The sequence below is a fragment of the Tamandua tetradactyla genome, chromosome 15, assembly GCF_023851605.1.
Source record: "Tamandua tetradactyla isolate mTamTet1 chromosome 15, mTamTet1.pri, whole genome shotgun sequence".
Classification (NCBI taxonomy): domain Eukaryota; kingdom Metazoa; phylum Chordata; class Mammalia; order Pilosa; family Myrmecophagidae; genus Tamandua; species Tamandua tetradactyla.
Window position 1 is genome coordinate 61812096 of NC_135341.1, and position 72089 is coordinate 61884184.

Below are 72089 nucleotides of genomic sequence, written 5' to 3' on the forward strand. Positions count from 1 at the left end.
AAAAGATGAAAGCAACCCAAATGTCCATCAATAAATGAATGGATAAACAAAATATGGCATATACATACAATGAAATATTATTCAACCATAAAAAGGAATGATGTTCTGATACATGCCACAACTTGGATAAACCTTGAAGACATCATGCTGAGTGAAATAAGCCATGCCCAAAAGGAAAAACATTGTATGAAATCGCCAATATGAAATAAATAGAATAATAAATTCATAGGGTTAGAAACTAGAATACAGGCTTCTAGGGGCTAGGGTGGGGTAGAGAATAGGGAGTTAATGCTTAATTGGTATAGCATTTCCATTTGGTGTGATGGAAAAATTTCGGTACTGGATGATAATGTGATGGTAGCACAACATTGTAAATGTAATTAACACCACTGAATTATATATTTGAATGTGGTTAAAAGGGAAAATTTTAGTTTGTCTATATGTTACTAAAATAAAAAAAAATTAAAAATCCTTAGGACCATACAACACAGTGAACCCTAATGAAACTATGGACCATTGTTAATAATTTAATTATAATCATATTCTTTTATCAATTAAGGTATCACACTAATGAAAAATGTTAAGAATAGGTGGAGTAGTTAGGTTCAGGTGTCATCTTGGCCAGATGAAGGTGCCCAGTTGTTCTGTTGCTGTGGACTTTGTCAGCTTGTGAATTTCATCTATTGCTGATCACATCAGCAGTCAGCTAAGGGGAGTGCCCTCCACAATGAGTAATGTTTAATTTAATTGGCTGGAGGCTCAAAAAGAGAAATCAGAAGAAAGAGAAAGAGCTCAGAGCTAACTTAGACCTAGATGTTTGGAGAGAACAGAAAAGAAATGCCCTGGGGAAGGCTGTTTGAAACCAGAAGCTGGGAGAAAAGGCCAGCAGACATCTCAGTGTGACTTCCCATGTGACAGAGGAACTCAGATGAAAGCTAGCTGCCTTTTCTCCAAAGAACTGAAAATCTGTAACTAAATAAATCCCCTTTATAAAAGTCAACCCATTTCTGATGTATCGCATTCCAGCAGCTTTAGTAAACTAAAACAATAGGGAATACGTGTGGGAGGTATTTTGGAACTATGTATTTTCTGCATGATTTCTCTGTAAACCTTAAAATTCTCTAATAGAAGCAAAAATAAGTTAATAAAGGTTTCAATAGATACATTATTTTGTTTTATCCTTGCTGTGCAAAGTGTGGTCCTTGGACCTATCTCATCGGTCTCATCTGTGAATTTCTTAGAATTGTAGAATCTCAGATTCTACCGTATAGGTTTTGAATATGAGTCCATAGCAACCTCCCCAGGTGATTCATATGTTCAGTGACATTTGAAAAAAAAATAAACTGTTTAAAATGATTGAAATAAGGAAATGAAAACAGAACAATTGACTGTGGAGTCTGTCCTCTTAAATGTTACATTCTTTTACCTCTAGTAAGAGTTTCAGTGTTTAGTTAACAAATGATTTTTTTTAACATATTGTGGTGGTTAGATTCAGGTGTCAACTTGGCTAGGTAAAGGGGCTTAGTTCTGTTGCTGTGGACATGAGCCAATGGCATGTGAACCTCATCTGTTGTTGATTACATCTGCAGGAGGCTAAGAAGCATGCCTGCTGCAATGAATGATGTTTGATTTAACTGGCTGGTGCTTAAATGAGAGACCCAACATAGCACAGCCCAAGAAGCTCAGCATACCTCATCTCAGCACTCGCAGTTTAGCCCAGGCCTTTGGAAATGCAGAAAGGAATCACCCCAGGGAAAGTTGTTGGAACCCAGAGGCCTGGAGAGTAGGCCAGCAGAGATCACCCTGTACCTTTCCACATAAGAAAGAACCTCAATTGAAAGTTAGCAGCCTTTCCTCTGAGGAACTAAGAGGGGATAAATAAATCCCCTCTTATTGAAAGCCAATCCATCTCTGGTGTGTTGCATTCCAGCAGCTAACAAACTAGAACACATAATCCATAAATTAGAGTAGATTTAGGATTATTCCTCTAATAATCTTTATCTTTCACATTTACATTCTAACACGATTTCTCTAATTAGAAAAGGGTGGAGGTATTTTCAGCATAATGAGAATTGTAGAGAGTGAATGTAGACATCCTTTATGTAAACCACCTTGGGAAACATGCTAAGATTGCTTCTCTAGAGTATATATAAATCTGACCTCAAGTTTCTTCCAAACTAAATGGCCTCAATGCTAAATGGCTTCTCAAGATGATTCACTTCTCTCATTTATACCAAAACAACTGACCAGAATTGGGAGAAAGTCATAGTAGTATTCTGGGATCCTGCCAGTATTTCCTGGAATAAAGGTTGTTTCTGCTGACTCTGATGCAGTGAAAACCACCAGCAACGACAAGCCCTATAAAGACATTGGCTAGAAGGAAAAAAAAAAAAAAAAAAAAAAAAAACAGAAGAATTACAGAAACAGTCACCTATCTCTGAATACCCAGAACACATACCTTAGTATTTCTGAGGTCCAATTCAGTGCACATTCCAGGTTCTTGGTCATTACTAAGGAGTCTCATGAAATACTGAATTTCTGCTATGCCAACAATACTTATCTGGAAAAAGCAGCCAGGAGCAATGCCTTCAGTGTAGATTTTAAAGATCCCAACCACCTTTGCTGCAGTTGAGTGGAGCCACAGTCAGACTGATGCCTAAGAGAGAGATGATTATCTACAGATTGCTTGGTAACCTAGCATGGGCATTGGGCTCAATAAGAATGGCCAGTTTTCATTGTGACTAACCTATCTGGGGTCACAATAGTCCTCAATAATCCATGCCACTCAGTATTCACACTCTTGTGCAAACACCTCCCTTTCAACTGGGGCTGGGCCAACAGACTTTCTTTAATCAACAGTATACAGTGGGAATTGACTACACAGATTTTGGACCTAGCCCTTCAAAGGACCTGACAGCTTCTGTTTTTGCACTCTTCAGACCCTTAAGTAATCACATAAGAAGTCCATCTACCCTGATGGAGCGATAAGGTAAAGAGACCAAATAGAAAGTAACAGGCCCTAAGACTACTTGGGGGGAGAAATAAGAAACCTGGCCAATGGGGGGTAAATAGATTCCTATGCATGAGAACCCACGTCCAGCTGTCCTGGCCCACCCAGCTATTTGAGCCATCCTATCTCAGGTTCCACTAGGTGAGCAACAAAGCCATCTTAGATATTCCAGGGCCTGAAGATATCAGAGGAATAGCAGAGCCAACCCTGCTGGGCCTGTGTGAATTCCTGACCCAGGAAATCAGGGGTAAGTAAAATAGTTTTGATTTTTAAGGAGTAGTTTGATACACAGCGATAGATAACCAAAGAGTAACCAATTGATTCCTTTGTGGTGGAGAAAAGAGAAGGCAGTCAGCAGAAATCCCCAGGCAGTAGAAGCCATACATTAGCTGAAAGGATAGGTAAAGAAGAAAGGACATGAACTGAAGCAGAGTACATAGGTAAAACAAATTCAGCGAGAAACTAAATCTTGGTAAAGATGGAACATCAGAACACGACTGAGCTGCTCTCTAACTCTCAACTACTTTCCATTTCTCCATAGAAATGGAGAAAATGAGCCAGCAGCTGAAATGCATCCCAAGGTAATCTGATTTATCTATGCCTTGCATTCTACAAGAACAACTTAACTAGCCCACTATTTCTATCCTTTTCTCATGTGAACTGTTGCAATGGAATGAGCATCTTCCCACCTCAGAAATGCGTTAGGGCATGAGCCCTTCAATCACTAGGAAGTAAATGTCAGGAGCGAAGGTATGTTCTTAACATTTAGAGCTCTTTTTTCAACTCCTACAGTAAGTATTCTGACTAAGGTTTTCTCTTTCCTGGGGACTCCCAGAAAAAATTACTGATAGATATTAGTTACATTACCCATATATCATCTTGAATTTTTTTCTTGTATGCTAATCATTTGCATTTGTGTTTATGCATGTGAAGATGTAAACTTTGCTTGTAACTTCCTTAAGGGGGTAGACCTAGGATTTGGATAATTCTCTACCATCCATGGAACAAACAAGCAAACAAAATTTGCCAGCAGACACAGATATCAAACTTCCAACCTGTGGGAAGAGACCTATAGTAAAGAGGAGAAGTCCAGTTTAACAAGGATGTTGTTATCTTAGTCAAGAGCATAAAAGTCCAGAATCTTTGGCATCAGAAGTTCTGACATCAGTCAAAGGGACTGAAAATAAATTCTCAAGTGTTAAATTATTTGGTTCTAACCTTTCTCTCAGTTCTGTACAGCCTAGGAAGCCAGAATAAGGACAGGAAACTAGAATCTTAAGAAACAAGGTCGTGGTTTATTTAAGCCAAAGATTTGAAGCAGAAAGTTACCCAAAACAGCAGAATTCTACCTCCAGAACATGATGAATGAAGCCATCAAAGCAACCTGGTTTTCCTTTTAAAACCATTCATGAGCCTGGACCTGACTGAGTCTTATCACTAATATTAGTCGTGCATCTTTCATCTCTTACAGTGAACTACGGTTTCTGCGTGAAATTGTCAATACATGTTATGTTAGTTCCTCAGTGGGGAGAAAATAACTTAAGAATTCAGCCTGAGGCAGCAGGCTCTGTTCCCACACAGGCTTCCTTACTCCTTCCTTGCGATTCTCTACCACACATATGCATTCTTTTTGTTTTCCCCTTCCAAAGCAGTTGATTACATTAAAGAGTGAAATGATAGCTTCCCACTCCATTTCCACCTGATCCATGGAACCAAGTGGGACAGAACCTTGCTCACCATTGCATAGGGTGTTTAACTCAGCAAGCCTTTAAAGAGGGGAGAGAAGTTATTTCCCAGCACAGACATATATTATACTTTGGGCAGTTAACTAGAGAATGCAGTTGATTGCTGAAATTGGGGGGTTGGGTAAGGCGAATGCTGAGGATTTGTGCTCTCTCTGGTGGATGTTTCTTAAATTGGGTGGTTTAAGGATTGCCTGTTACTCTCTGACAGAAATCAAATAGCCTTTGCCTGAACCAGTTGGGTGGTTTCCCATCTGCAGCAGCTACCTTGACCCATTATAACTCCCAATGTACTCAAGGCAATCAACCTTTCCCTCCTCTACTGTCCAAAGAAGTTTTTGAGCAATGAGCCTGTTGTCCATTCAAAAGAAAACCATCTGTCAATAATATAATGAAAGATTTAAAATAAGCTCCATCATTATTATGTGGAGATTTAATATCTAAGGCAATTATTCCTCTCCGTCTAGGATTCCTATATTTAGCCAGCACCAGTCTGGGGAGACAACAGTCATCCTTTGGAGCCCAGCTTATCTGATAGAACAACATAACCTTTAGGTCTGATAACTGTGCCAAACACTGAATACTTAAAAGCAAATGTTATTCTAATTAACTGCATTCACAAATGACAGCAACCTCTCCTTGGAAAGTTGGGTTTAAGACTTTCCCTTAAGACTCAAATTCAAAGCAGAACAAAAAAACAATAACATGGGAGTATAAAACCAGTTTGTATTAGATAATGGCAATCCATCCATAACCTTCAAAGGTCAGCAGGGATTGTATTCTGGTCTATTTGGCAGAGCACATTAAGGGCATGGCAAACATAGACAACTATACCCATAGAGCTAACAGTCACTCCAAAGCTGGCTGGGGAGTTTCACAGGACAGGATTTTGAGAAAACTGGGATGGAAAAAATGACTGATTGTTATCATCACCACCACCCTCCCACTCCAGTCTTCCTTGAAATGATTTTCTGGAACACAAGGCTGTGGTGAGTACCCACAGGTATTCCATTTATTTTCGCTTTATTATATTTATCACACAGCTAATATATGCTTAATGTAAACCAATGAGAAAATACCGATTTAAAAAAGACTCATAGTTAATTTACAAACAAACACAGAGAAATTCTTAGTACTCCAAAGCAGCAAATGTTGAATCTCAGTAAGTATATTTCTTGATATTTTCTTATGACTATGACATATATAATATATGAATAATTGAGTTTTATATGACATACCATTTAGTAACATCCTTTGAAACATTAATGTACTGTGTTTTCTTAAAATTGAATATGCCTACATCTTATTTTTAATAATCTTCCATTTAAAGATGAGCCATAATTTATTTAAATTAACCTACTATTAACAGTCTTTGGAATATTTCTAGTGTGCATGTGTGGAGATGTGCCTGTTGCAAATGAATGCAAACTTGCCAGAATTCATACTACCAAAGGATTCTTGGGCATTGTGGTGCTAGCACGTTGGAAAGCTGCCCATTTACACCATCAGTGTTCTAATTGGTCAACTTACTTTCAGCTCTGTTTTTCAGAATTGCTGCCAGCACCTGAAGCAGGTGAAATAGAATGTTCAGACTTTTTCAGTACTAGGATCCTACCAGTCAAGGAGAAGTAAAGGCACATTCCCCCAAAAAGTAGTAGAGTAGTTCAACAGAATTCACACAAATCTTAATATGTCCATAAAGTCTCATTTTACTTTAAATAAATGTGACTTTTGACTTCTACTCTCTCATATGTCCATGCTAATTTTAATGTTATTTCCACATAATATCCTCATATTCAATAAGTGCTCCCAGTTTATACCAATGCAATGTGAACTCCTGGCATACATGAATTATAATTCATGGGGCTACAAGGCAGCAAAAGTTTGACTCTTTGTTCATGATAGGACTTGTGAAAACAGCCTCAAGCCACTATGAGCTAACTCCTGGGAGTGAGAAGGGTGATTAACATGGGGGATTTAATTTCAGTTCAATATCATCAATGCTTCCTTGCATATGTGCTCTGGCTATGCACTTTTATATATCTGATCTCATTTGTCCACATATCAACTTCATGAGGCATCAAGGCAGGGAGAAGTGATTCCCATCACCTCTGCTTTATCTGGAGCCTCTCGTGAGCCCCTACTTCTGTTGAGTTACCTCCCCGTAGCCTATAAATATGCTCAAGTTTATGCAAATTCTATGATTAAAAGCATCTTTTCAAGTAATACTTCTATTTACTATGCTTTCTTCTTTCCTTCACAGACATATTTTTTGGAGTAATTGCCTGCACATTTGGCCACCATTTGCTTGGTTCTTTCTCACATCTCAATATTCCTTTTCATCACCCTTACTCCACTGAAAGTTCTGGTTGGTCAGCATCAACCTTTAAATGTCTGATCCAATGGACAGCTTCAGTACTAGTAGTTAGCTTCCTGACCTCTCTCTTTTTGTACTTTGACCTCACCTTTTCCTGGAGCTCCCTTTCACCCTAGTTTTACAGATACCTTTGTTTCCTGATTTTCTCCCACTTCTTTATTCCTCTTGAGTCTCCTTCACATTTGCTTATTGTATTACACCTTGAGTCTTGTTTCTTTTCATTTCATATACTTTTCATGTGTACCAGTTTGAATCTTGTGTACCCCAGAAAAGCCAAGTTCTTTAATCCTCATTCAATATTGCTGGGTGGGACCTTTTTGATTATCCATGGAGATGTGACCTACCCATTTGTGTGTGGTAACTTTTGATTAGATGGTGTCCATGGAGATGTGTCTCCACCCATTCAAGGTGTTGTTATTTGCTGGAGCCCTTTAACGGAAACCATTTTGGAAAAAGCTATAGAGCCCGCACAGCCAGAGACCTTTGAATATAAGAAGAAAAATGTCCCTGGGGGAATTTCATGAAACAAGAAGCCTTGAAAGTCATTGGCCTTCTTAAACCAACACATCTTTCCCCTGATACCTTAGATTGGACATTTCTAAGGACTTGCTTTAATCTGAACATTTTCACAGCCTTAGAACATGTAAACTTACAACTTAATAAATTCTCCTTTTTAAAAGCCATTCCATTTCTGGTATATTGCATTTCAGCAGCATGCAAACTAGAACACCATGTGTCAACATAGCTTTAGATATAGTTTGACATATTTCTGAACCAAACTCATCTTTATATCCCCATCAGTAATGGGACTAAAGAAAATATGTCTTGATGCTTTCATTGTAATTGAAAGGTAAAAGATTTGTGCCTTTAATATGCCTTCGTAATCAAAACAGAACCTAGGCCAAGACTGACTTTTGTCAGGTAATTCTAATAATTTACAACATACTTTGCTGTTTCCTAGCCAACCTGGGAGGTTCAACTGAATTCAGATTTCTTTAATACAAGAATGTACATTTAAAAAAACTATTTAGGGGCAGGCCACAATGGTTCAGCATACAGAGTTCTCGCCTGTGATGCCAGAGACCAGGGCTTGATTCCCAATGCCTGACCATGCAAAAAAAAAAAAAAAAAGACTAGTTGGTTTCTGGTCATAAAGGATAAGGGATAAATAGGGTCAGGCAGCCCCCTTTCCCAAGACCTTGACTCTAGCCCCAGTGTAGATCACATGCATGCCCCCTCAAGTCCCCCAGTAGCCTGGATTTTTGTCTGGGGAAGGCCTGATGGTAGTGGTTCCTTCCTTTTCATGCCAGAAGGTGGCACCCAAGTAGGGCTGGGTTTCAGATTGACATCCTAATGCAATGGTTGCAGCATCATTTACAACTGCTTGAGTCTAAAACCTAAGTTTGGACCCAATAGTGTTTTTCCACTCCTTCCATCAGTGCTGAGCAAGTTTTCTATTGGTTCCTCCAAACCAAGTTTGTAGAAGCAGAAATGACTTCTCTTTCATTGGTTTATTTCTTCCTAAGCCTTTGTGGTGGGTTGGGAGCAATGCACCCCCAGAAAACCAAGTTCTCGAACTTAATCCATCCCTATGAGTATGAATCAATTATAAATAAGACCTTTTGATGAGGTTCTTCAGTTAAGATGTGGCCTAATTGAATCAGGATGGGTCTTAATCCTATTACTGGAGGTCTTTATAAGCAGAATAAAATTCAGACACACAGAGGGAAAGTCATAAGAAGAACTAGACGTCAGAGAACTTAGAGAAGACAGAAGTGGCCACCATCTGCATTGCCGTGTGACAGAAAAGCCAAGGACCAAAAAACGGGGGGTATGTAGCAAATATTTCCTCACTAATATTTTTACTTCTTTTCTTGTCTTAATTTGCCAAGCTATTATCACAAATTCCACACCATGGGTTGGTTTAAACAATGGGGATTCATTGGCTTATGGGTTTAGTCTAGAAGAAGTCCAAATCAAGATATTGGCAAAGCTTGTTTTCTCCCCAAAGACTGTAGCATTCTGGTGCTGGCTGCTGGCAATCCTTGGGGTTGTTGGCTTATATCTCTGCCTCTTGTCACATTCTTATTTCCTCTCCTTTCTGGCTCCTATAACTTCTGGGTTCTCTTAATAAGCCTTCTACTAATCCAGATTACAACTTCATTCAGATGGACACTTCCTAAACCTAAAAGTAGTATCTTCAAAAGTCCCTATTTACAATGGATCCACACCCATAGGAGTGTAGATTAAAATTAAGAAGGTCTTAATAAATTCTGTATATTAAATCCTTCTCAGATATATGGTTTCCAAATACTTTCTCCCTTTGTGCTTTTGAGCTCAGTCCTTCCAATTTGAAATATCCTTCATAGGCCATTTACAACTTGGTATATAATAATTCATAGATTGGAGATCATGAGAAAGATGCTGAAATCAGGTACTCTGGGTCTTGGAGTATGCATTTTCATATGCTCACTCATTTGGTTCTGAGACAAAAGTAGTAATGATGTTTTAAAGCAGGAAAATCAGAATTTTTGTTTACATGAAAACCAACAGGGAAACAAACCCTGAAGGCAGGCTAGAGGGCAGAAAGAACAGTTTTTTTAACATGATAGCATGGTGTGGCTATCCAGCCTTTGCTTTCATGTACTCATGAATGGCTCAGTCAAAGAGACAGAGTTTGAGAGAATTGCTTATGTCTGATGGAGTAAAGGAATCATGGACCCCAGGTTCAAAAATGTTCTGCATGGAAGCGCTGTGACCTTTCAATGCATTTAATAAACTCTCAGCAGGTAACAGAATCTATACAAAACATGAAAAGTTTCAAAATGAGCTGGATGCAGGATTTGTATTTATTTGCTTCTCTTACTTCCCAAGATTTAATTTAAACAGAGGTGTAATACTTCTTTCACATTGCCTGCCCAGCAAGGCTATTTGCCAATGAGATTATGCCTATTATAACCTGAAAAAAAAAAAAACAAAAAAAAAAAACCCAGAAGAAGTAAACCTGTCTTCTGAGAAAGTGCTGAAAAGGCAACGACTAAAATAATTACCCTTTCAGCTGAAGAGGTCCTTGTTGCTGAACATAGCTCTCAAGCTCCTATGGTTTTGATTAATTAAGACCCTCACAGTAATATATAGGTCCTCACACAAGACACTTATGTAGGGCAAGAAACAACTTATATTATGGATGCTATTTGTAAAGCTTGTGCATAGTTAATTCAACTGTTTTATGAATTGACAGTTTTCAAGGAGGGGGGAACAAATATCTCTGCATCTTAGGCCCTTAGACTTAATATATTACCTTGACTCAATAATCTTAGCATCAAGATGCTTAGCTGCTAAGATGAGCTGAACACTTACCTTGTGCCAGACATGACGTTAAGTACTTTACATGTATTGATTCATTTAATCCTTCACAAAACCCTACGTGGAATCCACTATAGATGAGAAAACTGAGGTGCAGATGAAATAAGTTTCCTAAGGCCACACAGATAGTGAATGTTAGAAATCTGGTTCTAGAGTCTGTCCCTTTAGCCCTTGTGCTATAGTGTCTCTTTTATTTAAAATATATTTCTGAGTAACTAAATTTGTGTGCAGATTAATTCACAAATAAAATACCCTATTTACAGATGATGAAAATGAAAGATCAAGAAAAGGATTCACAATTTATTGAAAATTAGTGAAAGGGAGGGTGTAAACACACACCAGTGTCATCAAATTCTACAGTACATAGTCACTCCCCCACCTCACACCCAGATCTACTTATATCACACTATCACACTTGGATAGTGTTGTTTTTTTAAGACAAAGTACAAATAACTCCTAAAAGTTCAAATTTTTTAAAATTAAATACTACTTAAGAATTTAAATGGGTGAAAAGGATGGAAAATGAAAGGGAAGCACAAAGATATATGTATTTTTTAAAGAAGTTTCAATGACACAGTGTGCTCATTCTAGTGTCTTATTTCACATTAATAGCCTATGGGCAAGACCTAAACAGAAAAACATAACATTGCTCCTTTACTATTTTCCTTCCCACCTTGGGAGCCAAGAAGATAACTGCTCAATCAGTGGGTCAGTTGGACACCGATGGATAAGTGTTCACAAAGCATTACCTTTCTATGTATGATGCTTCTTCCCAAAAGAAGCTGTGCCTCTTTCTCAATATAACTGAATGTACAAGGACATAAATGAGTGTGAAACATTTTATAGAAGAAGAGTGCAAACAATGTAATTTGTTGCACCCAAATGTGCCTTGAGGATAATGAGGGCAGAGTCTGCTGTGTAAGAAGTACGTTACTGCAGACCTTCAGTTGCCTTTCACAGACTTCAAAAGTCAGTAATGACTCAGGGATTCCCAAAGCATGATTGCCAAATGATTCTGTCAACTACAATCCACAAAGTCATTTTCATAAGTCCATGGACTTAGACAATTTGGAGACTCAATTCACACAAAGAAGATGAACTTTGGTGGCTAAAAGTGGAATGCACAAGAAAACAAAAGATGAGAAAACCAAGACCTCAGGTTCTTCCTGATGGAAAATTAGAATCTTAAAGAAACACCATCCTCAAAGGCAAGATGGATTATTTATCTTACTTATCAGAACTGTAGAGCTCATATGTTCTAAAGCAAAGAAATCTAAATAAGTGATCTCCAGTGAATGAATGGATGGATAAAATAAATGAATAAATGCTTGTGTTACTTAAAAACTACCATTGAAGTGGCAAGTACATAAGGTAGGTCCCAAAAATGTTTGAATAATGGTAAGATGTTGAAAAAAAGTCTAATTTTCAATGATACGATTCCTGGATACACATAAAAAAAGGTTATTAATCCACGGTGGAGGATATACACAAACTGAACCCAAACAAATTCGGAACTCTGGAATAAGAACCACAAAATGGCTTGCAACAGAATATACAAATGTTGGTTTTACATGCATCTTCAAAACAACTATATTATTAGTTTCTTGACCACAGAAAGGTTAAGAAAATTTGCTGGAGGTCATGCCACAAGTAAACAACAGAGCCATGTTTAAAGCCAGGCAAATGTGGATAAAGACTCTGGTCTTGATATGCTGCCACTGCACTTTTTTTCACATGTAAGTTTCACCTCTAGTACAAGGGAATAATAACTAGCTCATAGCACCCTAATATTATGATTGTTATTAGAGACAACACTGATAGTACTTATATTAGTAGTAGAAACAGCATTTGTAATAGTTAAGAATACTTACTATTTTTCATTCTGTCAAGTATTGTGCATGCATATCACATTTATTCCTCCTTATAACTGCATCAGTAGAGGTTAGTGGAGCTACTGTTATTACTATTTCTAGATGGAGGAACTGAGGATTAGAATGGCTTGAATAGTTTATCCAGGACTGTGCAGTTAATATGGTGTAGAGCCAGGTCTCTGGCTTCAATGCCTATGATCTTAATCATTATACATGTTGATGTTCCATATACACCTGTGTGTATACACATATCCTGGATAACTCCACCATTCTTTCCTTATTCCTATCCTTCAGTGGTTCTCCATGATCTACAGGAAAAAATTGAAACCACTTCATGAAGCATGCCAGACACAGAATGGTCTAGCCCCTGTACATTAGATGAAAAAGGATTATTTAATGAGAGAACAGTCACTACACGGCAGGTGACTTTGGTTATTTCCCTACAGAATGAATCTTTCTTCCAGCATATTTGTGGCCTCCTCTGATTAAGACCCCAGCAAGGCTTCTTTTACTCTAACCTGAGAGTTGATCATGCCTAAGTATTCTCCCATTTTCTAATCTGAGTGTGAGGACCCTGCATGCTGCAAATTCTGTCCCATTGCTGTGCTCTGAGAGAGATATAGAAGGAAAAAATAAACTCCTTTTAGCAAAAGAAGTTACTTCCGGACTGAGTTCTTCACTAGAAATGGATCACTTCTTCCCATATTGCCTTATCAGTTGCCACTGCTTTTATGACACTATTGAATATCTCACTTTCTTTAAACATCATTCTTTAATCTTTGTACACTTCAAGTCTTATATTGTACCTATGTTGAAGGGTAGCTTCCAAGTAAATCTCTGAGTTACAGTTCCTTCATTTCCTCTAAATCCATTTCTATGTTACTTGTGAAAGTGGCTTGCTGGTTTGAAAGGATATATGTCCCCTAGAAAAGCCATGTTTTAATATAAATCCCATTTCATAAAGGCAAAATAATCCCTATTCAATACCATATGTTTGAAACTGTATTCAGATCATTGCCCTGGAAATGTGATTTAATCAAGAGTGGTTGTTAAAATGGATTAGGTAATGACAATCTCCACCCATATGGGTGAGTCTTGATTAGTTTCTGAAGTCCTATAAAAGAGGAAACATTCTGGAGAATGGGAGATTCTGAGAGAGCAGAGAATGCTGCAGCACCACGAAGCAGAGTCCATGAGCCAGTGACCTTTGGAAATGAAGAAGGAAAATGCCTCCCGGGGAGCTTCGTGAAACCAGAAACCAGGAGAGAAAGCTAGCAGATGATGCCATGTTCACCATGTGCCCTTCCAGCTGAGAGAAAAGCCCTAATTGTGTTCACCATGTGCCTTCTTATTTGAGAGAGAAGAACCCTGAACTTCATTGGCCTTCTTGAACCAAGCTATCTCTCCCTGGATGGATGCTTTTGACTGGACATTTCTATAGACTTGTTTTAACTGGGACATTTTCTCGGTCTTAGAACTGTGAGCTAGCAACTTATTAAATTCCTCTTTTTAAAAGCCATTCTTTTTCTGGTATATTGCATTCCAGAAGCTAACAAACTAGAACAGTGGCAGTTATTTGCCTACTGGAAACCCTCTTTGTCTCTCCTCATTAAGTAAACTGTATAGCATGCCCTTGTCTTGCTCCCATCAGAAGAGCATACTTCCCCTTTCCCCTGAAGTTGAACTGAAGTTGGATGTCTAAGAAGAAGCTTTATCTTTGATTGTGCATTTGTTTCTCAGCCCTCTTTCATTAGAAAGACATGCGAGGCTTCTCCTTGAATCCAGATTCTAGAGCATGGAGTAGTTTGAAATCTGTAGCCATAACAAGAGCCACTGTTGATGACCCAAAGCCACCAACATGTAAAGTGAGCAAATAAAAAAAATGTTATTGTATGCCAGTGAGATTTTGAGGTTGTTTGCTATCTGGTATAGCATAGCAAAAGCTGACTAATATATCCTTGTGGTTTTAAGTTCCTTAACATTCCAACCACTCCCTCTATTTTCTGATCTCTTTTTCCTTCTCTAGATCCCATCCCCTGGCTTCACCCTATGTGTGCTACCATTTATAGGATGTGTATGATGCTTACTTCCATCCTTTTGCTTCTAAAGTCTTCGAAGACTAAAACATCCTCCATACAAATTGTCATTTGAATAACTTAGTCCACACTCCCTTTGAACCCTCCCCCAACCTCCTCAGAGACAGGCTGGCTTAGATGCTCCACATGAATACTTTCATAACACCTTTTACTGTCCTTAATGTTTAACCAAAATTTTCATGTGCCTTCTCTGTGCCAAGCATTGGGGCTACAAATGGTGAACAAGACAATACTGTTCTTTTCCTTGAGGAGTATGCATAAGGAATCTAACCGACCATCATTACACTTACCTTATCATCCGTAATCACCTATTTATATGTCTCTCCCCTTCATCAAGCAGTGAACTTCTTGGAAATAGGGACTATGTTTGATACCCAGTGTAGCTTACTTGCTCCCACATTCTTGGCCCTCAAGTCAGCTTCGTTGAATGAATGAAGTAATGAGTGAGTCATTAAATTTACAAACATCCACATAAGTAAATTAGTAAGCATGAAAATAAGCAAATAGGTTCTGTAGTAAGTTAGTCTTGTAATTTTGGATTACTCACATTATGAAGCATTGCTAAGTCTTCCTTCCCTCAAATGTAAAACAAAAAAATGCTGTACTTTTTCAAACCCAAACATTTGAAGAAAGTCTTGCACAGTGAGCCAGTTTATTTCCAAAGCTACTTACTTTATCAGGAAAGAAATAAAACAAGGAGAAAATTCACCTTGTTTTTTCAGACCACTTTCTAAGAGTATACACAGCTCCATTCAATTTTTGCCAACTTCTCTACTGAAACTGAAGGAACACTGAGCTATAATAAGCACTCAAAGACTGGAGCATTAACTCAAATATTTGTGCTATTTTGGATGTTGGGTTTTGTTTTCTTATTGATTGATAAGTTGATGAGTTTGGAGTTTTCTCAAAAGCTCATTCTAGAAAAAAATTAGTGTTTCTAAAAAATGATTTACCTCACTGTGACAATTTAACCCTCATAATCTGGGTTTTTAATCACTTCCTTTTTCTAATGGCTACAGTTGGTAATCAATAGTCAAGATATCACTAGAGATTAAGTGAATAAATAGAGGAAATAAAAATCATCTTCATTGCATTGACATTTTCTACTATTCAACAAACTGGACACTTCTGGATTTATTCAATCCATAGCAACATAATTTAAATGTAACCTAGAGCTCTTGAGCATGTGCTCACACACACAAACAAAGCTTTACCAGGATTTTCCAATAATTTTCTGAAGGCAGAGAAGATTAGAACATTGTCTCCATCTCATATTAAATAAAGAGTTGATTTGTTACTCCAAGAATAGCCATATACTTTACATGAGAACATCATGAGTTCTAGAACAGGTTCCAATTTTTCCAGATATGTTACTACGTATGTAAAGTTCCAATGCCACTAGACTTTACAGAGTTGAAATCTATATAGAATCAAGTTAATGAAAGAAATATATATTGATAACCAATCATATTAGAAAAAAATATATTTCTATGCAGTGGAGGCTAATTTTCCCAAACAAAACTAAAGCTTCTATTTTTTAAAAAAAGTGCATATTTGGAAGGGCCAATGAACGACAAAAATATATTTTCTCCTTCTAGACACCTGAGCAAAATGACAGTTAATGAATTTAAAAATATATTTCTGCACAAACAAAACAGAGAATTGAGAGGAACCAGCTGCAGCTGAGAGATTCCAAGAGTTTAGATATGGGAACCGATAGCGGAAGAGTGGTCATCTCTGTAGCAACATGGAAACAGCTTTAAGTAAGTGCCTGCTCTGGACAATTCATGTGAGGAGAGAGTAGGTTTCTCTTCTCTGTTTCTACTTCTCAGAAATTCTAAGGGAACCAGCATTTAAGGCCCCAGTAAATGTGGACATGGAGGTGAGGTAACCTCTGGTAACAGGGAGATGGGTTGAAATTCCATGTACCAAATATTTGAACTCCAAAGATATTTCCCCAATACTACCAGCAGGCAACTTCTGGCCACCCAGAGCTGCACACTGTCCATATCTTTGTAAATTATTTACCTTTTCAAATTATCTCATTTGATGGTACCATCTGCTTGTGGATAGGACCTTGACTATATTGTAGTTGGTACTTTGGAGTAGAGTCAGAGGCTAGACCTTCAAAAGGAATTCTGTGAGTTTGTTGTTCATGTATTTGAGGACACAAATTCCTATCGCTAGACAAAATAAAAAAATAAGTGATTCATGGCATACAATAGAATCATAATTACTCAATTTATCACCAGTACAGGTGAGGGCAAGGTATTGGGAGAGCAAATGCCTATGATATCTAGTCACTAAGAGAATAAAAATGTTTATAAAGATGTGGAGTTACCTTACTATGGTGCTAGAGAACAAACATAAAGAAAAAGAGATCTTACAAGCTGTAGCCCTATAGAGAAGACCCCTTGGTAGCACTGAAGGAGTCTTTCATCTCTTTTGGTCACAGGTCATATATGGCTAATTGATCATCAGGGACCATAAAGATGAATTAGACTGATAGTCTATGAAGGTGCTGCTTGACACATACAAGAACAAATATTGGAGGCTGCCTAAGCATAAATCTAACTCAAGTTATCATGGTGGGGATTCCTGTTCTCTTATTATTTCCAGGCCTAAAGCAGTTCATAGACCACAACCCCCTCGATTGACAGTGCTTCCTGCATGCTTGCAGAAAGGACCCTGCAACCCTATAGAACGTGTATATTGTAACTTTCTCTAAGCTTTCCCAAGAGGAGCTTGTAGCACTTGCTGGGTGACTTCGCTCTGCAAAAAGGGAAATAGTCTGAACTTTGGGGGTTATTAGTTACTGGTTTTTTATAGGAATCCGTGGAGAGCGTGAAAACCAATGTGGTCCACAGGTCAGAGTAGAGGCTTATGGAAATCCCATGATGCAACCAAACAACAATAACAGAAGATAAATGATGCAGAGTTACATAGAGATGAATTTTCTACCTAAGCCAATGAAGGGGTGAAGGGAAGATTAAAAAATGATTCAAACTGAGACATTTTGCTTAAGAAAATCTTTTCTATACTCTATTGTCTCTACTCAGTTGCTATCCTCAGCTGTTCCCTAATTCAATCACATTGAGAGAATTTCATTACCCTTAACTTTGTTTGGTTATTATATGGTTCACATGGACACAAAATCCTTTGAGGTTATTTTAGTTTTCAGAATCAGCACCAAGTGCTATCACAAAGAATACAAATCCTGGCTTGTATCTATAATGGAAATGAGTGAAGCAGGCTTGGCATTAGGAAAACAACTGTACACAGGTGGTGCTCAATAGCACTGACCCCTCAGCCTCACTGTTTGGGGAATGAGTACCAGCAGTGGCATGGGGCCTGGCCTGTCATCTCTGGAGGGGTTATCTCTGCCCTTCTCCAGCCAAGCAGGAATGCAGGCCCAGTGTGAACAGACCCTCTGATTTTTAAGAAAAGCCAGAAAACCCAATTATTATATAAAATCTGATTTTTAAATGCTACATCGATTTCCAGTTTTCTTAAAATAACATATGGGTCAAAAAGAAAAACACATAAGAGTGACAGTTTGAGCTTACTATAGATCACTGGATAGTAACCTTACATGGAGATGAATTCACTGTATTGAACAACAGAAATTAAATAGAATGCTTGGGGATTTCTGAGCCATCACTTCCATCTTCATCATTTTACCTTTGAAGAAACTGAGTCCCTGCATTTGTGTTGCCAGGGAACTGCAAACGCAGTCTAAGAACTCATATTAACTGGCCTGCAAACCAGACCTCAAACCAAACATCATATTTATTTAGCACTTCTTTCGTCATTAGGTTCTTTCTTGATCATTTTTAATTTACAGAAGACCTTTTGGAGTTTATATCCCTAGAGGAAAAGAAAAGGATCTTGACACCAGTATAAAATGGGATGTGTTACAGAAGGTTTGTGAAAATATTCTGTGCCCCCTGGCTCTGTAATCTTGCTTGGCTGGTCAGATGACAGATACCTCTCATAATGCTATTAGATGGGGCTATTCAGTGTAAGCTTTATAAGGACTGTCACTTGTGACCTCTGAAGGATAGAGTGCAGAGGTTAGGACCAAACACAAGAATTCTTTACCATCCAGCTACTGCTGCTACCACACTTCTGAATAAGATGAGTAGCAAGGACACTTCAGTTCTGCTTACCCTGAGGACCTAGCCCCTAAGCACTCCTTTCCTCTTGAAGAGAAGACACCTTAGCCTTCAGCATATGCTTCAGCATTTATTATTGTACAAGCTTCCCTTTCCATGGTGTAAGGTTTTCTCTAGTAGATGCTGGGAGCAGTGCTACAAAATGCTAATATTTTAAAATCAGGGGTTAGAAGGAGAGCTCATGGATGCCTGTCATTATTTTATGTACTTTTCTTCTTATTTGAAATATTCTATGGTTAAAAATACATTAAAATAAAATAGATATATGAATACAGTATTTTATAGTTTCTTCTTAAAATGTAAGTTAAATTGTTTCCACTTGTTTAAAAAGTAGATATACATTTCAAAAGCAGGGTATCAGTTTGATAGTTAAAATAGATCCATTAAACATAACTTTCTCACAAGAAATCAGAAATTTTACTGTTTTATACCATGTGACTGAACTTATTACAATAGGACACAAGCAGAAGTCCTCTCTCCACTTTAATTAAAATCACTTATATGAAAATTGCCTACCATTTCTCATAAAACTTTCAATTCAGCATAATTCATATAATATTGTTATAAATGGAAACAGTGACAAAAGATTGCTTTCTTCCTTTTGACCAAATAAGAGAGGAATATTTTCCTTTAGAAGTAAAAAACATATTTCTAAATCTGATACTTTAAGCCATGAAATGGAAACTTGAGAAAAATTGTTTAAACCAGGAGTCAATCATATAAGACTCTCTAAATTTGTTTCAGGCTTTCAGTGTTGTTGTTGGTTGTTGAATGAGGCCCCTCCTCCTCAGTCAAAATTCCCCTTCAGGAGTCAGAAAAATCCCTGATGCTGACAATTTATTATTTGGTTTTCCTCTTTCATATGGAAGAAGACAGGATTAATGACCTGTTTGATTTAACGATCAAACAAGTTAAATCAGGTGTAATGGGTACCAAAACTTCTCCACAGTGGCTCAACAAACAGAGTTCTTGCCTGCCATGCTGGAGACCCAGGTTCGATTCCTAGTGGCTGCCTATGCAAAATCAAAAACCAAAAACCAAGAAACTTCTTCATTTCCCAACAGTGTCTGACATCAACTATGAATATAGCAGGGATTCAGTCAATCCAATTCAAAGGAGCTGGATTTAGGCTAGAGTCCTCAGGTTAAGAGCAATCCTCTCTACAAGATTGTCTTTCAAACATCACTCACAAATTTTGGGTCTCAGGTCACCCACACTTCTGACTACAAATTTGGGGGTTCTTACTTCCTGAGAGGTTTGATAATTCACTAGACTCAGAGAACTCACTGAAAGCACTACAAAACTTATAACTATAGTTTTAGCATAGTAAAAGGATACAAATAAGAGAAAGCCAAAAGAAATGCATAGAGAAAGGTCTGGGAAGGTCTTAAATGTAAGTATCCATAAAGCCTTCCCGTGCGGAGTCAGACATGACATCCTCCCAGCACAGAGATAAACCTTTTCAATCTTGGGAGTTCTCCTGGGTTTCAAGTAGGCACGACAGTCGCAATTAAAGCCCACATGGTTGAACTCAACCTCTATCCCATCAGGTGAGCTGATGAGGGCTGATATAGGCAAATATAAGGTGGCTCAAACCCCCAACCACTAATCACATGGCTGGTCTCTCTGGTATGGCTGGCCCCACCCTAAGACTTCTGGCAGAGCTGCCCCACTCTGTAACCATCAGGTGTGATCCTGGGACCATGATGAAGAACAAAAACAATGCTATCCTATGAAATTCCAAACATTCAGAAGTTACCTCCCCCAGGAATTGGGGACAAAGATCAACCAAGTCTTTTATTATGCTACATGAAATTTTGTGTGTTACCTCCCAGAAACGAAGTTACATAAACCCAAAAGGGAAGAGAACATGTAAGATTTTTTAAAAGCTAGCTAAAAAAATTTCTTTATCAGAAATGAGTTTCACTAGCTATTCAATGCTTCTCAGAAAGAATTTAAAGGAAGTTCTCCTTTGATGTTTCCAATGAGGTGAAAGAGTTACAATTGAATATCCACCCATCCTTTCTACCACAAGTGAGATTATAAAGGATTAGAACACCTCCTCACTTTGAAGTCATCATCTAGTCACGCTCCTTCCCAGCCTGCTTGTGATTTGAGGATGAATCCTGGTGGAAAATTTTGTCTTGAGTAGGAAAAAATAGTGGATAATAAAGATTATTTGACTTGCTTCGGTTTTTAAACTTTTTTTCTTTTTTTTGGTTTCCTTTTACTTTCATCTCTTTTCATTTAAAAGACATCAAAGTCAGGTTTAATTCAAAAAGGAGAGTTGTCACTACTACTTTCAAGTTTCTAAGAAAATGATACAGTACTCTGCAACCAGATGGAGAATAATATCAGAGATAGAATCTTCTTGTACTTAAAATAATTGAATTATAGAATTTTATAGCTCAATAAATGTGTGTGAATTGAATTTTTGAATTAAATAACTGGGACTTGTGCTTCTGGCTATGGTGGAGTAGCTTGCAACAGTCCAACACTCTCACCGAGAGCAATAAGAAATGTTAAGTAAAATTCAAAACCATGAAAAAAATATGTTTGAAGGCATTCAGGGAACTAATGAGGCAACTGACTGAGTTGTCTCATGAAAAAATATTTGGAGGCATTCAGAAAGTCAATGAGGGAAGACTGGAAGGTCAAGCTTCCAAAGAAAAGAAAACTGCAGAGAGATGATTCACCATTCTATAAAATGCTTCCCCCCTCAAGCATTCACTGATTCTAAGCCCAGGTTGAATTATGGAAAGCAAAAGAATTGGAAATGGGGGAAAGAGCATAAAAGATATATGATAAACTATGTAAAGGTCCAACATATATGTATTTGGAGAACCACATGGGGAAGAGAGAGATAATGGGACAGTGACAATATTTGTAGAGAAAATGTTCAAATATTTTCCAAAATTAGTGAATTGTGGTACAAATTTTTTAAATGTCTGAGTCTCCAAGGATAAAAACAAAGAAAAGAACCCAAGAACATTATAATTAAACTACCAAAAGAAAAAAAAAACTAACAACTGCAAAGAGAAACTCTTAAAAGCAAACAGAGATAAAATACACATAATAAGCAACAATAAGATCTTCAGGTGACTTTTCAGCAGAAGTGATGGAAACTGAAAGACAATGTAATGACATCTTTAAAAGGTTGGTGGATAACTGCCAATCTTGAATTCCGTAAGAAATGAAATTGCCATTTAAAATGAAAAATAAACATTGAAATTTACAGATAAAAACTGAAAGAATGTGTTGTCAGCAGATGTTTACTAGATCAAAGCAAAATAATCACAGGAGGAAACATGGAAATGCAAGAAAGAAAAACAGCAATGAGGAAAGTAAATAAAATGAAAGATTCTACGAAAACTAATGTCATATACATAAAAATATATATGGAATCAGTAATTAATAATAAAGAGGTATTTGCTTTAGCTTATAATGAGTATCTACAAAATCCTACACAAACACCATACTTAAAGAGTAAAATATTTTAAGCATTTACCCTGAAATTGAAAATGAGATTGAGAACTGTATTATTATCACTTTATTCATCAGAAGTTTCCAGCCAGTATAATAAGGCTAAGAAAAGAAATTAAAGGTATAAGAACTATGAAGGATACATAATTATTCGCATAGAAAATCTATAAGAATCTGTAAACTATTTGAATTAACATGCAAATTTAGCAATGTGTTTAGATAAAATGTAATGTACAAAATCATTTGTATTTATACAGCTGAAAAAGAAATAGAAAATGAAAGTTGTTAAAATCATGTCATTTAAATAGCTCAAAACATAAAATACTTGGGAATAAATCTAACAAAACATGTTCAAAAACTCTACACCAAAAATTGCAAAGAGTATTGAGAAAATTTTAAGAAATATACCTATTAGGTGAATTGAAAGAATCAATATTTTGAAGACATCATGATGTTTCCCCAGATTGATCTATAGATTCTGAACAATTTTAATTAAAATCCTAGTAATCATTTTTTTGGTGGTTCTTGAAATTTTTACTCAAAATTTATATATGGAAATGCAAAGAACAACAAAAGAAAAATAGCCAAGACAATGTTAAAGAAGGAACAAAAAAACTGAAGGACTCACACAACTAGTTATCAAGACTCATTTCTTATTATATTAAATAAGAAATTGTAGTACAATCTATAAATGTCACAGATAAACCAAGGGAACAATTGTTGGGGCAATAGAGTATTCAAATACAAAAAAAATTAAACTGGAACCCTATTTCACACTCTATTCAAAAATCAATTCTATATGGATTAGAGACCTAAATAATAAAAGTAAAATAACAAACCTTCTATGAAGAACATACAAACATTAAAATGAAATGGGAAGCAAATATTTCTTAAACAGTACACAAAAAATCAATAACCACAAAGGAAGAATTATAAATAAAATATTCAAACAAAAATGTTCTCTTCATTGAAAGACATCATTAAAAGAATGAGAAACCAAGCATCAGAGTGGTAGAAGATAATCACAATGTAAATAACCCAAAAAGAATTTATATCCAGGAATATTAATAATTATTATATCAGTAAGTAAAAGCTAGTCAGCTGAATAAAAAGACTTAAACAGTTACTTTACAAAGAGGACGCACAAACAACCTATATATATATGACGAGGTACTCAACCTTATACATAATCAGGAAAACACATCCACCAGCTGGCCTAAAGTGAAGACTGACAATACCAAGTGTTGACAAGTGTATGGAGCAATTAGAATTCTCTGTTACTGCTGGTATCAGTGTAAATTTACATATCCATTTTAAAAAACTGTACTGTAATTTCACTTAAATTGAACGTATGCATACCTCATGACATAACATCTCCACTCCTACATATATAGCCAACAGAAATTCATACGTGTTCATGTAATGGCACATTTTTAGTAGTATGGTTTGTAAAAACCACAAGAAATAATACAAAAACCCAGAAACAACCCAAATATCTATTTGAGAAGAGAGTGGATAATTTAATTGTTATCAGTCAATGTAATTCTACATGACAATGAGAACCAGGCAGCTAGTGTTATAGGTAGCAAAATGAATGAATCTCACACAAAAATTATTGAACAAAATAAGCCAGAAAAAAGAGGACATATTGTAGGACTGTCTAATAAGTTCAAAGCAAACCTCATCTATAGAAGTCAGGACAGTGGTCCCTCTTTGGGAGTTTGTAACTGGAAGGGGAGTGGGGGTAGCTTTTGGGCGCTGTTGGTTTTCTGTTTCCTGATCTTTGTAATGGTTGCTAATGTGCATTCATTTAGTGAAAAATCATTAAGTGATACACTATGAAATACGTAATTTGCTATATGTATATAATACTTCAATGAAATTTTTACAAAAAGCTAAACTCAACTTGGGAGGAAGAAGTCCCCCTTTTTATCTTTAACTATAGAGACCCAAGAAGAATATGCTTGCTTGTAAATAGGTCCCGTGGGGCTATAGAAAAAAGTTAATGAAGAAGTAGAGGGCATGTGAATATGGTGGAAGCAGAAAATGTCAATACTGGAAACTGATTCAGATAGTCTCATTTCCTCTAGTTACTTAATAACATTCAACTTTTTATATAACGTAAGCTAGGGGGGAAGTGTTTATGCAGTTATAAATACTATCTCCCTAAAGTTCGCTGGGTAACCTCTACCCAACATTCTGTGAAGTTTTGTTATGAAACTGAAGAAAAAGAGAAGGACCTCTGAAACTTCCCAGGTGGAACAGGCACTACATTTGTACTACATAATTTCAGAATGCGAATACTAAAAACAGCTAGAATGTACGGCTGTTTACAAATCATTGAGACATGCATTTGTGTTGTGAAGAAACTTATTTATAGTAATTTTCATTATGATTTCTATTTCAATGAAGAGAGTGATTTTCATAAAATATTTCAATCATCAGATAATTTAAGTCATTATACCTAGCTGGTATTAATATATTCTCAGAACACAACTGCATTTATCAAAATTCTTGCAGAAAGTAGCTGTGGGGAAAATTTTCTTAAAAATATTTTTTTCCACAAATTATGCATTTGCTTCTCAAAAACAATCTAATGTTTATAGACATTTTGACAGACTAATGAATACTGTGTATATTTGCAGGGCAGGACAAATACTAGTTTCATGATGAAAGCACAGTGCAGGGTGATAAAACATTCAAGAAAGATAAACATAGCTTCTGATCATGCCATCTGACCATCAGGATAAAATGGAGAGAACACACATCAAACAGGAAACCTGCTGACCAAATGACCTTTTTACATCCCACTGCAAAATAAATTATATAAGCTTTTGAATCTTGTTCTTTCTTATAGTAATTATGAAGCACTTATTGTATCTTGGAATTTGGCTTCAAAGCAGTTATTTCACTTTTGTTTCTGTCTTAGGATAGTCCATAATAGGGAACAAAAAACTAAAACTGGGGGATTTTTTAGAAAGTTAACGTTGCCTCTTAATTCTTCCCTCACTTTTTCTCCTTTGGCTGTCTTTCTGCAATATTTATGTCTTCTGTAAGGCAGATACCCTCTTGAAAAACAACATCATGTTTTCCTAACAGTACACAAGAAAAGGAAGACATTGCTCTTGGCTGATTAGTGATAAACCAATGAAAAAGAACTCATGTTCTTTTTTCATGTATCCAGTTTATATTGCAGATAATTTATTTTTGCAACCATACTCTGAGAGCATCATTATTATCCTATTTAACAAATGTAAAAGCAAAAAGGTACTTAAAAATATAAATACTGTGAACAAGGTCATGTTGCCAGAGCCATCACCTGCATTGTGTCTAAGCTATCTCCTTGACTCTCTGTTAAACAGACCTCTAAACCTACCAGAAAAATAAAGACACCTCAGTGTATTCAAAATTATATTCACAATATTGCTATTTAATTAAAGTGACTGGGTACATTCTTTAAAGGTAGACACATTGCATTTTGTTGGAGAAAGTTCTGAACCTAGAGTCTGTTCACCAGGGTTCTAGATTCTACCAGTAACTAGTTCTATTAGTTACAACCAGAAAGTTCACTAATCTCTCTCAACTTCAGTTTTCCCATTTGTACAATGATATGATTGGACTCAATGATGTTTTTGAACAGCTTGATGCCATTTTATGAGTTTCAGAGAGTTGTCACAGAGACTACCCTTGTGTAGGATTGTGTGGTTAACAGAATTAATGATCCAAATTTGTCATTCTCGTGGAATGGAATTATACACATACAGCTTGGCAGTGCTTCCATGGTGAGTGCAACGTTCTTCCCTTCCCCTTGACTCTGAGCTTGGCATTTGAGTTGTTTTGGTCAATAAGATATTACCAGATGTGATGCGACCAGAGCCTTGAAATGCACATGGTGGTAGAGCCCACCCAGTTACACTCCATTATCTGCCATGAGAATAGCTTCTGCCTGGCATTACCTGCTCCTTTAACTTGGAACCCACAGCAAAATAATGGTACATTATACCCTGTACATTTATGCTGAAGAGAGAAATTCTGCATTAGAAATACATTCTTTCTTTTACCTGGTCCCTATTAAGCTAATCCTACCAGCTCTTTCTTTCTTTTTTCTCACTTGAAAAACCAATGTACATAATAAATGTAGAATTTTCAAAATTTGGTTGAAATGTAAACGCATAGCATTGGAAATTATTTTTCTTTTCTTTTCTTTTTTTTTTGCATGGGCAGGCACCAGGAATTGAACCCAGATCTCTGGGCATGGCAGGCGAGAACTCGGCCTTCTGAGCCACCATGGCCCAGCAGTGGAAATTTTAAAACACATCAATATTCCCAACTCAACTCAGTTATCTGTTTCAGAGGCTATGTAAATAAGCCACCATTTTTTTCCAGCAATTTTGATCCTGTCGTTGAGAAATATATCAGTATACTTTCTAATTAATTAGTTATAAGCTTTTGTTATCCTGTGTGGTTGCTTTGTTTTGTTTTATACTGTATTCTCCACATTCAACAAAGAAGCAAAAAGGAAAAGAAAAATCCAGATCTACATACATTTTCTAAGGTTTGAAAACAATTATTGCTGATAATAATTATTTTCTTTATCTTTGGTCTTAATGAGTGAGTCAAAGGATAAATCAAACCACATTTTAAAAAAATAGTGTTATCCACTGCTTTCTGAATTAATGAGTTTCACTGTGTTTTAGCACAAGAATTTCACATTTTTAAATATGGTTCTAAATGAACTTCAGTGATTGATCATTTGCTATAACCTTTCCCATGTTAATTAATGAGGCACAGAGACCATTACGGAGACGTCAATACAACTTGATTCCTTCAAAATAAATTTTATTTGACTTATATTCTATCGTTAGGTTCACCAGTCACCGAATGATTACTAATTTAGTAAGGGCTGGCCTTTTTCAGAAATAATTTCCTAATAAGCATAACTATAATCTAGCCTCTAGGCACCTAAATTCAAACATCATTTCTTATTGACGGTAACACCACCGTGGGATTTGTTCAGGGACTTTTTTTCCCCTTTATATTTTCCTTTATAGGAAAAAGAAAACAACAGCATATATGTAAAATCAAGTCATTGAATAAATATATGAATGTGTATAAATACAGATACAGACAAATACTTTTATTGGGACATAACATACATAAAGCGCACTACCTTAAGTACATAATTCAATGGTTCTTTATACATGTCAACACTCAGGTACTCACCAGCAGATCAAGATACAGAACATTTCTAAAAGCCCAGTAGAACTCCATGCCCTTCTGTTGCATTAACATGTCATAATTTCTCTGTTTTTCTGTTGATGGACACTGGTTGGTTCTAGTTGCTGGCTGTTAAGATTATGCTGTTATGACTATTCCTTTACATGTCATCTTAACATCTTTAGGTCCTCTCTTATCCTCTGAAGAGGGCACCAGCAAAATGACTTCTTGCCCAGAGGCCCTTCTCTGTTTTCCGAGTTTTATCAACTTGCATATGATTTTGCAAAAGCGTTTGTTTATATTCATGAGCAAAGGCTTTGGGGAAATTTGAAAGAAGAAGGGTCAACTGTGAGAACACCACCAACATGTTCCCATTAACCACCACCCCCCCCCCCCCACAATTAGTGTAACCTAGCAGTTTCATAATATCTGAGGGTCATAAGAAACATTAAAGGACCCCAGACAAAACCCAACACCTACAGGCAGGTAAAGCATGAGTTTTCAACTACAACGCAGAAAGGTTTAATGACTTTCTCAAAGCCACACGCAGCTAGTAAGGGACCTTTGTAGTGATCCTAAAACCTAGTGGAATTGGGATTATGAGCCCAGTCCTTGTGTTGTTCAAGTTGCCATGCACAAAGATGTCTGGCTGAGGGGATGAGAGTTATGGTTAAAGCCCTGTTATTGCTCTGCCAATCAAACTGGTGCCCCATCAGCATACAGGCATCTCATATTCAGAGACAGCTTCCCACCCTGGTGAATGTGTTTGGTTACTCCTCTGGCAGTGTCTTGGCAGGAGAGTGTTGGACAGACCCTAGTCATTGAAGTGGTGGAGGCAAAGCCATTTCATGGGTAAAGCAATCAGTCAAGTTCTTTCTTTCCATACTGCACAGTGAATCTGAAAGCACTCTTTGGAGGAGAGAGGGCAGCTAAACCTAGCTGGGATTTAAAAGGATACAAAACTCATATATTTCTACCATCAGTACATTATAGCACCATGTATTGGTTTGTTAAACCTGCCAGAATGCAATATACCAGAAACAGAACAGCTTTTAAACAGGGAGTTTATTAAGTTGCAAGTTTACTTCTAAGACCATGAAAATGTCCAAATTAAAGCACCAACAAGAGGTTACCTTTAGTCAGGAAAGGCTGATGCCATCCAGAATACCTCTGTCAGCTGAGAAGGCATGTGGCTGGGGTCCACTGGGGTCTTTGGTTTCTGTACACCTCTGTCAGCTGGAAAGTCACATGGTGACATCTGCCTTCTTTCTCTCCTCATTTCATAAGGCTCCCCAGGGGGTATTTTCCATCTTCATCTCCAAAGGTCTCTGGCTGTGTGGGCTCTGTTGACTGTAAAGCTTTATCCAAAATGGTTCCCTCTTAAAGGACTCCAGTAAGCAACCCCACATTGAATGGATGGAGACACATCTCCATGGAAATCATCAAATCAAAAGGTACCACCCTGCCTAGGCCATGCACTGACAAAAAAAAAAAGAAAAGAAAGAAAGAAAATGTTACCACCTACAACTGGGTGGGTCACATCTCCATGGAAACAATAAAAAAGATCCCACCCAGCAATATTGAATGAGGATTAAAGGACATGGCTTTTCTGGGGTATACAACAGTTTCAAACAGGCACACACCACCACTCCCAGTTAAAGCCAAATTCTATTACCTTATGTGAGTCCTATTCCCCTTTCATCTATCCTTGGTGCTCATTTTCACTGGTGTAAACAGATTCACTGCGGGTGAGGGAGCAGGAACACAATGTGATTGCTTCTCCCACCTGCCAGGGTGCAGTTGTGGGGGTTGAGCAAGGTTTTGGTAGGGCCATTGCTGGGTCTGATTGGGAAGAACAATTCAACTCTCATTGAGTTAATCCCTCTTGCCTTCCTGTTGATACAGTCTCATGCCAGGTTCCACAATAGAGATGAGAAATAATCCAAGTCAGAAAATAGAAGGGCTAGCAGAAACGCACTCAGCTCATCACAATTCTGTAATTAAGTCACAAATCCTTTCTCTCAATTTTAACATCATAAATGCAGCCAATGTTTACTGGACACCTATTACTTTTCACAGATACAAAAATGAGTTTCTTTTTGGAGGGACTATGGAGACAAATATATCTTTTCTTTATGCATTCATTCAATAATGGATATTGAGTTTCTATACTCTTCCAAACATTGAGCTAGATGCTCAGGATGCATAAATGAATAACTTTGGCCTTATGGTCTAGAAAAACAAGAACATAAAGTAGAAAAATAGAATAGTAAAATAGCAACAGCAATCGCAAAAACTGATTCTATGAATATTAGCCCTACTGTTTGTTAAGCAATGAGAATACAGTGATGAACAAAACAGAACAAAAATGAAAATTACATTCTCCTGGGGGAGAAAACAAACAATTAAGTTATAGATTTGGTAAGGGCTGTAAAAAAGAGCATTAATAAATATCCATAATGATAAATACCTAAATAACGAACATCAGAAATAACAATCAGTAGTTCAACAAACGTGCCTTTCACGTAGAGTTTCCTATTTAGTCCTCAAAACAAACACTCTGAGCTAGTTATGATACCCATTTGCAGAAGATGAAAATGAGATTCAGAGAGGTGGAGTGTTCCCTAGGTCACACAAAGCCAGAGATTTGAACACAGACTCTGCCTTCCAAATTGGAGCTGTTAACCTCAATGCTGTAAAGTACTAAAAGAGAGACACAAAATGCTTTGACAGTTCATGGGGCAAGGGGAAGTATGCCTACTTGGTGATGGGATCAAGTACCAGGTCTTGATGGATCGTCTCTGAGACAGACGGTTGGGATAATCTCACTGATTATCAGCAGTTTATAAGAAACTAAGTGATTAGTTTATGTTTGTTTGTTTTTTCTGGTGGTGATTTAGTTTAGATAACTTGAACTTCTTTACATACAGCTTCAGCCACTGTTCTATCTTCAGGTACAAGCACAAAGAAGAGAAATGTAAGACTGGACGGCTGACTCAAGCCCTTTTGCCTCTGTCATTGTTGAATTAATGAACTATTTTAAAGCCAGAGTGGATAAAGTAGCCTATAAAAAAGGTACTTATTCAGGTAAGAAAATTCCAGAGACTTTGAACACTTAAGAAGGGTTTACAAAATAAGCTTCTTGATCCTTGGCTGGTAATAGCTATAGAAAAGACAAGTATATTAGTGGCATTTGCCAGTTACCAATAGTCCCATTCAGCCTATGGAGAAACTAGTTCCTTGGAATTTTTTACGCCCATGTATATCAGCATCTTCTAGGATGCAAATGATCTCAGAGAAGGAGCAGAGAGGCATGGTAGTTTGAGTAGCTCTTTGGATACCATCTCTTCCAAATATACCCAATATACCAACATACCCAATGGTTGGCTGCACCCCTATAATTGGTCTGTGACCCAACCAAAAATATACACTGCCTCTCAGAAAGGAAGTCACCAGTGACTTTCAAATTTGAAATTCAAATGCCATTGTTTAGGCTTTGGCCTTGACCACTTTGTGGCATCTGCCACAACTCATCCTAGGTATCAGGTCTTTGGTTACAGATCACAGAAACTAACTCCCTGGTAAATTACACCAAGAAAGGAACTACGATTATACACTTGACATCTCACCGAGTGGAGAGAAGATAGGAATCTAAGGCTGGAAGCAAAACAGGAAACTTGCGGGAACTACTAGGTTTCCACAGCCTGGGGCTGCAACTGCCTTGAAAGTAGTCAAAAGGTCCGCTCTTATTATCTTTACTCAAGATGAGGATGACAGGAGTGACGAGTCTTTTTGGTCCTGCTTGGATCATGGGCATGTTGTTAGGCTGGGGTAGACAAGACACAACCTGGGTGAGGTCATTCCTCAAATGGAAATCAGAGGCTATTAGGAAAGGGGAGGAATGGAAGCAAAGCAGCATCAAATGTCCACTATGTCCTCTTATTTGAAGATTTTTTTTTTGTTCCCCCGAGATAATATCATCTTGATTTTTCTCTTACATTTCCATCCATTTATTCCCTTCAACCCTAGATTAGAAGATTCTTGAGGATGAGAAACACGTTCTACTCAATTTTGTCTTCTCCAACATCAATTAAGATAAATCTTACATTTCTCTTCAATTGTTGGTTGAATGAAAGAGTGCATGAACGTATGAATTTCAGTCGAACGCTGTCCCTACCCATAAAGAATTTAAACTATGAAAGGGAGATGGACAGGAAACAAGTCCAAGAGAGTGACATAGGGGATGGAGGTAGGTACAGGCCACAATACAAGCAAGAACAAAGGAGAAATTCACAGTGAGAGAGGTGAGGCCCTCACAATAATCTTCACCGTGGACTTAAGAGCCTTGAAGGATTTCTAGGTGACCAAAGTGGGGAAGATCTTTCCAAGCAGCATGGACAAAGTAATGGAGATGTAAAGAGTGTGGGGGCAGGGAAAAATTGCAAGTGATTTGTTTCGTTGGGGTTTGAGGAAGCAGGAAAAAGACTGGTGAGGAGCTGTGAAGTCAGATTTTGAGGCTGTGGTATGGCATACTAAGGAGTTTGGACTTAAACATTTTAAGCAAGAGTGTAGCTCAATCATCTTTGCAAAATGTGAGAGGAGGCAGACTCAGGGGCTGAGTACATGTTTGCATATCCTCCCAAGTGTCTAGCTGCTCCCTGAACCTGAAAAGCTCTTCCCAGCTTCTCATTCTGCCTATTTGAATTCTGTCTTAAAAATTATTTTATAAAAATGTAATTGTATGAGTAAATATAAGTACATATACAACTAAGGCTTATGTCCCATTTCAACAAATGCCCAATGCTAGGTTCTCTCCTTAAAGGATAGACTGCCAACAATTTCTTGTGGCTTCCCTTGATTTTTTTGTATACATTTGCATGTATATGCATGTTGCTTCATGTTTTTTCTTTAACATAAGTGGTGTCATATTAGATGTACCATTGTTTAAATTGTGCCTTGGATATCTTTCCATGTTTCTAATGTAGAGTGATATGATTATTTTTTGTTGCTGCATAGAATTCTGCAGTATGTCTATGCATTAGTCTATCTATTTAGTCATTCCCTTAGGTTGTTCCCAATTTGCAATGTTACATCTACTCCTGCAATTGGCATGCTTGGACATGCCTCTTCCTATGAGCTTGTAAATGTGTCCACAAGTAGCCTCCAAGAAGCTGTATGGAAAATTATTTACAATTCTAAAGTTATAATTTATAATTGTAATAGATTTTGCTAAATTGCTCCCCAAGTGGCTGAATTTATACTCCCACCAACAGTTGTGTGAGCTGCCTAGTTGATTTCTATCAATTATTTCTCTCTCCTCTGTGAATCAATCCTTTCTTCTCTGCCCCAGTTCAAAAAGACTGCCCCTTCCTTTGAACACGAAACACTTTTTTTTTCCTGCTACTCATATAACAAGTAATGAATCATTCCTTGGGTTCTACTTATGTATATGTTTTCATTGTCTTCTCCCAAATAGACTGTAAATGTATCGAGACCATGAGTGTTATCCTATTTGTGTTTACATCTTCAAGTGTCTCGGTTACCAGAAATAGAACCCACCCCGTTGTTATGGGTAACACTGTGAAGGCAGAAATTCGTCTGGCTCCCTGAGTCTAGGGAAACTTTATAGAATCCAGAATGCCTGCTGATAGTACAAGAGTTGACAATATATTATTGCCATTACAATTCCAAGGAATAGGGATTCATAGTAGTTCGGCTGGAACAAGCGTCTCTCCTCTTTGCTCTCAGTATTTTAGCTTATTCCCTTGTCTGTTTCATTTCCTTCCCTTTCTGTTCCTACCAAAGGAGTGATACATACCAGAACAATAGCATCAGTTTCTTCATGATTGGGCCAACAAACATTCCCTGTTTGTTGTGTGCTGTATGCTATGTATTGCTAGAGTATTAAACTCCGTCTTGCAAAACTAAATGAGGCTTTCCTTCTCTTCTAAATTTATGTCATCAAAGCAGATTCCTAGTCTGAGACCTAACTGGGCCCACTAGTAAAATGTGATCCAATGAATGCACCAGGTTTGCCAATCATCTTAGCAGCTCCATCCTCTGGGAAAAGCAGTTAATAATGGAGTAGGACATTTCTCTCTGGAGCGGTGAAGAGTGACAGCCTCCTAACAGTTGCAGCATTCAGTCTTTTTCTGATTCAGCAACCTCCCATCATCATTGTTAAAATGTCATTATATAGTACCAAGAAAAAAATATTACCCTGTGAAACCAAGGAACTCATCAGAAGATCAATGTAACATTTAAAGCTCATCTCAAAAACAAAACAAAACATTTGGCCTCGTGGGGAATTTCTGACCATCTTATATTTGTTAGAGCCAATATCAGTACTCTTTTTAATGATTCCAGTGTCTCTCTTTTATATACCAAGGGATGAAGATGAGTTATAATTAGGGCACTCTAAAAAGCTATAAACAAAAAGGATATGGGAAATTAGTGAGGAGAATCTTTAAAACTATCTAGATGCACAGGGAAAAAAAGGGAAGAAACAAAGTCTTTATTTAGAAGCCTGGCTATATTCTGTTTTCAGATAAATACCTGGCAGTTACATTTTGCAGAAGGAAGTCTAAATTTACCTGTCTGCCCACGTAGTTTGCTCAATTCTGCTTTTATATTAAATTTCTAAAACCTGAATATTTACCAAGTCTTCATTGATTAATGGGAGTGATGGTACGTTAGCAAGCACTGGAATTTATACTTGGGGTATTCAAATATGGTGACCTCATCTTCCTCCTGAGTCTTCAAAACACCACACATGTAACCTCAGGAAGCCAATCCTTTGAGAACCTCTGGCTATGTAATGGTGCCCCCTATGGCCTGGTGCCAGGCATACCACTCAATAATTCATGTCTTCCCCTGGAGCACATCTATGCATCAAAATTACATTTGTTTTTCACACCAAATATAGAGAAGACTTACAATTTCTGTCTTACTGGAAGTGATCAAAGCCATAAAAATAAAACTATAAAAGATATGAAGACTGTCTTCCAAACCATTTATCATAAGACACCCCCAGCCTCTCCCAAAATGAACCATAATAAAAGCACTACACCTGGAGTGGGGGAGGGAATGAGAGGAACGCAGGCCAAATGGATAAATTAAGAAAGGCATTGACTCTTTATTCCTTTGATTGAGGCTGCTAACCTCAATATCATGCAAATTCCCTTTTTTTTTTTTTTTAATCTTTAACCGTAAATTACACAGGGGTTCAAATTTTGTTGATTCATTGTCGAGTTTCCTCAAACATTCATTTTGGGAATCAAATATTTTATCATTCATTCATTTCTTTGGACAGTGACCATGATAAGGTCTAAAGGCCATGAACCGGGTCCTGGAGGATGCATTTGATCTGTGTGCCCGCTGCTACCAGTTATGAGCAGAGACATTCCTTTTACACCAACAATTCAAGAGTCATAACTTTCTACAGAGAGGCATTTCTCAGCATCTTTCTAACAACTAAAGTGCTGTCCTGAGGGCTAAAATGAGGAACTGGATTTTTCACCCTGAGAAAGGTTTTTGGGAATTCGCTTTCAAATTGAGAAGAAACTTCATGTAAATTTTTTTTTCTATGGCTCTGCTTACTGTGTGTTTGTTGTGTATGTAAAAGGCATAATAAAAAGTACAATATTACTGGATTGGAAAATCTCAGATGCGGGGTGGGGGGGATTGCTACAAATGAGGTTGCAGAGATAAACCAGGAGAAATTTTAGAAGGCTTGCTAGGAAATTTAACTATAGTCCCCTCACCATCTCCATCCAAAATGTGACACTCTGTTGAAGGATTTCCAGGATGGGAGCAATACAAATTTTTAGTTTAGAAAGATCGCCGCCATAGCAAAGTGGCAGTGGATTTGACCAATTCAAAGCTCTTTTCCAAGAATTCATGAGTTCATGATGAGGTTCAAGAGAGGTTAGATGTGGTGGAAACAGAGAGGTGGACAAAATTTGGGAATTAAATATTTAAAAAGCAAATCAGAATTTGAGTTGCAGATTGGAACAGAAGAGTGGAGGATGTAGTGGGATACAGCCCATGCAAGTCTCATTCCCAGTACAAATTTGTCATGGTACCACCTCCTTTCCTAGCCTAAAGCCATTTCCATTAGAATCAGCTCTTCAGAAAGTGACAGGAGGCCATTGTCAAAATGAACACGTTACATCTGGAGGGGTGGAGAGTCTGCTTTGGCAAAGAGCAAAGCAAGAAGAAATTCCATCCCTTTTTCATGAATTTGCCTTGTTTCTTAGGTTAATTACCAAAACAAAGTAAGATGAAATGGTTCCTTGGAAAAGTTGAACAGGGAAAGAGGAGTGTAGGGTAAGAGGGAAGTAATAAAAGACAGGAAGACACCGTAGAGTTAGTATCAAAGAAAGTATGTTTCCCCCAATTTTGCTTTTGCCAGAACAATAGCATAATTGAGTAGTTGTACCACCACTTAGGGCTAACCAATGAAATCTTTCTTCAACAGATTCACCAGTAAATATTTATCCACATCTATCATGTGCTGCTGAAAAGTGTTAGGCTCAATCAATGGTATCAGAAGATAAGAGCCATGCTCTCATGAAAGTTTGATTTTAATTGGGAGATATGCACATAAAAAATCCATTGTGAAATTTAGAACTATTTTATGTTGTGGTTCTTTGGGATCTGATAAAAAGCGACTGCTCATTGAGAGCTGAGGATGTGTGAGAAAATGGAGTTGAGTTACATAGAATAGTGATATTCAGACAGCAGAAAGGGTCCTGGGAGAAAAGGTTTAGAATAATTTCCCAACTCTCCATTACATGAAAGAAAGACACAATGGAAAGCCAGGAAGGGGAGAATGTAGGCAACACTTGCAGAGATCTGTGTAAGGTCCTGGCCTTTCCATATATTTTTATTTTATACCAAAAGCAATCATGCAAGAGTTTTCTATCATCTCTATTCTATAAATATGGAAACCGAGATTCACAAGGCTTAATTGTCTTGTCCAATGTCAGAGAGCTGGTAAACAACCAGGCCAGAGCCAGAAAAACTGAGAGCTGTCTGCCTTTACATTAGAGTTTCTCAATTTCAGTAAAATTGACATTTTGGAGTGATTAATTCTGTCTCATGCCCCCCACTACTAGACTCTAGTAGCATCCCTGCAGGTGTGAAAACCAAAAATATCTCCAGATATTTTTGTGGTGCAAAATCATCTGTGGTTGAGAACCACTGATTTAAAGCATCTTCACAGAATAGTAGGCTTGGTATGAGTTTACTTTGAATATGAAGTCAAGGGACAATGAGGAAATCAACTTTCATGGATAATAAGATACAAATTAAAAGATGTAGAAAATTGTAACGCATAACTGAGCCCAGTAGGCTGAAGATTCTGACTCAGAAAACAGGCAGAAATAAAGTAAGTTAGGCAGCCAGGCTCAGGAGCCAAAACATGCCACAAGAACTAGCCCAGTGAGTGTGGAAGCCACTGCAGTCAAATACCTTACATAACCACCTCCCCTGCTGGAACAGTTCACAGATGCTGCTTCTGGCAGTGCTGCCCCAAGGAAAGGATTCCCAGGAACCAACAAATGGGATTCTCCTCCACCACTCTCTTTTTGTGACTAGCTCTGATTCAAAGTCCCATGCAGGCCCATTGTTTCATCAGGTACAGATTACGTATCTGTACCCTTCTTAAGAGATTGGATAGGAGGCGAGGATGTCAAACTGTAGGTTTCTACAGTTAGACATGGACTCTGTAATCTTCTAATAATGGGAAGGGGGTGGAGTGGGGTTGGTGTTTGAGATGTAGGGCAGGTTAAAACAAACAAACAAACACAAGTGTCCACGCAGGTTTTAAGAGACAATGAAACTGTCAATGCTTTGAAGACTGGAAGGAGATAATGATTTTTACACAAACAACATAAAGAACTTCTAATTCCTATTCAGAGATAAAAGCTAAGAGGGCTAGTATATCATAGTGGAATTTTGTGCAGTTTGCCTTTGATGCCCATAGAAGCTGCGAGAGGCAGGGGTTGGTGTTGATGCTTAAAAGTAGATTAAACTCACTAGGACACTCTGTGTGTGGGGTGCAGCAGTAAGGAGGGTGAGTCTAGTGGTAAAAACTGAAGGCCAATTTCAGCTTCAACCTGAAGTTCTCATCCCTGCCATCCAAGTTACCTGCTTCCATTCCTTCTACCTCCTTCTTTCATTGCCAGGCAATTTCGATTGTCTAAGTGCCCTTCAGACAGTGACTACATTTCAGGCATGCATGATGAATAGACAAGCAGACTTCAAAAGAAGGTAGATTTCTCTCTCATCTACATGTTCCAGGAAGAAGTTTACAGCCCAATTTACCATCCTCTTCAAGAAGAAATCAAGACCTGGTGAACTGAAAACCTGTCCGCTGTGATCTACTAGATGAAGGTTTGTCTGAAAGGAATACATCAAAGAGATGCATTTCCTATTTCTGCAAAAGTTCTGAAATGAGTCAGCTTTATAATCAGTGCTTCCAAGTAAGTTACACATTGAATTACCCAGAAAAAAAAAAAAATGCCTGACCTTGCAAAAGTCCTTTACTTTCATCCAACTTTCTCTCCTTAACTTGCTGTGTAGTTTCTGCTGCACAGATTGCCCCTTCACCAGCAGTGGCAGACCTGAACAGACATGAACTATTAAATTGGTCATAAAGTTTGGGTAGTGCATCCTTTATTCTGCTTAGTAGATGCAGAGAGCTCTTTGCCTAGATGGAATGTTCCTTCCTGTAATATCCTAAAAGGTTTTTTCGGTTTGGTTTTTTCTTTGGCTTTTCCATTGAGCATGTACCCTGAAAAGTTGAAGTTAATCCATTGGTTGGTTCCTGAATCCAGCTACCCAAACAGCAATCTCCTTCCTTTTAAAGAAAAAAAAAGGGAATAATGAATTGAATGGATCAGTCTAGAAATAGCAAAGGACTGATCCTACCAATAAGCTCTAAGAGACAGAAGTTTATTTCTCCTTCCCTCTAGGAAGAAAATCAATATATATTTGGTTGAACCAACAAAGCTGGATGCTATTTTTTCCAAATGGTTTTTCTCTGCTTTTAATTCAATTCTCTGAATGGATTAGGAGGATAAGGAGAAAGAAATGCCTTCTAATACAAATCTGGTTTTACCGCTTAAAAATAATGAGGCACCTGGTTGAGAATTTTCCTTTCTTCTAGATAGATTTAAGTACCAGGTATAGTATTTGGGTGCTTTTGGCAGCAAGTAACAGAAACCCCAACTCAAACTGGTTTAGGTAGTAGAAAATTTGTTCTTTAATAGAAAAGGATAGACAAAGACAATGTAGGCTTCAGGATTAGATAATTCAGTAGGTCAAGAGCCCAGGGTTTTGCTGTTCCTCTAGTCTGCCATGCTTGAGGATGGTTTCATTTTCAGGATGATGGCAAGGTAGCAGTTCAAGGTGTCCAGATAGACCTGATGTCATCCAAAGGAAAATGTTACATCTTTTTGTGGTCTTCTTGACAATACAAATAATTTTTTCCTAGGTGTTCCCCAATAAAATTCTCACTGTTTCGATGGTCAGGATTGGATCACATGCTCTAACCTTGCTCTAACCCTGTGACTAGTGGTTCACAACTGAGGCAAAAAATAACATGGGGCATTTTGGGTTGTGAAAATGGCTGGGCAGCTCTACTGATATTTAGTGAGAAAGACCTCAGATGCTAACTGTCCAGCAGTATACAAACAGTCCTGTACAAAAAGGCATGGTTTCACCTAAAGTACCAAGAACTCCTTTTTGAGAAAAAAAAAACCCTTAACCTAATCAGGCTTTCTACAGATCAGGGTGTAGAGTCAGCTTTGCCTAAGGCACATGATTGCAGGAAGGAAGGGCGAACAACTAAACAAAATTTTAAAAGAATGTAAGGAAGAAAGAAGATGGCAGTGGATGCTGGATAGAAAACCAATTTTGTTCACTATATTATATTATTACCAATTGTCCCAAAGAGATGTCATTCATTTGCTTATTGTGTTATTAAATTACTTCAATTTTTACAAAGCTGCTTGGGACTTTTGAAGGCTTAGAAGACCAACTAAGAGGTCATTGCAATAATCTGGGTTTGAAATTACCTGGATATAAAGTAAGGTAGTAGCAGAGAAGATGGAGAGAAATGAAAGTATTATAGAACTGCTCTGGAAGAAAATCAGTAGATCTTGGAACGGACTGGATTTAAGGAGTTCAGGATGATTTTTTGTTTATGGAAGTCTGAAGTTATGCACTGAATCCTAATCACTCTCTCTTAGCCACTGAAAAATGACATCCAGTTTATTATCTTCCTGAGGATGCCAGGCCATAGAGAGTATATCCAATGCCTTTGCCTTTCCAGTTTTTACTTCCTCACCCCCAGTTTTCTTGTCTTCCATGCCACCTCTGTCACCCATTTCCATAACTTAGATATTATTGCCAGTTGCCATACCATTTCCAAAGTCAAAATTCCAAGCTTCCCTGCCTTTCTAGCTCTCTCTAACAATTCTTAAAATCTACCAACTTCAACTTCCAATCTATTGATCCAACCACTTTTCACTGTCCTATCCTCCAGTGCCCTAAACTCTTTCCTTTCCTAAATAATATTCCATGGTCCATCTCTGAAATTATATCTTTGCATACAAATTTGGCTCAGTTGTGTCTCTCTATAGCCATGGTTATATAAAATCTCTGCCTGTTCTAACCTCACAATGTTGGATTTTAGCTGAATCCTGTGATTCTAAAAATAACATAGATTAGGAAATTCCACCTTCATTGTGTTACTGAACAAGATGGGCTTAATTTCTTAGTCTGACTAAACTTTAGAAAAGATTGTCTCTAGTCCCCTGACCTCCTGTGCTCGTCCCTTACAGAATCAGATAGAACATGTTCCATCCAGCTTCAACAGGGAAGTCAGAAGATAACAACATGCCATGGATACAGCCTGTTGTTTGACCTTCCCCTCTAGTTCTCTTCATTCATTCATCCCCAGTCCTTAAGAATTTTCCTACCCTCTGCTTCAAGGGACTTGAATCATCTCTGTCTCCCTATGGTGATAACATTTAAATCTCTCTCTCTCTCTCTCTCTCTCTCTCACACACACACACACACACACACACACACACACACACACATAATAGCCTTCTGCCCTCTTCCTATCTCTTCTCTATTGCATGTACTTTTTAATAAATTCATCCTTGCCTGTTTGACATTAATTGCTGCAATTTTTTTCTTCAATAAACTAAAACAGTGACTGAACAAATACTATTCTATTGCTTCTATATTTACTGCTAATTTTAATTACTATGAGGCTTCAATCTTATTAATAATCTTATATTTCAATAGTGTCTGAACTGGATAACCCAATGGTTGGTGGTGCCATCCACTGAGATAATGCACACAGGAGAAAAAAGAAAGATACAGGTATATGCAAAAGGAATTCAAGTTTTGATATGCTAAGTTTCACATGCCTTTGGTACATCCACACAGAAATATCCAGTAGAGAACTGTATATTAAAGTCAGGTATATGAGAGAGGGAGATGAGAGCTGAAAAGAGTAATTTGGGGAGTCACCATGTAGAACTTGAATGAAAGCCATGTGAGTAGATGAGATCACCTAGAGATAGAAGAACCTTAAAGATAGCTTTTTTAGTTTGAAAACAGCGTCTTTTAGTTGAACTCTAGATATTGTTCATTTAACCAATATTTATTAGACTATTACTCTTCCAGGCATTGTACTACACACTTAGAATATATTAATAGACAAAGCAAGTAAATGATGTTGCCCTCGTGGAAGAGTTTGCATTCAAGTGGGGAGAAATAGACAAAACTAAATGAAATAAACCTGCAGATTATACAATATATTAGAAGGTGAACTGCTATGGCAAGAAAGAAAAAAAAAGGTAGAGCAGAAAAGGGGATAACCATTTTGGTTGGACATGAGTAGGCTACATTATTAAACAGGGTGCTCAGGAGAGGTAATATTTGGAAGGTGAGATTTAAGTGAAAACTTGAAGAAAATAAGGGAATTATCTAAAAAGCCAAATGAATATCTTGTAGAATAATGCTCCAGGTGGGAGATCAGATAAGCAAACATGCCAAAGTGGGAGTTTCTTTGTATGTTTATTGAACAGCCAGGAGGCCAGGGTGCCTGGAAAGGAGCCATCAGTAGGGGAAGAGTAATTGGAGAGGAAGTTGGGAAGTGCTAAAAGATCATGTAAAGCCCGTGGGACTGAAATAACTTTAGTTTTTACTCTGGGGAACTGTCCCAGAGTTTTCAGTAGAGATGAGAAAAGATCTGCTTTATGGTTGAGAGGATCTCTCTAGCTACTGTATTGAGAATAAATTTTAGGGCAACCAGGGTAGAAAATAGGAGCTTGGGAAGCTATTGCAGAAATCCTTGAGAGAGATTATTCCCATGGATTAGACCAGTGTTTTCGTTTGTTAAATGCTGCTGGAATGCAATATACCAGAAATGGAACAGCTTTTAAACAGGGAATTTATTAAGTTACAAGTTTATAGTTCTAAGGCCATAAAAATGTCCAAACTAAGGCATCTAGGGAAAGATACTTTGACTCAAGAAAGGTCGATGGGTCTGAAACACCTCTGTCAGGTGGGAAGTCATTTGGCTGGTATCTGCTTTTCCTGTGGCTTCTGGTTTCAAACTTCAAACAGTTTTCTCTCTGCATCTCCAAATGTCTCTGTCTCTTTTGGCACTGAAGCAACTTTATTTCCTCCCAAATGTTTTCCCTTTTAAAGAATTCTACTAAACTAATAAAGACTCAAATGGATGGAGTCACATCTCCATCTAGTCAAAAGGTCACACCCATAACTGAGTAGATTATGGAAACAATCTATTCAAGGTGTCCCACCCTACAATATTGAATCAAGATCAGAAGAACAAGGCTTTTCTGGGGTACATAATTTCAAACCAGCACAACCAGGATGGTATCCATGGAAGTGGTGAGAATTATTGAGATTCTGAGTACATTTTGGAGGTGGAGTCAATAGTATTCCTTAAAAAAAAAAAAATGGATGTGAAAGGGTTAGAGAAAGAGAGCAGTCAAGGATAATGCTAAAGATTTGGGCTTCCCATCTTTTGGCCTGAGCAAATGGAAAGATGGAGTTGTCATCAACTGAAATGAGGAAGGGTGGGACAGTTTTAGTGGAAGGATTTTGACCATATTAAGATTGAGATGCCTCTTAAATATCCAAGTAGTGGTGTTAAATGGACAGACGGATATTTAATTCTGAACTGGATCTATAATATAGGGGTTGTCAATGTATAAATGTTGTTTAAGATCTCAGGGCCAGCTTTCCGCAGGTTTCTGGAAAAATAAGCAAAACAGCCTCATAGTGAATTGGCAAACTTTGAGTGCACTGTATACTTTGTGGCCTCTTCACAGACAGGAAATAAATGATACAGAATTGGGAAGGGTGCTGAAAGTAGCAAAATGGATTTCAATCAATGCTAACCTCCTGTTTTGGAAAAGGTGGAATTTCAAAAGGTGCTACTTGGATCCCAAATGTAGAAAAATGTCATGCCAAATAATATGTGCTCAAGCAGCTCTCAATACAGCACGGTGTAATGATAATGACAAAATAATAATAGGAAGAATTATCGTAGATGTAGTATTAAATATTTATTGAATATGTTGGATACTATACAAAAAACTGTGCATGTATTAACTCACTGAATCCTTATAGCACTTTCAGACCCCACTTTACAGAGGAGGTCAGAGCTTAGTTTTCAAACTAATACCATGAATTGTGTCACCTTGAGTGAGTCATGCCCTCCTTTGGATCTCTGTTTCCCTAATTATAATATAAAGTATATTGACCAGATGAACCTTAAAGATTCTACTCTTATGGTGCTTATATAAATTTCATTCTCTCAAACCTCAAACTCAACGTCCTAATGCCATTCCCCATAGCATCTTTACCCCTTTAATCTATATCATAATAATATACTGTCTGACTCTCAATATCAGAAATAATTCAGTCAGTGCTTCTATGTACTAAGTTCTGTGTTAAATGCTTAAATTTTATTTTATTTATTCTTCACAATCAACCAAGAAAACATGGCAAAAATGGTGTTGTGGCACTTCTGGGCCTATTTAGAATTAACTGGCCTGAAAACTTCCACTGTCTCCTTCTTGGGTGCACACTCTTGGATCACTCCTTCTTGTAATCCAGAAACCACCTTATGAGGCAGCTTAAGCAGCCATGTGAAGGAAAACTAAAGACCACTAGTCAGCAGCTATAACTGAACTCCCAGCCTAGCTCCAGAGGACTCCAGTCTCCCTGGAACTCCCAGGTGATACCACATTGAAGCAAAGGAATCTTCCAGTTGTCCCACAGAAGCATGTAATAAATTGTTTTAAGCCACTAAGTTTGGAAATGGTTTATTATGCAATGATAGATCATTGAAACAGTTGCTACTAATATACACATTTGTCAATACAGAAGTTGAGGCTTAGAAGGGTTTAATTGATTGTAGATCACATATCTAGGAAATGATAAAGAGATTTCTTTCAAATTCCAGTGTCTACACTTGAAAACACTATGCCAAACTGCCTCTCACCTTAAGCCAAGTATCTACCAAATCTTTTAACAGTTGAACTCGGGCACTATTTTTTCTTATGAAGGGAGCTGCTAAGCTTACACATGCACTACAAAAATCTTTGTGCTTCAACTCAGTCTGAAATTTGTAGAAACATATGACAAATAATTTGTACTAAATATCCTGTGAGATGCTTAACATAGATTCCAATGAAAAGTCAGAGACCTGAAGGGAATTCTTCTCTCGTTTGGGGTTCTTTAATTTCCTAAAGCCTAAGGCAGGTACACTCAGCCTCTGCATTCCCTTGTCTGTCTTGCCAACAGCGCTTCAGACACCTGTGCATTAAATTAGTGCAATATTACTTTCAATGTGCACCTAAAATTTCCAAGTTTTTATCATCTAGGAAAAGGCACCAATATATCACGACTAAGTTCCAAGCAGATGGTGCCAAATTCTATTTACCTGATACTTTCTTTCTTATGAAGCAAAAGTAAAATTTGCTCAGCAAATGTCATCATCAGAAAATAACTGGAGAAGGAAAAGAAAGCAAAAGAGCTTACTCAGCAAAAAGAAAATCCCTTGTTACATTGAAACAATCTGAGGCAGTGATTTAAAGGGACCAGTTACCCTCTCCCTTCCTGATGATACATCCCTACGTCCAAGCTACACTAAGGACCCAGTAATTGTTAAACTATGGCATAAAGTTTTAAAGGTATTTTTTTCTGTCGATGATTACTGAATGTTTGGGTGAATAGAAATCATGCCGGCATGTGGGAAAATATAATGTAAACAGTCACAATTTTTACATAAAATACATCAAAATCACTGTCGAAGAATATTATGCCAATTTAACACATTATGACAACGGTATCCCTAGCCTTCTTATAAATGAAAGGTAAAAAGCCTGACTGAGACATCCACATTACTTTAAATAAATAATAATCATAGAAATTATAACATATATTGATGCAGTGCTTTACAGTTTACAAGGTTTTCTTATATATGACACTTGATTTGATCCTTGAAACAACCCCGGATTAGATACTCTTATACACAATGTCATCACATTTAATAATGAACCAGGAATTAACTCAAGATTTTAAAACATCACAACTTCTCCTGAAATCTTTGACTACAAGTTTCTTTAGGAAAAAAGGAGTGGTGAGTCGTTTTCTAAAAGTATCTAATGGATTTTTATGGCATATACCTGTTCTGACCTGATATTCTCCCTCATTGCATACAGTACAGAACAGACTTAATTAAAAACAAAATATTCTCCATATAGCCAATGAACAAATTATTCAGAGAGGAATATTACCTATCTGCTCACTAAGAAAACCATCCAGCACCTGTTTCACTGGAGTCCAGTGCTGCCAAGGAAAAGAGATGCGATTTTGAACACAACACAAATGGCAATCACCGCTGTGGCCCCCTGACATCTCCATCTGTAGCCATGTGTCCAGCCACTTATTAGAGCCTCTCTTTTTAAAATTCACTTAATTTGTTTTCACTGAGGCATAACTTGCATACATCAAAACACACAGAACCAAAATGTACATTTGTATCATTCTGGAAAGAATCCTCATGCCCTTTTCCAGACAATCCTCACTCCAGAAACAACCATTTTTCAGTTTGTTTGTTTTGTTTTGTTTTTGCATGGGCAGGGACTGGGAATGAAATCCGGGTCTCCAGCATGACGGGTAAGAATTCTGCCTGCTGAGCCACCGTTGTACCATCCCAAAACCACTTTTTTTGACATTGTTTTGTCTGATCTAGAATTTTATGTAAACGTGCTGCCTTTTTTTGTGCCTGGCTTCTTTCCCTCAGCATAATACTTTTGAGATCCAGCCATCATGGTATGTGTGAATACCTTCTTTTGTTTCTATTGCTGAGTAGCTGAGAAGCACCCCAGCTTCCTCATCCATTCCTTTGTTGATGGGCTTTTTTTTCGGTTGTTTTGCCATTTTTGTACAGCTTTCTTTGAAACACTAAAATTTTTAGCTCATAAAATGTATCCATAAATTAAGAACTCTCTCAGCAAATGTACATCGTGTTTGGTGCATATGTACTAAAGTGTAATTTTTCTTTGTTAATCAGTGTAAGATCAAAAACGACTTTGATTCTGAGATAGAAATTATTCTGGCTCCCAGATTTCCTGGTTGTGGGGTAGACAGTAGGAGAGGAGAGGGTAGGCCAAAGGAACTCCACAGAATTGAGGCCTGGCCTTAATAGCAGGTGGTATCCTTAACAAGGAAAGATGTAAAGTTGGTTCTAGCCATCTTTGCTAACTCTGTGCACAGAGCTTTGGCTGTTGTAATGCTCCTGTAACATTCATCAGCAAGATTCTGGCACCGTGAGTTTAAGCAGATCAGAGGTTCTGATCATTTAGAATCCCAGTTTCAAAGGCCCCTCTCCCTTCCTCTAAAGCACTTAGGCTCATCACGGTTTGCTAATTAAAGCAAAGGACTAAAGCCTCTTGGCCTTTTATATGCAACTAATTCAGCCTTCAGGGATGCAGCAAATGAGACAATTAGCATTCACTAGCATGCATTTATCTAGCACCTGCTGTGTGTCAAACACCCCCACACAGTGCTAGCTGGGCTCCCTAATTGGTCGCAGAGAGGAAGTGTGAAGCTGTAAGTTTATAGAACACTGGAACTGAACCTTGGGCAACTCACTTCAAGTTGGAACTTGGGTTATTTACTCATATTTAGCGGGGGTTAATTTCAGGCTACAAGCTAAATCATGAAATCAAATCTGAGTCATTAAAACAAAAATATCTTTAATTTTCTACTACTCATCTATTTTGGGCTTCTATTCCTGAGAGGGTTAGACATTTAACCTTGGTGGGTTTAAGTAATCTTACTCATATAAGAGATTCTCAGTCAATTCGAGATCCTTCTCATATCTTGCCAGAGTTGTCCCTCAGTCTCTGGAGCCAGTATAATGTGTTTGGGGGACCAATGAACTCTCGATCAATAGTATTAACCACTTTCCATCCACGGATTCTCTTATGGCCTTGGCTCTGAGGCCCTCACTTCTCTAAGGTTCCTTATTCCATTTCCAGGCCTCTTCAGGTCTTCTGGTTTCAGTACCATCTCGGCCCTCTTCTGGACCTCAGAGAAAGACATTCTAGACTTCCTCTCCCTGGGCTGGAGCATATAAGGCCTGGTGAGGATGCTTCAGTCCCATCGTCATAAACCCCCACCTGACACTTACTCTCTTTTACCAGTGGCCTGCTTGACTAAGGAGGCTACTGTGAACTTGTTATTTCTCAGATTCTATCTAGAAAGCAATTCATTGGCATGGTCCCTACTAGAGTAGAAGGAAACTTTGGGTATATGAGAAACAAGTGTCTCTTCCTTGTGGATAAGTAATTACTCAGATGCACCCTTTTGGGCAGACCAATTAGAAGAAGGCTCCTTTCCCTAGTCTAATGAATCTCAGCCCCACTTTCACCCAAACAGCCAGAGCCCAAATAAATGGCTCAACTTGACTGCCACTTACAGAAGTGCTGTCCCCAAGCCGGACTCCCAGATCCCTCATCTGTCTGAATTACTTCATTCTGTTCATGTCCCAACCAGCAGCCAGCCTAATGCTTGAGCTTCCCCAACCTTTTCTTCCATTATCACTCTCCTTCTCATCTGGATGAGGCAACAACTTTCTCAGGTCATAGAATTACTCAGTTGGCTATGATTCAGCCTTTTGACAAACACAAAGACTTTTCTCTCAAGCAGTTGTCACAACCATGCATATCTAAAGTCTACTTTGCAATAACAAGGAAGACCTGACTGCTTTTTTCTGTATTGCTGTGTGACATCTCTAATATGGCCACCATTGCTACAAAGTCTAGTTGCCCCAGTGGAAGAAGGATGATAAGCAAAGGCCATACTTGGGGGTCTGTGGCCACTGTGGGGCTCCAAATCTCCCATCTCCTTCAACAAAGAACTTACCATTCAACTACAAGAGGTAAATTACAGCCTGTAGCAACAGGTCCTACAAGAGCCACCTCAGCACTTGATCTGTGTTGCTTTTCTCGCAGACTCCCAGCCAATGACTGACCATGGTGGGGTGGTCTAGGCACTGTCTATTTCTACCCCAGAGAGGACTTCTTTTAAGGACAGTCTTTGTTCTGGAGTGCACCATTAGGTTGGATTTGCCTGAGACTTAATCAGACTTGTATTGTGGTCTGAGGTTCTCTCTGAACAATCTTATTTCCTCCCTCTTTATCCTTCACAGGTATGACCCACAAAAACCTCAGAGTCTGCTTCTACTGAGTCTACTGAAAAGTAGACTCCAAACTGGCACAGGTCTGAAAATACTTCAAATGACAAATCACATAATACTCTGCTAAATACTCAAATACTTTGAAAATAGCTAAATATTCAATACAATTTCCATTGCTCCTAATATTCTCTCTCACCCATTTTTTCCTGGAAAATATAAGTGAATAAAAAACATATATGTATCCTTTGAAAAAGCCCAAATCTATTGAGTTAACTCTTCTTGCATGTTTTCTGCCTTAACACAAGCAAAAAAAAAAAAGAGCAAAATGACAATGTAGCATAAAAATTACCTTGCAAATCTACAGCTAAGCAGAAAGCAGTAGTTCTGGTTGAATAGAACCATGTTTAATTTAAATTAGCTTTCTAAACTAGTTCCAATGAATAAGAGTTGAATTGGAAGGTGTCAGAGCTGCTGGTTTGGTAAATAAGTGGTTTACATGACATGGATAACAAGATTCCATCATACGAAAAGCAAGATTTATTGCAAATAACTATATAATCTTTACTTATGTGTATGTTCTCTAAATTATTAAGTGTAGAAGTCATTTTTGTTTGTTTGCTAGTTTACACCCGGCTGTTAGAATAGCACTTGGAACTCAAAAATTATTTTATTAAAGAAATGCCTTTTAGACATAACACAAATCAACTAAATAATAGAATCACTCAGCCTCATCACTGAAGTCATTTCATAGAACTGGCTTTAATTACTTTGATGGTTTTCCAAAATCACACACATTTTTTGAAAGATACACTTTTCTGGGAGATAGCATGTCTCCTTTTTTGGTGTAACCTAGTAGAGCTCAGGACGAATTCGAAGGCCATGATGCCAGAAAAGAACCATGTTTGGAACTCTCTTTGGCTTTCCTACAACTGGAAATGTTTTTCCCTTCTCAGGTATTTTTATGTGTGTGTGAGACAGAGACATAGGCAGAAAGAGAGAGAAAGAAAGAGAAAGAGAGAGAGGGGTATGCAATGGTGACTACTATAAAAGAGAGAACAATGGTATGGCTGGAATGAATCTAAGAGCATTTTTCTTCTGTCTCCAAAACAAAAATAAGTGCGTGTAGTTTTCCGGGACCAGCTTTAGAAAGTCTGTAAGCAAAGGATCCTGGAGACATTGGCAAAAGTCTTAACAACAAAAATGGGCAGAGTTCAGGAAAATCGGGAAGAAATGGCACTCATTACTCCATTCCTACTATAGGGGACCAAGAATAAGTTAAAGCAAAAGAAGGGAATGGTTATTTAAATATTGAAGATGCCTGGGATTTCTAAACATTCATAAATTATCACGTTTGAGGTATGTTACATAATGATTAGTTTAAAAGATGCAGTTATAGAAATTTGCATTTAAAAAGCTGTCACATGGGAAAGAATACTGCCATTTCATTGCAGTAATAAGTTGGAAATGCATTGGAAAATCATGATCCAGGCTTTTTAGGTGGATCACAAGCAATGGAAATGACATTTGTATTCCATATAGTGCAACCTCATTTTAGGTTTCAGTAAATGCATTTTGAGTCAATGAAGATTTCAGCTACCCGTACTCAAGAAGGAAAAAATAAAAAACAATGTTCTTAATATTAGCACATTCCTGTGGGTATGAACCATTGTAAATAGGACCTTTTGAAGATGTTATTTTTAGTTAAGTTGTGGCCAACTGAATCAGGATGTGTCTTAATTATATTACTAGAGCCTTTTATAGGGGAAAAAAAAGTACATGTAGGAGCTAAAAGTAACTGAAACAGGGCAGGCAATGGTGGCTCAGTGGCAGAGTTCTCGCCTGCCATGCTGGGGCCCCGGGCTCTATTTCCAGTGCCTGCCCATGCGAAAATAAATAAATAAATAATATTGATAATAATAAGCAACTGAAACAGAAAGGAAAGAACATTGTCATGTGACTGGAAAGCCAAAGAACCCAAGGATTGCTAGTCAACCAGAATGCTGCCAACCCTGGGAGGAAGCAAGTCTTCTAACCTCTGAAACTAGGACCCAATAAATTTTTGTGTGATATTTTGTGGAATTTGTCACAGCAGCTGGAAAACCAAGACACCACCTTAAAGGGTGTTCCAGAAATTCTATTGCAGAAGAACAAGGCAGTTCAGAAATTAGAGGATTCAAAATGATTTGAGCACTGGTGTGATCACTGTAATAGAAACAGAAATAGAAATACACTGTTAACAATTTCATGTAGATTGGTCCACCAAGAAATTGAAAAGGAGTAAAGCAGTCTGATTGGCGGCCGGCCGGGTGTTCTGGGGTGTCCAGAAATGATTCTTGTGTCAGTGGGATCTATTCTAAGCTCTCAACAGGACTCATTTTTGTTGTGTCATCCTGAAAAAACAAATGAAGCTTTCCCGAGGAGGAGAGTTATTTTGTTCCTTTTAAGCTGTGATTCCCTGATCCCTGCAGACTTGGTGATCCCCTTTGGTCTCTTCCTGAGTATCTTGATGAGTCAATTAAAGAATAAATTGAGTTGCTGTCTTATTTGATTTCCTCAGGAATTAGTGTAATGACAGATAGGCTATCTAAATGTGCAGATAACTTTAAAAAAAAAACAAAAAACGAGATTTGTTTTTCCAAGGACTCCTTCCTGGCTCATTCCATATATATATGATAGCATTGCCCAAACATGCTTCTGAAAGCAAAAGTGATGAATTGTTGTTCCAATTGAAAAGTGTCTGGAATAAAACCACTTGGGATCAGTCAAAAATGCCCTTCATTCTAATGTCAATTATGGATGTGCCCTAGATTGGAGTAAAGCAGTGACTATTTTTGTTTTTTTCCTTGGGTAAGAAACTATTTGAAAGGCTATTTTTTTTCCTTTCTTTTACATTTTGGCAACTGCTTTTTCCTTTCTCTTCCCCAATGCCATATATTCCATAGCAGCCAGTGTAGAAAAGTAATGTTATTTAGCATATTATCAACCTGAATCACCTTAAGCAATAGTAACAATTTAAAAAAAAAAAAATGGATGTGTTCGGTGGGAAGAAGGAGAGTAAGGAAATATTGCAGCAAATCACTAGTATATCAGCCAAAATCTTCAGGGACTCAGAAGTCCCTCAGTGATTTCCATCTCTCCCTTTCAAAGAAATTTGTGTTCTTTCTTGTAACTTTATATTTTAATCAACATTCATCTCCAGGGATCTGTAAGTTGCTGAAGAACAAGCACTAAACTATAGTGAGAAATAAACATGACTTTCAGCTCAAATCTATATTTTCCATTTGTTCTTTGAAAGTAGATAGTTATTGAGATTTCCAGAAAACATCGAGGTTTACTTCCCTTGGCTGTGATGGAATTCTAGCTCCTAGGTAGCCATAGCTATTACCAGGCGCTACTATTACAGAAGAGAAAATAAAAGCAAAATTATACAAAATTACACAAAAATTTTTTAATGGTGGCCTGCACTAAGTTTTCAAAGGCACCTAAAATAAAAATCCAGAATCTTCTTGCACACTATCAGTCTGGATCCCTTCTGTACTCATAACTCAGACTAATATCTGTTTTACAAAATTACGGAAATTGTCCCTTTCAAAAGGACCATTCAAATAAGACCTTCTTCATAAAGCCTTCAATGTTTTCCTTAATATAAACCCACTGGACTTATTACTAAGGGCCAAATAACAAAAATTTCAAAACTTGAAGAAAATAATGATAAACAAACTACAAAATAATGATAACAGTATGCATGGGATATGGCTACATCCATGTTCAGAGAAAGATTCACAGATTTTAATTCCTCACATTAATTAAGCAGAATTAATATATTTTAATTATTATCCAATTAAAATAACTAGGCAAAATAGGATAAACTAAGGCAGAAGAGTAGACTTTAAAAAGCTAAGAACCAGAAAATAATGAATTAGAAAAAAATAGTGATAACAAATAAAGGAATTGATATTTGGAAAATTAAATAAAATAAATTAACTACTACTGTATGAATTTAATTAAGCAATAAAAGAAGGTACAAATATAAACATTAAAATGCAAGAAGAATAAAATAGCTACAGAATAAAAGAAAAGTAAAATAATTGTAAGGGATAAATATAGCCAATGAAATATAAATTTATTTGAAAACTGAAGAAATCAAACTATTTTATAAAAATATGATTGATTAAAATTAACCACAGATGAAATAGTAAAAGAAAATCAGTGTATTTCAACTCAAACTTCAGTTGAAAATTATCTGGCATGTTTCAAAGCAAGTGATGACTCCATGCACACTAAATTCAGGGCTTCTACATCTACCTATGATGAAATAGCATATGGAAAAATAATGGTCCCAATAAGGATTAGAGAAATCAGACTCAATACAAAATACCTCTGTTTGAAGGCATAGAAGAGCTTCACACGCAGCCAGGTCTTGAAGGGCCAAAACCCCTGTAAGGTAGTTTGATGAAAACCCCAGGTGCACTGACAGTCTGCATGTTGCTTTTCATTTTGGGGTGCGTGCTGATTCATGGAGCAGCAGCAAAAGCCTGGGGAGGAAGGCAAATAAATTCTGCAGAGATAGAGAAGTTGACAAGACTGGCAATCTCATAGACCTGGAGAGAAACGAGGAGAATCAGGTGCTGCCCAGGTAGCCAGGACTGGAGGTGCCACAATCCCAGAAGAAGGTGAGGCAGAGAATAACGCTTTTTTTCCCTGGACATTTATTAAATTCTTAAGCTGTCCAGGTTAAGAGGTTAAAAATTCTTACAGAAAGCCCAAGAAATGCAGAGAGGAATTTCTGACAGTCTCATGGTGCTGAGGGGATAAGAATTGGAAGTTGGGAATTATTCCCAAAGAAATTGTGGCTCGAGGCTCCCAGGTGGAAACCCTGGAGGGCTACACCCTAAACATAAGGGCAAATTAGAGACAGCCTGAGCCTAACAAAGACCTACCTAGCCAGAGTTAGCTCATTCCTTGATTGGATTAACCTGATCCGATAAGCAATAAGTGTTTCCTCTCTGGAGAAAGACAACATTAGCAATTTTTTTTCTCCCAGCATTAGCAGTTTTTCCATACACAAGGTACAGACTTAAATCTAAAAAAAAAAAAAAAAAGAGGTATATTAAGTGATGAGACCAAAAGAAAAAATATACAGTGGAAATACATCCACAGGTAATACATTTAGTATTAATAGTAATTAGAAAAGACATAGACATTAAAATAGCTATTATTAATGAATTTGGGAGGATTTTATGAGTAAATTGAGTTTTTTTTTAAAGAATGAAATGGAAATCCTAGGAGTTAAAAATCTGATTAAAATTAAGAACTCAGTAGATACCTTTTTTATAGCAAGTTTGACAGAGCAGAAGACACGATGAGTTAACTGGAATACAAATCAGTAGAGCATCCAGACTACAGTGCAGAGACCAAAATGGATAGAAACATGAGAATGAACCATAAGAGATGTGTAAGGCTTGAAGAAAGATTTTTTTCTTCCATTTTTTGTATTAGAGAAGTTATGGAGTTTACAGGAAAAGCATGAATAAAATACAGGATGGGATTGGTGTGGTAAAATGAATGCACATTTTAAAAATTATACTATTTATTATAGTACATGGTTTAACATAGGGGTCACTGTGTAGTGCAGTTCCATGGATTTTATTTTTTTAAGAAAGATTTTAACCTATTGTAATTTGAATCCCAGAGCAGGAGAGAGAGAATTGGGTGTAAGCAATACGTGGAGAGACAATGGACATACTGTTTCCGATTTTCTCTGATTTTTGGGGTAGAGACAAAGCTCCCCGAGTTCTCACCACCAGGGTGTATGTGAATTTCCTCCAGGAAACAAAGAAGTACATCTGACACAACTGCTATTATTGACATCACTATTAATTTTTCAAAATTTGTCATCCCTCAAAATCCATCTGCTTTCAGTAGAGGCCAAACAGGGAAATTAAATGTGATAGAGACTATTTCTCATTCCTTTTTATCTTCCACGTCTTTAATGATTGCTCAATTTCTATGATTCACCATGGATGCAGTATCACCTTCGGTGATTTTTATCTAAAAGGAACAATCCAGGAGCTTCTACTTTATCCTACCTAACATCAACACCCTTTCTCTATAAGTCATTGAGCCAATGTAGGGATTCTGCAAACTACACATTCAGGAACTTGGAAAATATCCATAGGGTTGTTTCATGGACCTGCTGAACCTACTCCAAGACGGACTTGGAGCAAAGCTCCATGAATCACCTGATCCTCATGAGCCTCTCTATGGCCAGCAGACCACAGAAGCATTAGGGATCCCAAAGAACTGGCATTAATTCAAACTGAATGTTCAGTATTGTCTCTGAAGTCTAAATACGTACCAAATCTAAATATGCCCCAAGGCAGAGTCACATTAGCAAATGGTTTCAGGTGCTCTTGAAGAAATCTAAGAGTCACAAATACAAGCTTGCAATGTTAAAACATGGTCTTTCCCCAAAGGGCCCAACCTCCACTTCTCGAAGAGGCTCTGAGTCTGGGGACAAAAATCAGCCATCAGTTCTGTTTTGTATTTATTTGTTTGTTTTTTTGTTTTTTGCAGCTATTCAGACCAAGAAAGACTTTAATGGACTGACCTTCTATTTGGGGAAGTGAGTCTATTATTTATTATTCACTTTCAAAACTCTATGAATGCCAATCCACTTTGATTACTAGTCCATTTTTGCTTCTAGTATGGAAACATTTCCTTCTACATATTTTTCAGACAGTGTATATCTACCCCCATCTTCAGAATCCTATTTTCCCCCAATGAAACCAGGAGAAGCATTTCAACAGGAATATTTCCCATCTTTATAACCATCAAAGTAAACTAGGCAGGCAGATCTCCAGATGTTTAGCTTTCTTGATTCTTGGGTGACATGGGTAGGATCCAGAACTTCCCTCACCCTTGAGGAGGACTCAGAAGCCAGATAGTTGAGAGCTACCGTCTGTGCTACAGAATTCATCATGGTCAGGGGTGAGATGCCTTGAAGGAAGTTGGGTATGAATATGGCACAGACTTGGGAGCCAGAGCAAGCCAATGTTAGTCCCAGTTACTAGAGAAGAGCTAGCACATCCTCACCCAGCTGAAAGGGACATATCATAATTCCAGGTGCCAACTTCAGTGGGGAATTCCATGAGGACAAATAGCAAGCAGCTATATCAGAGGCATCTCCTTGGAAGAGCATAAATGGGGATCCTGGCCATTCATTTCATGAGGTCACATATTCTTCACCTCCCTCATCATAGTAGCCCAGATGCCTTTCTTTAGAAGGAAGCCAGGAAGGAAATGGAGGCAAGAGAGACATGGAAATCATTGCAGAAGAACATCACTTAAAAGGATTGTTTGATTAGCAGAATAGACCAATATTTTTAATGTAGAGGGTTAAAAGTTATTTTTCCTTTTCAAATGAAAATGTCTGTGCTTTTTAGGAAATTCAGATTAGTTATAGTAATGATTTTTAAAATCTACTTTATGTAGAGAAATATCTGTGAATATGCTACACTTTAACAAGCCATTCAAAAATAGAAAAGAAAAGATCCCATTTAGAGCAACATCAATGATCAAAAATATCCATCCACCCATCTGTCCATCCCACCAATTATCCAATCATCCTAGGAATAAACATAACAAGATAGGAGCAGGAATTATATAAAAATATACTTGATTGAAAATATGAAACAGATTAAAGAAAGACATTCAAAGTTCCTCGATTTAAACTGTATAACTATATTCTCTGGACATTTACAAATCCATAGAATTAAAAAAAAAAAAACACCATGAAAGAAACTTCCTCATTTAACAAACTTACATCAGTCCACATCTAGAAGATGTGCCCTATTTACATTCTCTTTAATATGCCTTTAACTATGCCAGGGATTTCCTGGAATAAATCTAATTAGCTCATTTGAGATTAATATCTAAAAGAGTTTTTGTTTTTTTTTTTTACTGTCCAACATTTGCAGCTCCTAATTTTGTTCTGCTACTTAAAAACTTAGAGATAACATTATTTAGGCACTATATTTAGATTAACTTGATGAGCTCTTGGATCTCATGGTTTCTTTTAGGAAATGAATTCTGATATGTTACATATTTTAAGACCCTTCACTCATTCTAACTCTATTCTACCCAACTTCAAGATCATAGTCTGACTTTTCTAGGCATGCCAAATATAATTTTTCTGGCCACATGGGCCATGAATACTGAGCATTTAATAATTCATGCTACTGGGAAAGGTACAGAAATTTATGTTAATAAAAAGTGAACTTTTTGACCAATTAGGGAGCATGGCTAATAATAGAGCAGCGGTATCAGTTCACTTACATCAGCTTGAAGATAATAGGAAGTCAAGGAAGAAGTACAGATTTTTTTTTTTTTTTACTTTTAATTGTAATATAGGATCTAAAATAAAATCAAGCTCTTCATAAGGCAAGAAAAAGTATTCAGAGAGAGAAAGCATTTTTCTTTCACTATTCAAAAACACTGAAAAATAATAAATTCATTCAAAGGATATTTACTAAAGGTTTAATATGTACCAATTCCTGTGCTAATATGCTGAAAATATTGAGATTGATGAAGCTTAGGTCTAGGAGGAGAAAGATTTTTAAATGACAAGTAGATAGATAGATAGATAGATAGATAGATAGATAGATAGATAGATAGATAGATAGAAGGATGATAGATAGATGCTAGGAGTGGGTTATAGGTTGAATTGTGTCAGCCAAAAAGATATGTTGAAGTCTTAACCCCCAGTAATCTCAGAATGTACCTTATTTGGAAATAGAGTTTTGCGACATAATTAGTTAAAATGAAGTCATACCAGAGTAAGGTGTAGCCTCAGTCTAATATGACTTTGTAAGAAGAGGAGAGGTGGCACAGAGACAGAGACACATAAAAGAGAAGGGAGGTGCTGGAATTTTGGACTATAAGCCATGGAATGCCAAGGCTTGGCAGCTACCACCAGAAGCTGAGAGGAAACAAGGATAGATTCTTCCTTAGAGTCACTGGAGGGAATGTGGCCCCACTGACACCTTGGTTTCAGGTGTCTAGTCTCCAGAACTGTAGGAGAATAAATTTTTATTGTTTTAAAGCCACCAAGCTTGTGATTCTTTATTATAGCAGCCCTAGGATGCTAAGACAGAGACTAAGGAGCTTGCACAACCAATTTTATCTGGGGGAGTAGAGGAAGTCTTGAACAGGGACAAAACTGAGAGGAGTAAAAGATTAATGGGGCTATCTCAAGTAGGAAAAGATGTGGGGCAGGCATCCCATGTGGATAGAAGATACGCACAAAGTCAGTAAAGAGTGAAAGAGTATGGCGTGTTTGGAAAGATGGCAGGAGACAAGTCAAGAGAGGCAGGTTAGGTGCAAGGAAATAAATGGGTTCCTAGATCATATTAAGGGGGTTGGGTTTCTTCTTGTGGGCAATAAAGAGCCTTGGAGGTTTTTAAGTGAGAGAGTAAAGTGATCAGATTTGAGGCTTAGAGAAAAACAATGCCAAGAGCTAAATGAATCAATTGAGTATGGAGAGAGGAAGGACTGAAGCACAGTGAGGTTAGAGCCATGGCCTAGGAAAGAAAAGGTGAGAAAGTGGCAGGGATGGTTCGGAAGCTACTCTGGTGACAGACTGCTATTACTGCGTGCCTGGCTCATGTGGGTGTAAGAGGGGAGATGAGTGTGGTTAAGCCCCGGGTTTCCACCTTGGCAGGGAGGAATCACTATGGGAGAAATAACGACTTCCATTGAGATGCAAAAGTTTGTGTCACTAAAATTGATACAGGGAGAGATATCTATTCAGAAGCAAGTTGGTCAGAAAATGCAAGTCATACCCAGGTGTTATTCAGAAGATGTGAGTTTTGGTTTTATCATCATGGCACTTTATGATTTTAATTAATTTGCTTAACAATTTGGTCAATAGTTTCCATCAGCGGAATCAATATAGTATTACCTAATAGCATAATCCATCAGAAGTTCCAAAAATGTGTAATGTGATTTAACAGCCTTGCTAAATTTCTTTAAGCTCCTCAAAAACAACTGTAATGCTGCAGTAAAATTTTAGCAGATGAGTACTCTTAGTGAATGAGTCATGGCTAAATTTATCATGCCGTTAAACAATAATTTTAAATGTTTTTAACAATTTGGGAGGAAATGGTTCTAATTTTTAAAAATACTTCTCTTTCTTAAACTGTATGTGTTCAATGTAATCTAACCTTTCACTGATAAATAGAGGTGATTTTCTGAAACATCAATTTTAGCCTTTATGATGATGATTCAAAGTCTACTGATCATTTGCCCAACACTAAATGTCCAAAAACCATATTATAATTTCATTTAATCTGCCCATCTTTTCCAATATTTTATTTAAAAAAATTTAAAACATAGACATCTACCATTTTTACAGTTTTTTAAATTCATCCTTTGGTATCAAGTTGACATTGGTCACTTTCACTCTTTGGATGTGCTTAACTCCAGCATCCCATCTCTTGATTGTCTACTTCCAATCTGCTCTAGATTTTGTAACAAGATGACTTTGTATAATAGTTCAGATACCTCTGCCTCCTCCAAACAAGTGCCAGTTTTCTTTTTATAATTGAAACTTTCTCCTTTGGTGGTCAGAATATGCCCCTAATTTATTAAAGCCTGTGGGCCTTATATGTGAAGGATTGGTTGGTGCAGCTTGATCTTTTGGTGCAATTAGAATTTAGGTACAAATGATGTCATTGAAGTGGATGGGTGTGTCAGCTGTTTATCAATAGCTTTGAAAATATTTGGGCAGTTACCTGCTAGTTAGTGCTGGATACGCATGCTAGTGTGCCATCAAGTGAGAACTCTGTGGCCTTTTTCCCCAGGGGAGCCTGAGTACAAGGGCACTCACCCTGCCACTGCCCTTTCATTGTCCCCACTGACATTCCCAGGTAGAATTTCTCTTCCCCCTCTGACAGACCCAGGAAAACTCAGTTTCCCAGGGAAGCTGCCAGCTGTAGGCCCAAGGCCCATTCCTCTCCTTTGTAACTCAGTTCATAACTCTGAGTATACCATGTTTGTTCCAGAGATCCTCCCCTTTCTTTTTCCTTGGACCTTGGGATGGTTGAGAGGTGGCATCAATATTTGCTTTTTTTTTTTTCTTGCATCTTGTGAGCCTGTCTCATAGTTTCATTTAGAAGGGAAAGAACCTATATTTAGCTTCACCCTAGCAATTTAAAGATTAGTACCGTAACCATATACACATGACAAGAGGGTTTAAACTCAAAAAAAGAAGCAGCAAAGCATTTCTGTGTGAGAAGCTTGGGGGTCTTTAATCAGGAAAATACATAGGCTGTGTCACATTCATTATGGCAGATCAGTCATTTCTGCTGTGGCAGAGCTGCTAGCTGCCTTTTCCCATTACCTCTTATCTTCTTTTTCCTAAGCAACAACACACTGGTCTTATTTAAGGCCACAGCGTGCACCGCTAAAAGATCAGCCTGCCTAATTGCCAGGGGAGCCATGTGACTTTGTTCTGGCCAAGGAGGTAGAAGTAGAAGTGTCAGTAGGAGTCTTTCCAGAAGGATCCTCAGAAAGGGAATAGGCAACTAATGTGTGCTCTTTGGCCCTACCCCAAATCTTCCTAGTATTTGGATATGATGGCTGGAGCACCAACAATCATTTTGGACCTTTGAGATTACCACGTGCTAAGGATGGGGGAGCAGAAAGTTAGAAGGATCCTGGGCTACTAATGACCATAGACCTCCAATACCAACTCAGAACTACTTGTTTCCAGACATATTTATGGTAAATAAAAATAAAACCTCATGTGTTTAAGCCATGATTATGTTGTGCTGTCTCTTACATGCAGTTGATCCTAATTCAGACAAATATACTGGTTTCATCTCATCATTCTTAGCATATCTACTTCAGATAAGTCCCTTCGCTAGAAAGCTGAGTTGCACGTAAGTGAAGTTTCACTGATATTTCTGTTAGTGTATGAATAGGTTATTTTTAGTTAGAGACCACTAGTAATAGCTAGTTCTGCAATCTGGCCTGGACTGTCCAATTAACTTAGAAATTGCTCCCTATAAAACTCTGAAATTGGTGGAGCTTGTAGGCCAATATATTTTCTATTGCCACAATGATCAGTGATATTCTTAATGTTAACGTATGTTCGATGTATAGGATAAATTGGCCAGTTACAAGTGAATTTAAATTTGGAAAGATATCTATCCATTACAAACCTAAACCTTGAGGGCCAGTCCATTTTCCTATTTAATGAAAGAAGCAAATAAGGCAGACGGGAGCCTATGTCCAGGTAAGAGTTTAGGTTGTAAAATAAAGTGAGTAGGAGCAAAATTTTCTGTTTCCATGGGATTCTAACTGTATGAGCCATTTGACCCCTGGCCTTCCTCACAGCAGAACAAAACTTCTCTCTGAACTTCCTAAGTTCCCTCTGAACTTGATCAGTTTCCTCCAAGCCTGACTATTCTTCATCCCTGGAGTGGGACATGGAAAGGTTGGGAGTCTGAAGGTGCCACAACCAGGGCCCACGTGGGAATGTAACTGTACATGGGATGACCTTCACTGCTCACCCACAATGACCCAGGTTTTTATATTTCTTTATCTGTTTTTATGTATTAGGGCAATGCCTTCCTTATAATTTGTTAGATTTCTGTACACTCTTCTCCAGAGAGCTCAAGGCAGGTTGAGAAAGCTTCCCACTATTCTGCATTTCTAGTGGGAACTCTAGACCTAGCCTGTCTAGATTTAAATCCCAGCTCTGATGCTTAATTGGCTGTGTGACTTGCAGTAAGTTACTTAGCCTCTCTGTGCCTTATTTTTCTCATCTGTAAATCAGGGATGTTAATAAAAAATCCACACCGTTCCATATGGGGGAGGATTTGAGGAGTTATTAGAGGTAAAGTCCTCAAAATAATACTTGGTTCATAGTAAGCTATTAGTAAGCATTAGCTCCTGAGGAGAGGAGGAAGCAGCAGAGGAGACCATGTGGAAAGCATGAAGAAGACAAAGAAGAGGGCAACGCAATAAATTCATCAAGTTATATTAAAATTTATCTGACCAAGTTCCTAAGAACCAGGGAAAGCATGTATGGATTTGGTAGACGAGTAGAAGGAAAATATACCACATATCATTGTATACATGCTCACTCACATGTTTTAAAATGTATACAAGAGGAAAGTCACCAGAGATAAATCCAGAAAGTGAGTGTGGAAGTTAGAAAGGCAGTACCACTCATTTCGCACTGATGATAGTGGTGGAGGTGAGAAGCAGGGGGCCATGTGAGCTCAGGTTATCAGTATCAGAGGGTAGAGACTTACCCTCCCTCAGGATCTGCCTTCCTGAGCCAACAAGAAACCACAAACAATTTGGAGAATGAGCATGGTTCACTGAATAGAATTGATTTTAGTGCAGGGTTCTCAGTGAAGAGCTGGAGCCAACTCCAGGTTCAGTGGTGTCACTTTGGTAGCTTGAATTTGGCCACAGTGGCAGCATTTACGCAGAAATCAGCAAATGCTACAAACGGAAGCTTTCAACATTGACACGAACAGCTCACCACTGTAGAGACTCAATATGCTACAAATGGCTCCACCTGGGAACTACTATATGTGACTACAGGAGTCTCACACTGGTTGACTTCTGGAGTCAAGCTGTTTATTTTGGAAGCTGTCCTAAAAATATACCTTTAGGAGAAGGGGGATGAGAGACAGGGAAGTGAGATTCTCATTAAAGGTTATCATCAAGCAAATTACTACTGTGAGCACCTGGAGCTTAACCCTGTTGGGGAACTCATAAACACATGCCTCAGACTTACCCACCCAAGGGAAGGAAGTTGGGTTTTTTGTCTACAAGTTCCCATCAGTCATCGTTTAGTTCCCCCAATCTTCCCTGAGATCAGGCAGAGAGAGTTCCAGTTAGCAAGGAGAGTGTCAAGGCAGGCAGTTGAAAGTCAAGCTGACAGGCATACAAATGTCATACAATCTCAGGGTCAAGGGGGAAATCAAAGTCCAAGTAACCCAGTCCCTGTGTGATACCTGATTCTCAATAACCACTGTCCCTCCAGTTTTATGTGGCATTTACCCCTACATTTTCCCCTAAATCTAATTGATGACTTAAGTATATGCATAATTTCTTTCCATCTGTAGATGATCTATCAACGGTTAAAGGAACTAATGAAATACAGTTTATAACCGTCAGGCTCAGATCTTCGGCTACTAATTGGCAGCCCCTCATTTCCAAGGTCTGTGTTTGCTCTTGGAGTTTCCCTCTGCTGCTATTTGTAGACTTAATCTAATTAATGTAGAAGCCAATTCGATTTTCAGGGTGTGGTCTGTGCTCAAAGGTAACAGTATTTGTGGAACAATAGTGGAGGAAAATTGCTGTACCAAGACTGGCGTGATGGATCTGGACTTGAGAATGAGGAGACATTTTGGATAAATTCAGCTTGCAGATACTTCCGGAGGTTATGCATCCAAAGACCTCTCTGAGGGTGGGAGGCAAATGAGATCAAATAAGAAATGGTTTCAAAACCACAGAATGGGAAACCCGGCAAGTTGACAAGGGAGACAGGACGTGGAAGGCTAATTCAACGAAACCTAAAAGATCACCTTACAGTAAGCCAATGGCCTTCTTTCTCTGAAAGCACTTTTTTTTTTCCTATTTTATCTCAGGAAACTCATTAACCAAACACACATGGAAGAATAGCCTGCTCCCTACTAGAGCCCTAAAGGTAACTCTGGATAAATTGAGTGAATGCTGATAATAGGAAAACAAAAAAAGAGTGTACTTGTGAGATACAATCACCTCATGAATCAAGTGAACACATTCATTTGGTTCTATACAAATGTGTTCTGTCCTGGTTTCCTTATCATTTCAGGATACTTCAACAGGAATACTTGCTTCAGGACATCCTGTTTTTCACAAATTACTCTACCAAGTACTATGTGTGGATTCCTACTTCAATTCTGACAAATTCCCTTTCCTCTGGCTTTCTCTCTGTTTTGCCTCCTGTCCATTCACTTTCATCAAAAGAACGGACTGCACTTTTTTCAGGCTTATTGTCAGGTCTTTATTTCCTCTGATCCTTATTTACATTCAGGTTTGGTAAATCAAATTGGGGACTTAAAATTCTTCCTTAGTTCAAAAAGTAAACAAGGAAATAGATGCACACGTACTGCAAATGCTCTCAAATATTTCCGCCCATCCAGGGTCTGTCCAACTCCATGCTCCTATTAACAACTGTCCTAGGGCTTGTAGCTCCTGGGATGTGCCTGTGTGTGAGGCAATGATGTGCTTCTGTGTTGGGCAATGATGGCTGAGAGACAAAATAGAGAGAAAAATCTATCCAGTATAGACACTTGCATAAACATTTCTTTGGCTAAACCTGTCTGCCTCTTGAAAAGAATGACATTTATATGAACAAAATGAACTTTTACTTTTTCTTTTTTAATATTAAGGGTGTTAAGGCCCAGAAGTTGCTCCTTCCATAATAAAAGCAGCTCTAATGACTACTGATTGAGAAATCCCAGCCTTTCATTTGACAGTCTGCTCTCTCTGGCAAGTTGCAAATAATCAGTAGCAAAGTGGGAGGCAGTCACAACAACAGAGAACGTGAAATGGATTGTGTAAAGGGTGTGGTGAGGATGGTCACTTCGATTTGGGGAAGAAGTCCTGATTTATGGCAGCTTTTAGAACATGTTTTAGTTACCAGAGACTTCGAAGCAGTCTCAGAGAGAAAATCTATCCAGTATAGACAGAGTAGCATCTCAGGATGACTCTTAAAAATGAGTCAAAATAGCACAATGTCTGTGGGTACTAGTTGGTCTCACGTTGGAACAGGCTCCTGGAGGAAGTGCTAGGATTTGAAATGGCATATGTCAGTTCAGATGGACAGGCAACAGAGTGTAACAATTGCACCATGGCTTATAGGATCAGACACCCCAGGTTGAGCTCTCACAATACGAGTTGTAAGTTAATGGGACTTTGGACAGTTGACTTTAAATTTTACTAAGCCTCAGTTTCCCAAATCTGTAAAATGGAGATGTCATTATTACCTACCTACCTTACAGGGTTGTTTGAGGATGAAATAATCCAGGTAAAGCACTTAGCTCTGCTAGGCACTCAGTAAGCACTCCACAGATATTAGCTGCTGTTGTTAAAAACAGTATTAGTCCCAGCCAGCAGATGATTTATGGCCTCCTCGAGTCTTCTAGTGTAGGAGGTACAGGGCAGCAGTTTCCAAACTGGGCTGCAGACAAATTCTGACATGGGATGCCCAATGTTTAGAAATTCTAAAAACTACCATAGTTAAACTGTGATTCAATAAAATGTAGATCATGTACCAGTTACTTAAGTAGAATAAATTTTTATTTAGTATGCATAAAAGAACTGATACTTGAAACCCAAATGTAGGAAATTACGTTTATCCCCTTGAAATGTTATTGTGGGGTTTGCAAGCCTCTCATGAAAATTTTGAATCTTAAATCTCTATGCTCTATTCTTATTTTCCTCCTCTTTGAATGTTAATTCTAAAACTAACAGACGTACAGATACCCCCAAATTAGCTAATGTTTGTGTCCTTCACGTACATATCCACAATCCACCAAGGGATGTGCTGTATTCTGCCTCAACTCTTCCAGTGACTAGAAGAAGGCTCTCCCCACCTCCCACGACACCCGAGTCTTTCCACTATTACTTTTCTTTTCTGGGTGCGTGGTCCGGGAATTGAACTCAGGTCTCCCACATGGAAGGCAGGCATTCTAACCACTGAACTGCCCGTGCACCCTCCACTATTACTTTTTTTTTTTCGCATGGGCAGGCACGGGAATCGAACCCAGGTTTCCGGCATGGCAGGTGAGAACTCTACCTGCTGAGCCATGTGGCCTGCCCTCAACTATTACTTTTTAATAAACTTTTTATTTTGGAATAATTTTAAATTCACAGAAAATTTGAAAAGCTAGTCCTTTTTTCCTTTATTATTATTTTTTTTTTGCATGCCTGGTCCAGGTCCCCTGTGTGAAAGGTGAACATTCTACCACTGAGCCACACATGCACCCCCAAGCCAGTCCTTTTTCAAGTCAGCTGTTCTCTGAGATATTGTCAACAGTTCCATATTTCTCCCTGTGAGAATGTGGATGTTATTCCCTTTCCACTGTGAGATTATAGTTCCCACCCCACTAATGTTGGGCTGGGGTGTGTGAATTCCTTTGTGCAAAGGAATATTAGCAGACATGACAAAAGCAGAGGTCTTCAAGCATGATTGGGCTTGGCTTTTGCAGGCTGGTGGTCTGCAGTGAGAAGTTCATGCTCCAAGTAGATGATGTTCCAAAGAGGATGAGAAATTGATGTGGAGCAGACCCGAACCAATCCTTCAGGAGCAAAGTGCAGCTTACCTGAAGCCTGGTGCAAAGGCATCCAACAAAATCCAGCTTGGACCAGCCAAACCACAGTCAACCAGTTTACTCATGAGCAAGAAACAAATGTTTCCTGATATAAATCATTGGGTTTTGGATTGGTTTGTCTCACAGCATTATTGTGGGAAATTTTAAGACACTCCCCTTTTTTAAACAAATAAATATTGAGATGTTGTGTGACTATTGCTTTCCTTAAAGATAGATCAGTCAGTGTGGTAATGGTGGTATGGGTGGATGAAGAAGAGATCTTTTGATTTAGAAAGACTTTTTAAGAGCTATACCTTGGGACGCCTGTTTAATTGTGCTTATTTCAACTTTATAGCCTAAGGGATTTTTGTTTCCTTTTTAAATACGCAATCTAGTTAACAAGTTTTTTCAACCCATTTTAAACTCCTCTGGGCACTCTTGGACTTGTCAGCACATATTCCAAGTAATCATTTTGCCCAAATAATGTTGTTTGGAAACTTATAGAATCTGACATCAAACCTTAACATAAACAAGATTATATACACACGATAGAATTGCAAAGAAAACCGATAAGAAGGAAAGAACACAATTGTTAGATTTAGAAAGAGCATGGTTCAAATTCAGATCTACTGGGGAATCTTAGGCAATTACTTCAGTTTCCTTTGCTTCTGTAGCAAAGTATAGAATGCTTAGTTGAAAGAAGGTATTCAATGATGCAGACTCTACTTCTCAAGGGTTGTGAAGGGAAAATGAAAATGGCGCCAAGGAAGGGAAGAAATAAAAAGAAAAAATGGTATAGCCTTGAGGGGCTGTGGGAAAGTAGAGGGGCATACATAGATAGTATCTGACAAATGGGAGATGTTAGAATGGTTATTATTCTCCCAGTTATTATCATAATTATTTTTTCCTCTCTGTAAAGACAGCAGATAGGAATCCATTTATTCCAAAATGTTTATTTTAAAGCACATGGCAGTAGGTGAAGCATTGGGTAATGTAACCTGCAAAATAAAAAAAGAAAGTGAATGACTGAAGCATTTTCTACAGACTTCAGAATCCAACTGTATTTTGATTCAATTGCCTGGCTATTTCAGGCCAAAGAAAACGTGGATTCACAGAAGTTTTCAGGTTATGGATAGAATGCAATCCAAAGGAGAAGACATTTTTGTCATATGCAGAGGCTGAAGCCAAATGATGGGGCCAAGTTCATTTGCTGCTACGGTTTTCAAAACTGTTCGTGACATTTTAGTGGATGGGAGAGAAAAGCTGAAGGAGTATGAACTGAAGTGGCACTGAATAAAGGATCTATGGCTCTTCAAATGCAAAAGGATAAAATTGCTCCCTGTACTGAAATAAGTTCTGACACAAGCTTTCCCTTTTTAATTTGCTCTAATTGTATCTGGCCACAGCAAGATTTAGTCTCTCCATTCAGTTGACAACAAAGCCCTCAGCCCTGGTAATGCACTGAGCAACATCCCTACTAAATGCCAGCAAAACCCAGAGAATTTCCATGCAAGGCACTGAAGCTGCTGTCCTGGAGAAGTGAGACTAGCAGAAGCTATGGAAATAAGGCTCCTCACCCCACCAGTACTCAAGGCGGCCGTGGTGGTGGTAAAAAAGCTGTTGATCAAATGTTGGCTTTAGGCGTGCAAAGAATAACAGAAAAGAACACTACTTCAACCTATACTTGACAAAAGCCTCCTTCATCTGGGCAGCAATTCAGTTTCCAGTTGCGAATATCTGCTTCAATCTCTCCCTGCCTATCAGCAAAATTCTTCAACGGAATGGAAGACTATTACAATTATGGATGGATTCAAAAGCATTTTAACTAAAGTTTTAGCTCACAAATGTGAATAAAGCATGCCAAATGTAGCTTAAAAGAAAATATAACATTGAACCTAAAATGAAATTTCCCTTTGGAAACACTGTGTTTTCACTCTGTGTATCCTACTGTATGTGACCAGTAGCTGGTAGACTTAAGATCTGTCTTATCTCCAGCTAATTCCATGAATAAAGAAAGCTACTGAGGAAGCTCCGGAGGTGTGGTTTTGTTTCCACTTCTATTGGCTGCTTTCATAATGTACCATATAGGGCCTTTTGTTCATTAGTGATAGAGTATTTAAGCATTGGCTAAGCTAGTTTCTCCAGCATTGGCTAAGCTAGTTTCTCCAGCATAAAATGAAAGACATATAAATGTAAATCTACTCATGCAGATGCATTTTAATGTATACCCCCTTCACCTCAAAAGGACTATAATTAAGATGGAATACTCACGTACTTAACTTTCGGAATAGAAATGAAGGATCGATGTGTTAGGTAAATTTACTCTTGTTTTCCAATTCTAAGGCAAACTGTGCCAGAATTTAGCCCTAACAGTGACCATACTGTGATCATTTTTCCTTATTCTAATGTCAGGCCTCTCTGATATATTTTTATATTTGTGAATTTCTTCATATGAAGTCTTATAAACTCGTAACAATTTAATCAAATTTCATTCCATTCATATGTGGTGAATCATCTCAATAAAAAAAAATTCCATAAATCCATGACACTCCCAAAATATCAGAATATGGAACAAAATCGATGGAAAAATATATACACTTATGACAATAGTAGACAGTCTTACTTCTGAAATAATACTTTAAAACTATATTTGCTGCAGGATTTATTAGCCATTGAGAAGAGCTGACAGCCCTACAGTTCAGTGATCCTCAACTCACAGAAATTTTACCCCTAAGGCACATCTAGCAATTCCTGGAAACAACTTTTGTTTCTCACAACCTGGGGCACTACTGGATTTAGTAGGCAAAGACTAGGGATGTTGCTGAACATTTGACTTTACCCAAGAGAGCCCTCCACAAAGAATTTCCCTGTCCTAATGTCCTAATGTCAATAATGATACTGTAGAGAAACGCTGCTGTAGCTGTAGCACTCAAGAAGTGAAATAGAAAGAATAAGGAATAAAAAAGACCAAGAAGTGAGAAGGGGTTGAAAATTAGTACAGCCATGATGGACTTGGAGGAATCTGGCCAAGCCAGGAAGGAAAAAGGACAGCAAAAGAGAAAAATGGAGGGAAAAATATATCAATCTAGAACCAACATGCAAACACCCCCACCTGCATCATAGTTTACCTTGGACAGCGTTAAAGCACAAAATGTAAATGTATATTAGTATTAGGTAATAAAAGGAAAACATCATTAATGAAGCTGAATTTTAGAGGGATTTCTGAAAATAGGAGGTATGTGGTAAAAAAAATTGAAGAAAAACACCTGAATAGGAAAACTACAACCCAGATTGAATAGGAGCCCTGGGAAAATTTCTCAAGCTAAGAAATAACAAGTACAGGAGGTATAGGGCAGATGTTTCCAAACTTGGCTGTGGGCTAAAATCTCCTGGGGTCTTTAAAAAATTCCAAAGACCAAGTCACATCCCAGACCAATACATTACATCTTTAGGGGTGAGACACAGTATTAGCATTTTTTGAAACTCCCTGGTGATTCCAATATGAAGACATGCTTGGGCATCGCAGATGTAGGAGTAATCGAAGAAGAATTAGTGACAATCAACTTAAGCAGTATTTCTCAAACCGTGGATGAACTGCTTGAGTATCACAAATGCAGATTCTAGTTCAGGGAAGGTTGAGGTGGGGCCTGAGAGTCTGTATTTCTATCAAACTCCCAAGGAAAGAAAAGGCAGTTTAGCCCTGGAGTTGAGGATGTTTGGGGTATAATTTTCATTTACAAGGAAACAAAACAAAACAATGCCCTGGGATGCAATAAAAATATTTTTGATAAAGACCTTAATTATCAAAGATAATGAAATCTTACAACTAAATGTTAATCAACCACTAAAAAGTATATTATGGAAGACTAATGATCTGGACCAAAGTTCATGATGTAGCTTTAATTAAGAAAAATCTAACAGGATAGTAGAAGGAAATCAAAACTAATGAGTGAGCAAGAAATATAGTTTTAAAAGTATGTACTAGCAGGGATTAGTTGTCCTTTCAGGGTGATGGAATTGCAGGTGAGTTTTATTTCACTTTGGTACAAACAAAATAATAAAATCAGTGCTCTCTTTCTGAAAGCAAAATGGTTTGTTCTCAGAATTCACTCAAGCCTGCTCCCCAACTCTTGAGTGGCTAATCAGGCTGCACTCTACAGCCTTCCCAAGCTTTTGGTCCTTTGCTACCAATTATGTTCATGGTCACCAAGAACTGATGATGCCATCTCAACTCTTAATCTTTGTAATGGAATCTCTGGTGCTACTGATAAACTCTCCTGACCTGGCTCCAGCACCCCTTGGGAGCTGCCCCAGCTCAACCTACAGTCATAACTCCTTCTGCCCCAAGGCAAATAAGCCTGATTCTGAGACTGACATCCATTTCAGGCTGGAACTGGGTGAGAAAACATTATAAAGAGTGGTAGCAACAGCAGGCTTCACCCACTTGTTCTGCTTTCATGTCCCAATTGGTATCCATGCTATAGAGCCTACCCCATCTCCAGAGTTTTACATAAGAGTCATAATTGTTAATACCAACCTAACAATAGGTTTCCACATTCTTTTTACAATTCGTGTATTGCAGGGGGAGGGGGGAGAAATTTTATGTGGATACCTGGTGGCCTGACTTGACTTCCCAAGATTCCTGATATCCATCCATTGATTAGATCCTTCATGACCATCAATCTAACTTTAAAAACTAGTTTGTTTGTTAGTTTTTGGCAAAGGGGGTGCTATTGTACTTCATTGATGAGTATATTTAGCATAATAGGAATTTTTTTTTAAGGACTGTTAGCACATTAAGTTTTGAGAAGTGATTAGAAATGATCAAACCACAGGTCCAATTACAATACCATTTAGCAGAAAATTTTAACATTGCTTTGATAGAGAAAGAAAAACCAGTTGGGGTGTTTCAATCTCTCCTATTGGCAATACAGTATTTTCAAGTCTCTGGCTAAAGGTTTTTGGGTGTTTTTTTCTGTTAGACCAAAAATCATTCTGTTCCATAATGGAAAACTTCAGGTTTGAAGTTATTAGCTTTTGAACCCTTCTTTGTAATTAGATTGCCATAATTTTCTTTTAAAAGGCAACAAATCAGTAAGTCAGCTGAAGGAAATATTTCACCCCTCTAGCAACATATAATTAGGCTACTAGCCTCAAAGATTTTGAAGTAAATTGCTTTAAGTTTATTGTCAAACTAAAATTTGTCCAATTTGTTAAGCATCTACTTTTGTTTACACACAATGCTGTGTAGGATTTGTAATTCAGCTATTTGTTCAGCCATTGTTTTCCAATAAGTTCCCTTTCTTGTTAAACTAAACAGCATTTTGCACACTAAAAAGAAAATTAAAGGCTATCATAAAACATAGGAACAAAAGCCAATCTAATCAGCATCTGAAAGTAATCTAGCTCCAAGAATTATTTGTAAATTTTCATCAGGAAAGCACAAATAATGGAAGATAAATTTTGATTTTAGAAATCTTTGAGGCAGGTGATGCAAAGACAGAAGAGTTCGATGACAAAAAAAAGGAGATCTGGAAAGTAACAAGACGTTCCTTGATCTACTGAAGTATAGGTTCCTTGAAGGTAAAGATTTGATTTTCAGTTGGCTACTATATCCTTATGCCTTAAAACAGTGCCTTGTACATTCTTTAATAAATACTTGTCATTAATATTTATTAATAACTATTTTGAGTAGCCTTGTCCAAGAGAAAACGATAGATAATTAAGGCATGTAAATATTGAAGTTTCTGGAAAATGATTTTGTATAGCAATATTTGGCAAACTCCACCATAACCTATATGATTTGTTCTGTAGAATTAAAGTCTCTTCCAATTTTATGGTCAAAATCAACTAACCCTTGAATTGTTTAGCTCATGTCCAAAAGCAGAACCAAGGAAAGACACCTGTATGTTCCAATTATTGGAATTACATATGCCCATTTGTCATTTAACAGTTAGGCATTCAGATTCACAGATCAGTCTCTTATGAATTCGGCTATATTGAATTCTAATTGCTCAAATCTAATAGGTAAACCCTACCAGGTACCCACCAAGGGACAGCTACTCTGTTAAAGCCTTATCAGAAACATCTGGTCAAACATTCTCCCCTTTCAAACAATGACTAATTCCAGCCATCAGGAAACAAGGCTGACAGCCAACCTGAAGAAGAAAACTGTCCAATATCCACAGCATGTTCTGGAAATAACCCTAGTTTGGTTTTGGGGAAACCTGGATTTCAGACGACTTCTGACTCTGTGGCATTGACTCACTGCTAAAAATCTTGCTTGCTAAAATTTTTTCATATGTAAAATAAGCATATTGGCTATTTCCACCTATTTGCAGGGTTTGGGTTTGAGAATGAAAATATATTTATTACCCTTATGTACTCCAAGGAGACAGTAAATATCAGAGGAAGAAATAGTATTCTCCTGGTGTTTCTTGTTAACTGAAACTGAAAACACCATCCTTTGTCCTCTTTCCCATCTTTATAAATCTGACTTATCTTCACAACTAATCTATGTCATTTAAAGGTACATGTCATTATTTTTCATTCTAATAGGCAAAAAATGTTGAATGTGCCTTTAATTCTTCCTTCCTTTTTATCT

At 37.8% G+C, this 72089-nt stretch overlaps 1 long non-coding RNA gene across 3 annotated transcripts; it reads left to right on the forward strand.

The window, feature by feature from the left end:
• Nucleotides 1-2788: 2788 nt before the first annotated feature.
• LOC143658010 (uncharacterized) lies at nucleotides 2789-34981 on the forward strand. Of its 3 annotated transcripts, XR_013163061.1 has the most exons (6): nucleotides 2789-2989; nucleotides 3142-3257; nucleotides 3552-3591; nucleotides 5550-5741; nucleotides 30292-30424; nucleotides 34650-34981. It is a non-coding gene; the product is annotated as an uncharacterized LOC143658010 (long non-coding RNA). The 3 variants fall into 3 exon arrangements; XR_013163063.1 differs by lacking the exon at nucleotides 5550-5741; XR_013163062.1 differs by lacking the exon at nucleotides 3552-3591.
• The last annotated feature ends 37108 nt before the right edge of the window (nucleotides 34982-72089 follow it).